The 60,948-nt window shown below is 49.0% G+C and overlaps 1 protein-coding gene across 1 annotated transcript; it reads left to right on the forward strand.

The window, feature by feature from the left end:
• The first annotated feature begins 21,227 nt into the window (after window positions 1-21,227).
• AMBN (ameloblastin) lies at window positions 21,228-38,195 on the forward strand. The gene is made up of 8 exons (XM_054986154.1): window positions 21,228-21,281; window positions 24,988-25,107; window positions 27,469-27,711; window positions 30,362-30,400; window positions 30,839-30,898; window positions 32,757-32,801; window positions 34,066-34,113; window positions 37,719-38,195. The coding sequence occupies exons 1-8, from the start codon at window positions 21,228-21,230 to the stop codon at window positions 38,193-38,195; spliced, it is 1,086 nt and encodes a 361-aa protein (XP_054842129.1).
• The last annotated feature ends 22,753 nt before the right edge of the window (window positions 38,196-60,948 follow it).

Raw genomic sequence — 60,948 nt, forward strand, 5'->3', positions numbered from 1 at the left:
CCTCAACAACCTTGTGAGGAATATTGGCTTGAGTGTATGTGACTGGACCAAGTTTACCCAACATGGTGCTATGGCAGAGTGGAAATTTCAACCAGGGTCTCCTAGATCTTAGTCTGACACTCTAACCACTAAACCATGCTGTACCAGGCCCCCAGGGTTACCCAGGAATACAATGCAGCTAGACCAACAGATTGAACCTTTGCACAGTGTTGGGCTGGGAACTCATAAGAACAGCTCTCAAATATTCCTCTACCAGCTATTGGTTTCCTTCCACCCTTGTCCCATGAATGAGGGATACTAAAAACATCTATAGTTTGGATTTATGGAGCAAAATCCACATATTTACTGGAGCAGATAAGCATGTTACGAAACAGCCATCAAAAGCAAATAGTTTGTTCCATGTTTAGCCTATGGTACAAAATGGGTGGATATTCTCCAATGTGAAAGAATGAAAAATGGCTCAGTCAATTCTTTTGAATGTGGATAAGCAACATATTTATGTAGGCTGAGCTTTTAAAATTTTCAGGTTTTTCTGATGTTTTTATTCTTGAACAAAATGATCTTGTTGACGGAAAACAATAAATGCATATCCCTGGAGCAGTTTTTTTGAGAATGTTTCAAACAACCAAAGTATGTGTATGTGCAATTCTAGGGCGTTTCCACACTGCTTACCGGACACGGAACATCGTGCCAAGCTCCCGGAACGACGGCGTCTTCCTGGCGCATTCCGGGAGCTTGGTGTGATGTTCCGTGGCCGGTAAGCAGTGTGAAAACGGCCCTATTTTTAAAAATTGCAATTGACTCGAAGGCCTCCGTAAGGTTACTTTAATCAAATGAATACATTATGGTTTCAGACAACATCGACCATTTCCACATATATTTAGGAATTTTGCATAGAAGCATAGCAGTACCCATCAGGGTTATATGCTGCTCGTCCTACAGGCCATTTAGACCTTGTGGTTGTCTAGCCGGAGATCTACCTAACTTGCCACGTTGAAAACAAACTTACATTTTTCTAACCACCCTGCATTAGCCTTGTTGGTGTAAGCAACCTACGCACCGTCTAGTACCAGCAATTTAAAAACCTGATGCTCTGTCTGTCCCTATCATAATTACAGTTTGCTTGATAAGGTAAAGGGAAGGCCTGAGAAAACGTCGTCTCATCATTCCAACCTGATTCTCTACTTAAGTTTACATATGAAAGTGCAAACTGAGGGATCAAAACCAGACAGACATTCTAGGGTCCCACCCAGAAACATTTACTTTCAGCAGTTTCACCATCTTCCGCAGCCAGAATAAGAAGCCACCCATAAGTCAGACAGCCAGTGAGTCAAAGTCTGTCTTGGACCATTTTCAGCCTATTTTCAGGGGTGGTTTGGCCATAAAGACCACTGGGGAAAGCCGTGATGGGCTGTTGGCCTGGGCAGCTCCCCAGTTATGCAAGGCAGGCATGTGCCTGTTCTTCTTCCTTCCCTCCCTTCCAACTTCCCATGAGGGGTACAGTTTCCAGGGCTATTTTTGCCTCCCAACCCACCCTACTGTTTTGCTAATGTTCTAAGGATAACCAGCATCTGTGGTCTCTAGTAGCACAGCCCACCCTACTGCACAAGAAGACCCCCACAAGATCAGACTCGGGCTGTTTCCACATGTTCTTAAAGGGAAGGCCCACTCACCAAACACTGCTGGCTTTTCTCCTTCACTCCACACATCTGTTTCAAAATGGTAGCAGGCTGTTTGGCTCCCTTTTTTGGTGCCTTTTCTAAGAATGAATTTCCCGAGTACCCCAAAAAGGCAATGAAAAAATGGAAGCAAAACAGCCTGCTACTATTTTGAAATTGGAGAAAAGCTGGCAGTGTTTGGTGAGTGGGCTGGCCTTTTAAGGATGCGTGAAAATGGCCTAAAGTTCCATCCTGTAGTTAGAGCCCCAACTGTTAGTTAATGGGTTTAGAGGGGTATAACTCCGATTAGGACACCTCTGTAATTGACTTCTTTTGGCTTTCCAAATTAATTGTTAAGAATAAGTTTTCCTTAATTTCTTCAAGATCCTCTACAAACAAATTTCTTATTATTTGTCCAGTTGATTTCCCCACAACTGTGGCCTTTGCCTCAGGCTTAGTATGGATATTACCAGTAACAGAATGAGGGCTTTCAATACATGGCAGCCTTCCTACACTGCTGGTTCATCATTAATCCCAGGACTGGTGCCAGGGTTTTGGGGGGCAGTGATAAGGTTATTTCCCATGCCAATGTATCACCAGTCCCTAAGGCAGAGTGACAGTGGCATGAGAGGAAGCCACTTTGCTAGTCCCAACCACATTATTGAATTGCTTCCAATAGGAGAGGCATATTTTCTATAGGAGAGGCATGCTTCCTATAGGAGAGGTAGTTTCCATACCACTTTAACTATGTACTGAGTCTTCGACATCTTACAAACATTATGGATACTGACTATTGCTACTTGTATGTAATGGGGATGTTAGCCTTCTTTTAAGGGTACAGCCTTCTGCTTCTCTGTGGAAAGTGGCTTTTGTTTGGAATACCAAGTGAGGGCCTTCAAAGAGCATCCCATAATGACTGATGTTCCACTTATAATTACTTTGTTGGTGTTTGGGTATAAACATGCAAAGGAGGCTGTTCCACAAGGTGGAAACTACGAGAGAGAATACAAGTGTCTGAGGGTCACTCTTACCCATTTGTATGGTGGCATCTTCAAAAGGCTTCAGATGCGTGCAGCCATTGCAGCAGAGCAGAGCAGGAGAGGAGGTCCAACAGTTATATGGGTCAAAGGCCCTGTAGGGCTCTGCAGGTGATAACTCGTACTTGAATTGAACCTGATAACTGCTAGGTAGCCAGTGGAATGACTGCAAAATGACTGTAACATGCCTACACTGCCTAGTAGAGGTGGGCATGGACCGGATAACGGACCAAAAATATACACGGTCCAGGTCAGTTTGGCATTTGCAAACCGACAGTCTGTGGGCTGCACCATTATTCACGGACACAACAAACTTTGGCCGGTCCATCAGTCCATCAGTCTGTCAAACCAGACATCCTGGCGCGAGCAATATATTCCCCAGGCAACGCAGGAGCCACCTGCAGTCCTTCAGCCGCCCTTGAAACACACCATTCGTAACCCCCAAAACCTTGATAGGCAGCTCTGGCTGCCAATCCGAGAGCCCCCATTATTCTCTATGTCAGCATCTAGTATGTAAGACAGAGCTGCAGATCCGCTCTTTCACTTCCCAGCCCGCAGTTACCGAGTGAGGAACTGCTTGTGGCCGGGCGTTTTTTTCATACTGCGCCAGAGAGAGAGAGGATAAGGGCTTGTGTTGCAACAAGGCTCTGGGTGGAAGCAAGCTTACTGGGGTTTCTCACCTCACGGCTCATTCTTGTTTCTCCTTTTTTTCTTTCCATTCTCATTTGCTTCTGGGGTGGAGGACTAGCCTGGAGCTGCGCTGCATTCCAGTCTGGGTGCAAGGCAGGCTTCCTTGGCTAAGGGCTTGCTCTCTTTCTCTTTAATATGTTGCTCTTTCCATTCCTCTTGTGCTTCTGGGGTGGTGGGCTACCTGGGCCTGTGCTCCAGTCCAGTTCTCCTTCTGTTAGCTCTCCTTCTGTTTCATAAATTTCTCTTCCATTCCTCTTTTGCTTCTGGGGCGGTGGGCTACCTGGGGCTATGCTCCCATCCAGTTTCTGGGTGCAAGGCACGCTTCCTTGGCTAAGGGCTTGCTCTCTTTCTCTTTAACATGTTGCTCTTTCCATTCCTCTTTTGCTTCTGGGGCGGTGGGCTACCTGGGGCTGTGCTCCCATCCAGTTTCTGGGTGCAAGGCAAGCTTCCTTGGCTAAGGACTTGCTCTCTTTCTCTTTAACATGTTGCTCTTTCCATTCCTCTTTTGCTTCTGGGGCGGTGGGCTACCTGGGGCTATGCTCCCATCCAGTTCCTGGGTGCAAGGCACGCTTCCTTGGCTAAGGGCTTGCTCTCTTTCTCTTTAACATGTTGCTCTTTCCATTCCTCTTTTGCTTCTGGGGCGGTGGGCTACCTGGGGCTGTGCTCCCATCCAGTTTCTGGGTGCAAGGCACGCTTCCTTGGCTAAGGGCTTGCTCTCTTTCTCTTTAACATGTTGCTCTTTCCATTCCTCTTTTGCTTCTGGGGCGGTGGGCTACCTGGGGCTGTGCTCCCATCCAGTTTCTGGGTGCAAGGCACGCTTCCTTGGCTAAGGACTTGCTCTACTTCTCTTTAATACCAGCACAAACTTGTACAGTTACTATAATGTTGTACAGTTACAACTTTAACAGTTACATAATAAAATATTTGGAACGGTATCAGTTTATAAGCACTCTAATTATCTACGGCCTCTGTCCTACACCACTTTTAGGGCAGAAGTCGAGCCAAGCCTGTTGGGTTTTCTTTCTCCTCCCTTTTCATTCTAATTTGTGGTGTGGGTGTAGGCACCTGCCCTACTCCTGTCTTAGGGCGGAGGACAGGCTCTGACCAGGACCGAGCCTGCTGTGTTTCTTCGGCTGAGCGCTCTTCTTATAAAACCATGCGGGATGGAACAAGGCAGAAAAGTGGCCATGGGGGGAAGAAGTGCCAGGGTTGTCCTGGTTGCTCGTCGCCATTGCTGCCCAGCACTAGCCATACTGGGGAGGTCTCAGAGGCAGAACCTCTTCCTGTGGATTCGCTTTTGGGACTCGAAGAGGAGACACAACAGCTCTTAGCTTTGCCAGAGGAAGAGCGTCTGTTTTAAATTTTTAAGGAGGAGGGATCTAGTCAGGAGGAGGATGCCTCAGAAGGACCTGCAACGTCTGGCTCCTCCACCGCCCAACCTCTTGGGGCTGCCGCTGCCTGCAGTCCATCCTCCTGGCACAGCCCCTTGGCTTGGTAGTCATGGCTCCATCCTCTTCCCGACCCGCCCACTCCTGGTCACCGTTTCACTCTCCTGCTTGGTAGCATTTCGAGACTTCCCCCAAGAAGTGTTCAGGAAGTTGTTCCCTCGGGGTTGTCTGTGCCAAGCAAAAGATTCAGCAGGAGGGCTTGGGAGGTGGGTGTTCATGTCCTGGCTGAGGGCCAAGCTACAAGTGACGAATGACACTTGAACGGCAAGTGGATTGAGTGGAGGGCAAGTGAACAGGGAGAAATACACTTGCCGTTCAAGTGTCATTCGTCACTTGTAGCTTGGCCCTGAGATGATAGCCCTGGATAGACTCCATTTGTCCGTCTTGAAGGGAGTGGGCTTTTGCCGGGCGATGCATCATTTTGTCCCCTGGTTCACTATGCCCTCATAGCGGACCATTGACTGACGAGCCTTGCCCACCCTCTACAACTGTGTGGCAGACATGGTCAGGAGATAGTTGGAAAGAGAAGGAGGGCGGACCGTGCACTTCACAGCTGATCTGTGGAGTGGTCACCATCACGGCTACCTCGCCATCACCACCCACTGGTGGTAACCAGAGGACCTCCGGAGCCTCCAGAGAAAATTTGTCCCCTGGAAGGAGGAGCCCACCCTGCCGCCAGGCTACAGAGCAGTTCTGCTCCAGGTGTGAGGGATGGACTCGGATCAGACAAGGAAGAACATTGCCGGCATGCTCAAGGGTACACTGAGGAAGTGGGTGTCCCCGTCTCATGTTGTTTGTGGCTACATGGTCACGGATGCTGGTAGAAACATGCTGGCAGCCCTGAATGAGGCATGCCTCGAGGGCATAGTCTGCCTGGCGCACAAGCTGCACATGATTGTGGGGGATGCTCTAGGGCTGGGTAGCACCATCAAGACGAACTGGGATCGGGGAACATGGGAGATGCACGAGTTGTTGGACAGGTATCATCGTCTCGGGGCCCACTTTGCCCGCAGCATCGTCTTCCCATCAGCTGCACAGGAAGCAGGAGGAGTGGATAGATCTCAAGTACGAGCTGTTTCAGGACATGCCTACCCGCTGGAACTCCACCTACAGCATGATAGCACATCTGGTGGAGCAAAGACACATGTTGGAGGACATCATGACCTCCACACCCATTAGTCAGTCAGGAAGGGTGCTCAGCATCAGCTCCATGGACTGGCTAGCCCTCTCCCAAATGGTGCATGTCCTGAAGTCCTTTTGGGACACCACTGACCTCCTCTGCTCCTACAGGTCCAGCCTGGGGCAAGCCATCCCCCTCATCTGTGGGCTGGACTGGGTGCTGGCCAAAGAGCTGGAGCGGGAGGAAGCTCATCTTCTCCCCAGCATCAGGGAGTTGGTGAAGAGGTTGCAGGCAGGCATGGCTGCCCACTTGTATCCTGTCTGCAAACTGTGGGCATACAGAAGGGCCTATTTTTGCAACCCCTGAGTGAAGGGTGCCATCACCATGCACCAGTGTGAGCTCCAGCAGTGGAAGAAGGAGCTCTGCAGAGAGGTCTGCAGGTTTCAGAACAACAGATGTGGCCAGAGGGAGGAGGGCAGGGAACAAGAGTTGTTGGTGGAGGAGGAGGAGCAGGAGAAGGAGGAGGAGGCAGTGGTGGCAGATGAGCCCACCATCCCAGGACGTGAGAGCCCACCTGACAGGGAACACCCCTGCTACTGGTCCTCGGTGCTGAACTGAGAGGTTGCCGGCATCGGGAGGAAAAGGGTTGCCCTTGAAGAGGACTCAGCGGAAGTGATGGTGCAAGAGTACCTTGTCGAGCCCCGTGTCCCCTGACTCCGATCCCCTGGAGTATTGGGCACGTAAAGCTGTCATCTGGCCCGACCTGTCGTCCGTGGCCATGAACTTCCTCTCCTGCCCCCTCCCACCAGTGTCCAGAGTGAACAGGTGTTCTCCTACCTGGGAGACATCCTCCATCCCTGCTGCTCATGCCTAGACCCAGAACTGGTGGACCAGTTGGCCTTTATCAAGATTAACCTCCTCCTGCTGGGCTACCCCTCGCTGGACCTCGGGCTGGGTATTTCGCTCTGAGTGACCCTGGTGTCTGTGCTGTTGCCGGGCTCTGGGAAAGCCCCACTTCCTCGAGGAGGAATGCCATGTTAGTCTGTCTGTAGTGGCAGAGAAGAGCAGGAGCTCAGGAACTGAGGGTCATTTTGATCTACTTGTGCATGAGTTCACTGGGGAAAGGCATCTTTGGCATCCATCCTGTGGGTTAGATGGTTCCCTCTTCTGGGTCTTGTGCTGCTGTTAACCAGGGTGTGTTTCTTTATTAGTGGGGTTCTTCCACCAACCCGCCCATTGGTGAGCTGTCTCTTGCCGGCGTTAATGAATCCACGATAGATGTGAAAGCCCCCACCTGCAACGGGAACCGAAATCTCCTTCCCCCAAGGGTTGGGGGAAGGCATCCGCTGTGTTCCGTTGTGGCCATTGTTTTGGGGACATGCATTTAATTGAGAAGACTTTGCCTAATATCCTCTGTCCTGGCCCATCGACACATGAAGACATGTTGCCATTGCCCCATTGGGCACTCACCGCCTCAGAGACCTTTGGGGAAATGTAGGCATCCCTCTGCCCACATCTCCTTTCCCCTCACATCCCCAGGGCGGGGAGGGGGAATGGCACCCCACAAGCAGGACTCACAGTACTCTTCCAATGAGGTGGGGAAGGCATCCATACATCTGTTCCTTTCCACACCATCGGACAGGTGGGTTTTTTGGACTGCTGGTGCAAATATAGCCACAGTTTGTTTTGATGTCTGTGGGCTTTTTTGCTTCCATGCATCCTGTCCTTCTACGTTGGGGAGCTGGGTGGGGTGAGGCAGCCCACTGTGTTGGAATTGAAAAAAGTGTCTCCATTTGTGAGCTCCTGGCCTGGGTGGCAATCAAGGCCACCGTGTGGCCGGACTGTCAGAGAGGTAGGTTTCAATGGTCACCACTTCCTGATTGGTGGGGTGTCCTGCTGTCTTGATCGTGTGCTGGGGCAGGTGATAGGGGAAGAAGAGTTGCCTTTCCCCAAAAGCGAGGAAGGTATCCATCTGTTCCTGTTCCCATCACATTGCTGAGGTGGGTCTCGGAAGACAGAAAGCAGGAAAGCCTCTTATTCTGAGCACTTGTCCTTCCCCATTGAAAGATGCGCTACTAGGTTTGGCCCCAGAGGTTAACTGTGCCACAGAGACTGCAGGGGAAGGCATTCATTCCTTTCCTTTCCCATCACATCACTGAAGTGGTCACCTCTTTCCAATAGGTGGGGTGTCCCACTGTTTCAATTGAGTTCTGAGGGCGGTACTAGGGGAAGAAGAGTCGCCTTTCCCCAAAAGTGGGGAAGGTATCCATCCGTTCCCTTTCCCATCACATTGCTGAGGTGGGTTTTGGTGGTCACCTCTTCTCGATCGGTGGGGCATCCTGCTGCCTAGATTGTGTGCTGGGGGAGGTACTAGGGGAAGAAGAGTTGCATTTACCCAGACGTGGGGAAGGCATCCATCCATCCTTTCCAACCAGTGGCAGCAGCCACACGGTCGTAGAGGTGGGTTCTGACGATGGGGAGGCATCCTCCCTTCTCCATCTCTCCCATTGGGTGACCGTTGAGTCACCTGCCCTGAACAGGGAGAAGGCATCCTTCATCTCCCTTTTCCATGGTGGACGTCAGGTTGCTGAGGTAGGTTTAGGGGGACACGAGGTGGGAAACCTGCTTGTTTTGTGCCACAGTCCCTTGCCATGGAAAGACATGCTTGGCTAGGCCCCAGAGGTTGGCTCTGCCACAGTGACTGTTGGGGACAGATAATGGTGGGGAAGGCATCCATCTATCTGTTCCTTTCATTGGTCACCATTGGTCACTGGGGGAGGGGTGTTGGGTTCCCTGTAAAGAGGGGGTGACCATCATGAAACCCTGCCTCAGCGATGTGATGCCCTCAACTAAGGGGGGTTCTGGGTGCCCCCACCCACCCACGCTGCAGGGGCCCTTTGCCCCAGGGGAGGGAAGGGCAGCAGGCCCCTGCAACCTGCCAGGCTCACAAGGAGGGGGCGGCCAGCAACAAAAGACGCCCCTCCGATGTGGTGTGTCCACCCTCCTTACAAGGGGGGTGTTGTGGAGGTGTTGAGAGCCATGCCACACACCTGTGCCCCAGGGGAGCGAAGGGGAATGGGCCCCTGCAGCCTGTTGGACCCATTCGAAGGGGGTGGCCTCCCAGGAAACCTGCCTCTATGATGTGATGCCTCCCATCTACTGGGGGAGGGGTGTTGGGGTGCTAGCCACCCACCCACAGGCCCATAGGCCCCAGGGGAGGGAAAGGCGACGGGCCCTTGCAGCTTGCTGGGCAGCCTGATGGAGAGATTTCTCTTCCCCCCAGGAGACTGTCCTTCCCCCCAAGATCGTCTCTGTCCCAAAGTTGACCTCCTCTCCTGGATTGTCTGTGTCTGTCCTCGTGTCCTTTCAAAGAGTATTCCTCCTGCTTCCCCACCCCCCAACCTCTCGACTGTCCCCTCTAAGAGTCCTTCTCTCTCTCCCCGTTCCGGCCCCAGAGCAGGTTTTCTGCTCGCAGGAGGTGTCATGGTACTTTGGGGGCTGTCATTCAGTTCTCGGAAGAAGATTATCCAATTCCATCCCACGTTTCCTTCCGTTCCAACTGTTTGGTGCTGCGACTCAAACCAATGCGAGTCAATTGGCATTTGCGGCTCCTATTCTGTGTACTGGAAGTTTTGTGGGAGTGGCTGATTTGGAGGTCTGTAAGTTGGACCTGTGAAGTGCAATCTTGGGCAAACATGGAGAGTGGCTGGAGGACAGCCTGCCAAAGACTCACTGTGAGTTTGGCATCTGTGAAGGCTTCAGGAGCAGGGCCAGGGCCTCAGAAAGTGATGGACCACGGACCGACAGACCGGTCCAGGGACCGGGGTGGTCTGTGGGTGTTTTGTGGTCTGTGACAATCAATGGACCACGGACCAGCAGTCCATGGGGTTTCCCCAGTCTGTGCCCACCGCTACTGCCTAGTTCCTGCTAGTAACTGAGTTGCAACATTCTGCACTAACTGGAGTCTCCAATCTGACTGAAAATGAAATGTCACTCTCAAACAGAGCCTTCAAATAATAGGCTAAAGGTCGCATCAAATAACTTGATATAAAAACTCTGTAACAGGAATTGTTTACACTATCATAAAATATGTGTCAGGAATTCATAGTCCAAGAGGACATTATGATGCTGTTGTGCCTTATGAGAATTTCAACAATCGGTAAGGGACAACAAAAAAAGAGAGAAAAACAACAATCCTGCAATCCAAGGGTAACCAAGGAGGTTGGAACAGAGGGGGGGAAATGTTGAAAATAACTAAAAATATGAATAAAAACTCGTATAAAGTTTAATTAGAAATAGATAAATTAAATTAAAAATATCATATGGTTCTATAATTGCCTGTTATGACCTTTACTTTCACTACGGTAGATTTTGCCTTTAATCTTTCCCTTGACACCCTCTGGGTAGTTTGCTGCCACCAGGAATATTATATTCCAATATTTTTTATTTAGGTTTTCCCTTTGGTAACATTCCTAAGCGTCAGGCTCCTTCGTGGTTCTATGTGGCCCTGAGGATAGGAATGGGATATAGCAATGACAGCTACACTGGGATATAACAAAACAAAATAAACTTTTATTTAGTCAAGAAGCGTATCGGTTTCATAAACGTAGTTCTCGGTTCTTAAAGTTACTTCCTATAAACTCATTCATACTGATCTCCCCTAAGGCTTCACACACAGTCAGCCTCTTTCTCTAACTCAATATTTGTCTCACGGAAATGCTTAAAACTCCTCAGGCAGCACACAGCCAGCCTCTCTTTCTTCTGAACTGTTATTCACAGAAATATGAAACCTGCTCAGGCAGCACACAGCTGGCCTCCCTTTCCCTGACTGAGTGTCCTTTCACAAACATGCTCAGTTCAGGTTCCACGCAGGTTATATTTCTCTCATAAACACTTCAGTATACTCAGGCAGCCCACAGCTAGCCTGCTTTCTTCTGACTGAAACTTTTCTCTCTGCCCTGTCAGTCTCAGAGCAGAACCACAAGTGACGCCTGACACAGGTTGGACACTTGTCAGCTTCCCTCAAGTTTTGATGGGAAATGTAGGCATCCTGGTCTCGCAGCTTGGCTCTCCGACTGCTGTCCAATGGACTTTTCAACTGTCACTTGTCCAACATTCCGCCAAGCTGCCTACATTTCCCATCAAAACTTGAGGGAAGCTGACAAGTGTCCAATCTGTGCCTTTTGTCACTTGTGGTTCTGCTCTCAGACTGCATTCACTCCGCCCACACTCTCAGTCATCAACCAATCATATCGCTCACTCATCCCTCTCTTTCACCCCCACTCTTCACCTATCTCACCAAGCATTTAAAGACACATGCACACATTTACTTGAAATCATTACAGCCTGGTAGCAGCTTTGCAGCAGTAGCAGAATGAGGTGACTTAGCAAAAAAAATGAGTGCAGTCAGTTTTGTTGCAAGTCACCTGAAGGGGTCAGGAGAAGCTCCTCACAGCAGTATTTATTTTTGTATGTTCCTCAGAAGACATTAACTGCTTCCAGCTGTGGGCCTGGCACCCATTGACCTTCAGCAGTTGTTTTTCTTCAAGCCAAAACTGTCCCTGGCCTCAGGACCAAGAATCAAGGCCTTTATACCATATCTATCCTACCAAGAACACTAGCAGATGATGAGCCAGTTTGGTGTAGTGGTTAAGAGCGGCAGGAATTTAATCTGGAGAGCCAGGTTTGATTCCCCACTCCTCCGCTTGAAGCCAGCTGGGGGACTTTGGGTTAGTCACAGCTCTCTCAGAGCTCTCTCAGCCTCACCCAGCTCATAGGGCGATTTTCCTGAGAACAATAATAACACTCTTTATAAGCCGCTCTGAGTGGGCGTTAAGTTGTCCTGAAGGGTGGTATATAAATCAAACGTTGTTGTTATGCTGTTGTTGCCTACTCAGCCAATTTAGAGACATGCTCCTAGAGTTCTTCACAAACTGGAATAATTTGCTGTCATGCCCAGTCGTGGCTACTACTTTACTCGCCCCCAGTTCCAGATCATTTTGAACACATTAAATAGCATCGGCCCCAACACTAGTCCTTGTGGAACCTCGCTGCTCACTTCCTTCATTGTGAGGAATGGCCATTTACTCCTATTCTTTGTTTTCTGTCATTTAGCTAGTTTGCAATCCACAAGAGGACCTGTCCACTTATCCTATAAGTGCTAAGTTTACTCAGGTGCCTTTGGTGATGTACTTTGTCACAAGCCTTTTGTATCGGATCACTCTTATCTACATGCTTGTTAACCTTCTCAAAGAACTCGAACTCCAAAAGGCTGATGAAACAGGACTTCCCTTATTATCCAATGGGATTCAGTTCTTCAGACACCCAGGGCTCATTTTGAGGGGTAACACGCAGGAACGCAGTTCCAGCAGTTCCCCAAAGAGGTCACATGACAGGTGGCTCCACCCACCTGACTCTCAGCCATTTTGGGCCCGTTTCAGCCTGGATTGGGGCTGAAATGGCCCGGATTGGGCCTCTGACGGGTGGTGGATCACTCTCCCACTCAGCAGCGGCCTGATCCTGACCATTTGGGGCCCCTTTTCAGCCATTTTCAGCCCCTTTTTGCCATTTTGGGCACAATTTCGGCCCTGAATGGCCAGGATTGGATCCAAAACAGCCAGGATAGGTGATGTCAGGGGGTGTGGCATATGCAGATGAGTTATGCTAATGACACAGTTCCCGTGATGGCAAGGGGCGTGGCATATGCTAATGAGTTATGCTAATGAGTCCCTCCAGCTCCTTTTCTACGAAATGCAGACACCCTTCCCCAAAACAATAGCTCTGGCATGGGTAGGTGCCCTACAATAAAAACAGATGCAAAAACTTCAAAAACAGATGCCAAAAAGTCAAGGCCCTGATCCACCTAGATCAGTACTGTCAACTAGGACAATAGATCAAGATGAGTAGCCATGTTAGTCTGTCTGTAGCAGTAGAAAAGAGCAAGAGTCCAATAGCACCTCTAAGACTAACAAAATTTGTGGTCGGGTGTGAGCTTTTGTGAGCCACAGCTCTCTTCTTCAGATAAAGCTAGAATCTGAAGAAGCTAGCTGTATCCGAAGAAGGGAGCTGTGGCTCACGAAAGCTCACAACCCTACCACAAATTTTGTTGGTCTTATAGATGCTTCTGGACTCTTGCTCTTTTCTACTACTAGGATAATGGTTTTCATATGTCAGGAGGACTGTAGGAAGAGACTTTATAATTTAGAGACAATCCCCTATACTGAATGTAATTTGGGAACTGGTGTTTTGAGAACTCGCCATAAAATGACATTATCATAGTTGTAGGACAAAAATATTCCCAATTAGTTCGAGAACAAGAATACTCAGACAGAAATACTACAGGGGCTGTGCATTGCAGGGCCCACCTGCTCGGCCCCAATACACCACTTTTTAAACTTTCTTTTGAAGGATTTGCTGCTCGTAAACATGTGTGGGCACCTCCCTCCTGCCTCTCCTTGCACACATTTTGAAAGAGCAGCATGACAGCCGGGAAAGGTCACTCGTGGTCATGTGATTGGTTCGTATCACCTGTGTCTCTGAAAACGCTGTAAATGGACAGGGTAGTACCAGAATACCCTGTTCAAAGCAATTACGATTCTCTGAGGTGATCTTAGCAAAATTTACCAAGTCCCTAATCAAGCTTCTCGTGTCTTCTTTAAGAGCCGCAGATAATAGATATGCTTCATGATTGGTAAGGGTTAGAAATGGTTCATTGGGCAGAAACTCATAAAGGGAGGTGTTGGCACATCCTTAGTAGTCATTGTTAGCAAGAAATCACTATAATTGGAATTGCTTTGCTTCATGTCCTCTCAAGTGGTTCTCAAGTAGATCAGAAAATGGAGATGTGGAAATAACAACAACAACAACAGCAATAACAACATTCGATTTATATACCATCCTTCAGGACGACTTAACACCTACTCAGAGCGGTTTACAAAATGGGTTGTTATTGATGTATTGTCGAAGGCTTTCACGGCCGGAGAACAATGGTTGTTGGGGGTTTTCCGGGCTGTATTGCCGTGGTCTTGGCATTGTAGTTCCTGACGTTTCGCCAGCAGCTGTGGCTGGCATCTTCAGAGGTGTAGCACCAAAAGACAGAGATCTCTCAGTGTCCTGAGAGATCTCTGTCTTTTGGTGCTACACCTCTGAAGATGCCAGCCACAGCTGCTGGCGAAACGTCAGGAACTACAATGCCAAGACCACGGCAATACAGCCCGGAAAACCCCCAACAACCATGGGTTGTTATTATCCTCAAAACAATCACCCCGTAAGGAGGGAGGGGCTGAGAGAGCTCCGAAGAACTATGACTGACCCATGGTCACCCAGCTGGTATTCACAGCATTTTTTCTCTCTTTATTATTTATTATATTTTTAACCCGCCCTCCCCGCAAGCGGGCTCAGGGCGAGGGCTAGAATTAAAATTAGAATATTAGAATTAGTACAGGGAAGCAGTAACACAAGAGAGAAAAGTAGCCAAAGCAGCATAGAAAGGAATCCTGCAGTAGGGCTCCGTTGCCTCTACGGTTAAGTTTTTGTGAGAGGAAAGGAATTGCCACCTTTCCATGTCTTCTCTTCTTTATATTATGTACTTTATAACCATGTGTGGCGTTATATCATTGTAGTGACCACTGCTGTGCTATAGTCTCACCGCCATGAGCAGGCAGTATCTTAATGGTTGTTTGCATTTTTTTTTCATTCTGCAACCCTAATCCTATTGCATTGTTCGTTGGATGTCTTATGCTGTCTGAGTGCATTACATAGTGATGGTGTCCAACAGATTTGGAAGAAAGCCAGAGGCCCTACGCTCAGACAACGGAGGCAGAAAAGAGAGATTATTGGGCCTATATGTTCATTTGCATACAACATAGTATGAATTTGGATTTAAAACCAGACATAAAACAATTCTGCTTTCACTGTGAACTGGTGAATAAGCAACAATCATTTTGGGGTTAATGATTTTTTTATATGCACTAAGGTTTTTTTATGATTCTGGATGGTTTAACTTAGGGCAAAAAAATTGTTAATATTTGCGGGCGGGAGGATAAAAGTTCTAATCAACTGGACCAGTTCACACAGCCACCCACTTTATTTATATTCGCACGAAGTGGTAACTTGCATCTACGTATGAGCCAGCACAGGTTTATCAGACAATGGGTTAGATCCTACAATACAGTTGAAACATCTTCGGCCGAATCCACACTTTCTTTTTGTTTCTGTGCCTTTTTCGCAAGCGGCGCGCTATTCATGCAGATACTCACACGCTTTCCCATTCCGCATGTTCCCCACCATCACCGCACCACTATTGCACCTTCCTTCAAAACCACGTGATATTGGCGGAAATCCGTTTTCTCCCCTTTTTTTTTACAGTGCATAAAGGTCAGTATACCGGTAAACCAATTGTAGTGAACAGCGGTTTGCGCGGGAAAAGAAACTGTCACCGGAGTCAAGATATCAGTATACCGGATAATTGACCCTTTTGTAAAAAAAAAACCCGGGAAGTGACGAGCGCCATCAATTCTGACGGCGGAGAATGGAACCGCCCACTGTGACGCTTTACTAAGTGGCGTGTGGAGAACTGATTGTGCCATAAAGACGCAATGGAAGGGTGAATGTGAAGATGCACAGCATGGTAGCGGAATGAACCCGATTGCCATGACCGCGCAAGATAAGCAGATGGTGAGTGCATGTGGATTCAGCCCTCCAATGCCAGGGGCCTCCACTGGTGGAACACATCCATTGGTAAAAAAGCAGCGTGTTGGTCCTTCCTGATATCAAAGAACAGCTCTCCCATTAACAGAAAAGAGTCCAGCCTGCTGCTGGTTTTGTATTCCACCGTGGGCCAATTTCGAGCAGTTGTTGGTCACCAACGAGAGCACATATTACTGCTAGTGGACTTTCAACCCAGCAGGAATCAAAAAGAGGCACCAATTGTGTGAGCCAGTTGTTTTTCTTTGAAAGCTGTGCACTTGTGTAACCTTGCCATTTTCACAAGTGCAACAGCCCTTTCAGATTCTGCCTCTACAGAATTGGGCCCCAATCCTTGGGCAGTCCCAAGGTGATCATATGAAGATAACTAACCATATGAACTGGGTATGTATCCTCCTCCTCCTCAACTGATGACACGGTGAGCTCACCTGTGAGACTTGGCCTGACTGGCCTTTAAGAGGCTGTTAGAGAAAAAGGGAACTGAGATAGACAACAATGTTTTAGGAAGGTGGGTAAACAACACAGATTAAACACTGATTTCATCGTTTTCTTCCATATTCAGAAATACGTAGAGAAGCTACTTATTCACTTTATTATCCAGAGTCATCACTTTTCCCCCTCTCATACAGACTTTGTGCCTGTAACAGTTGCATAGAAGATATTCACCAGGACAGCATTTGCAGGCCCAGCATAGAACGGGGAGGAGGGGGTGGCAACAGAAGACTCAGACAACTTGTCGGGTTTTAAAAGTCCACAACTTTTACTGGATATAGCTTCGGAAGCCTTGGTCTGCATAGGGCGTGGAGCCAAGCATTGACCAACCCGCCTGCCGGCCAATGACCCCCTCACCCCTTCAGGCCACCAGCTGAAAGGGGGCACTGTGGAATCACAGGCTGTGGGATTCCACATGGGCGGACCCTCTGCCTGGACCCCTCTGCCCCCTCGGAGCGAGCATACTCTGACAGCCCCCACCTGGGCATTGTCAGGACTGTGACCCACAGCACTTCCATCTTGCTTTTTCACTTGCTGTACTTTTCCAGTATTGTTTTTGTGTTCAGGTTCACAGGAGCAGCTTTGGGAGCTTTGGTTCCCAAGAGGTGGCTCGCCGCAGCGACCTCGGAGCAGCTACTTTCACATTCCCAGCTTCTATACTAACTAGGCAGACAAAGGGGGGATGGACTGGAGGGTTTGTTATACTGTAACAAGCCATTAACACGTCATTCTCAACAAGGGACTTGTGTACAGCCAGAAGCTATCTTAGCCTTCGGATTACCTATGGACACTTGTATTTTGAATATATACTCTCTCAATAAATAGCCTTTGATTCAAGAGACCTTGGATTTCTTGCTGCAAGGGGTGGGAGATGAAATCGGAGTAACCTGAACTCCATAGACTGACAGGCATGCCCCTGCAATGCTTCACCCCAAGATCCTTTAAGAGGATCGCCAAGTATGGGAAAACTGGGCTCATGGCCCTGTCCCCCCCCAAAAAGGATCCATGCCCAATGCCCAAAATGTCCTTCCTGGAGTTGTGACAAGAATAGCGTTTGCCAGCATAAAGTTGAGATTCCAAACACAGGGCCCAGCATGCCCTAGAACAAGGGAGGGATGGGTGGGTAGGTGGTTCAAGAGCCAAGTGTTGGCAGCCCGGCCGGCACTGTGGCTTGTGCCCTCCGACAGTGTCTGGAAGGAAGCCACCGCTGCCCACTCCACCCCAGAGGAGGGCTGCCAGGCCCCAAGCATTGTCAAAAGGACAAGGCAATTTCCTAGTACAGACAAAGTATAAGATAATTGGACAACCACCCAGGGAAATAGAAAATTATTACTATGTATTAAGGCAAAAAGCTCAAAGGTTTATACAATGGGTGTGCTCAACAATTGTCATATATATCGTGCATTCATATATTCAGTTCATTCATAGGTACGTTAATACAAAATTCAACAGTCAAAATCAAACAAGGGACTGTATGCCCTATTCCAAATCCTTTAAGGAACAGGGAAGGTATATGAACGCACGATGTTTATGACAATTGTTGAGCACACCCATTGTATAAACCTTTGAGCTTTTGGCCTTAATACATAGTAATAATTTTCTATTGTCCACTTATCAGGCCCCAAGCATTAGCTGCTGCCCTCCCTACCCCTCCACAGGCCACAAGCTGAGCCCACGGGGTGAGTCAGTGGTCATGGCTTCGTGAGAGCGAGGGAGAGCTGCACTGGGTGAAGTTTTGCCCCTCGCACACCTGTCAAAGGCACAGCGCCTCTGTTGTGGTACAAAAGTAGCAACCTTATTTATGTCTAGTATCCCAAACAGACTTTCTGTTGCTTTATCGCACATTTTTTGTGCTCATTTTCTGTGGGCTAGGAAATGGCTTCTGTAAATACAGACTTGAGGAGGTAATTAAAACTAATGAGATATTACGGCTTTGAGTTTTGTGTGCTCTGAAAAGGGGGTGGGGTGGGGCCTAGCTAGAAGTCTATAATTCATCTGCCCTCTCTCTCACTATTGATTGGCCGGCCAACTATTTCAATAAGGTTTATATTCTACAGCGAGAGAAGCACGTTCACAAGTCGTTGCCTTGAAACCTTTACCTTGTGAAGATTTCTTGAATCGCCTCAGGAGCTTTGGGGGGATATTTTTTTCACAACAGAAGGGAAAGGTAAAATTTGTTTTCGTCTTCTTCTATGGATATGGTCAGAGAAGGTGACGGAGAAGGGCTGCTGTCTCTTTAAGAATTCTGAGGGGGGAAATGTAATATGATTGGTACAATTTCTCCCTTTACTTTACTGCAGTGATGTGAAAAGCTGTACCTGCTTCATTGTATTCTGCTTCAGACTAGAGAGTGTGTAAAACTGCCCCTGAGAAAGCTAACTAAGTAGGCTGCAGCTCACGAAAAGCTTATTCCACCATAAATTTATTGGTGTTAAAAAGGCCACAGAACACTTGTGTCAGCTAACATGGCTGTTACCCCCATTGGAACTTATCCCTGAGATATGCTGTTAGCCTTAGAGAAACTTTTTAATTTCCTTGGTGCCCCTTAGGTCCACACAATAATCTGCTCCAGGTAAAATGCCTACAGAAACCGTGTCCCTTTTGGAATACGGTCATGGGGGTCACCGTAAGTCGGTTGTAACTTGACAGCATCCCCCTCTCTCACACACACACTTCAAGCTAGCTCTAAACAGATGCATTAGCATTGCTTTTTTATATTTGGGTGCTCTCTCTGAGTCTAGAATCATCTTGCTCTTAAGAACGATGAATTTGCAATGGAAGCTACTGTTTAGGGAAGAAAAATGCCTGGTGCTGGGACTTTATTATATACCAGACTGTTGCATGTCCTAGCTGCAATCTTTATAAGAATCTTAGTTTTCTTGAATGCAGCTTGTGTGTCTTAAGACCTTATTCTTTGGGGATAACTCTTTCTGGATATAAGCTCATTATGTGTAGTGTCAGTAGAGTAAGCAGCAGCTAGTATGAATTGTCCAGTGGGTGGAAAAGACGTGAAAGTGTTTCCTTGCTATCAGCAATGACTGAGGCAGGGAAGACGCTTGCTCTTATTGACTGTCTAGCAGAGTTAGAGCCAAGCTACAAGTGATGCCTGACACAGGTTGGACACGTGTCAGCTTCCCTCAAGTTTTGATGGGAAATGTAGGCGTCCTGGTCTTACAGCTTGGCTCTCCATTTAATTGAAGTTTACAGAGCGGCAGTCTATGGGAGGGAGAACATGTGGTCAGGAGGTGATTGCAGGTGTCGGGCTCTCACCGGGCACCCCCCTTCCCTCCGCTGGGGGGTTTCTGTAAACTTCAATTAAATGGAGAGCCAAGCTGCAAGACCAGGACGCCTACATTTCCCATCAGAACTTGAGGGAAGCTGACAAGCGTCCAACCTGTGTCAGGCATCACTTGTAGCTTGGCTCTTAGAGGCAGAGATCTGGTTTGTCTGCTTTGCCTCCTCCACCATCTCCCACTGGTTGTTCACCAGATGTGTTTCTGCCCGTCTGCTTTATTGCCCCTTAGCAGCAGAAGGTAATTGCCGCCAGCGAACCATTCCTAGATGCCATTGACTGGCAAATAAATATGCTACTTTTGGTGTGCTCCCTTCCACTCAGTCTGAGTGTAAGAGTGAAGTGTGCCTCTTGCTCAGATGTCTCTATTGTCTGACTGCTGCTATTTTTTCTAAATTAAAAATGGAAGCACATTTCACTGTCCCGCTGAAAACACTTATCTGAGAGCCAAGCTACAAGAGACGAATTACACGAGGAGGAGCACGTGAAGGCGGTCGCGATATTAGCCGGGAAGCTGAGTTTTAGAAGAGATGGGAAGGCTTTGTCAATTTCCCCTCTGCACAGTGCCAGGGAGATCTGCTTAGAGGGTTTGTTCCTTTCCTCTTTGCCTCCTAGAAGGGGAGGTGAAATTGACAGAGCCTTTGGGAGATAAAGAGGAAATTAACAAACCCTCTGAGCAGCCATCACCCTGGCTCTGTAGAGAGGGGAAATTGACAAAGCCTTCCGATCTCTTTTAAAACTCAGCTTCCCGGCTAACATTGCGACTCCCTTCCCATGCTCCTCCTTGTGTAATTTGTCACTTGCAGCTTGGCTCTCAGTGAGCCATTCAGAGTCATGGCAGATTACCTCCCCGGAAAGTAAGCCATACTTCCTGGTGCATCTCTGCAGTGGTTGTCACCCGATCATTCATAAGCACTCCCACTGCAGAGGCTCATCGGAAAGGAGGCACATCGAACATCTCTCTGAAGCTGTAATTTATTTCTAGCAGGGCGCTTCTGGTTTCCTTAAGTCATGCTCATGTGCCTGATAATTTTATTAGCTGCACAAAGAAAGGAGCAACTTCTATGCTGCCAGCAAACATGCGAGAATGTTCTGTCTTGTCTTCTACTTAATCCAGGGGCTCAAGAAGGTGGCTATGATATCTCATTCCCAAAAAACAAACCCCCAGAAGTTTTATGTTAAAAATATAGTTTTCTTAATATTCAGGAACTCTCCTTTGCAGAAAGGGTTGAAATAGCAGACGTATCTGTTAGGTGCCATCAAACTGCAGCCAACTTATGGTGACCCCTAGTGGGGTTTTCAAGGCAAGAAACGTTCAGAGGTGGTTTGCCATTGCCTGCCTCTGACCCTGCTTAGCTTCCAAGATCGGACAAGATTAGGCCGTCCAGGTTAGGGCTCAAACAACACAAAGTGATAATTATACTTCATTTTAAAATAATAGAAGAAACTGAAAAAAGGAGATGGTTTATGATCAATGTCACAATTTAAATTATTACATCTCTGGGGTTTGTATCTCTGGTTTTATCATAATGGGATTCTTTAAAAAAAGTAATGCATTTCAGTGGAGAACAAATTTGTCAACTTTTCCTAATGGATAATGTTTTCAAAATGATAACTTCTACAGTAGACTGGTTGTAAGCATCAGCCAAGCTATAATTTTGTGCAAATACGATATTTGTATTGACTGTTTCACTGTATACTGTGTTTTAATTCCAGGCTCAGATCCTCATCTGAAAAAAAAAAAAACCTTCCAAGCAGTTTTCTCCTCCAGACAGCATCACAGATATGAAACGATGGATACTTGTCTCGTGCTTATTAGGAATATGCTCTGCTATGCCGGTAATTCCAATATACCTTCACATCAAACTACTGACAGTATGCCAAACTAGAGAAGATACGGGCTGTTTTCACACTGCTTACCGGCCACGGAACATCACACCAAACTCCTGGAACGACATTATTTTCCTGGCGAGATTTCGCTGTCGTTCCGGGAGCTTGACACAATGTTCCGTGGCCGGTAAGCAGTGTGAAAATGGCCACAGTTTTATAGAGGTGATAAGTTGTAGCCCTCAGGACTTGCTTCTGAAAAGATCTGATTAGGATTGCTCCTATATCATGGCTCTCAGGTCAGTGGTTCAATGGAGACAAAGGTCCAACACAGACACCCCACCTGATCTTTTAAAGAGGGTGGATTCAATCAGTTCTCCTCTCAAGCTTTCCCCCTTTCCTGAACTCCCTTCCTCTCCCTTTACCTCCATTCCTTTCATTCATCCCAGTTTTGAATTATAATCAACGGCGGTGCTAATTATGCTTAATGCAAACCTGTTCCTTTGGATCCAGAATAAATTTTCCAGTGGCAGAATGGAAATTTCCTACCTCTCTTTCCCACTACAACCCATTGATCTGTACGAAATGCAGCTCCTGGGGGAATAGGAAAACCTGAGAAATGGCACAAAGTAAATCTTCAGTGGGAAGGGGGAATCTGCAAAAATTGCCAGTTTGTTCTGAATCCGACCTATGGAGACTCACAATTCTTTAAGTATAACTTTGAAAGCTTTCATCCCCATCAAGCTAATGTCGTTATGGTTAAATCCCACTACAACTAATAGAACAAGTTAGGCACAATTAATTTGAATGCCATTACATTCTATGGGATTATTTTATGATGCGGCGGTATTGGACCATTATTTTCGTGCATCGTGGAGTACGAATCTGTGGACATTTTAAAAAATTAATACAATATCAGTTCCATGAGTTCAGACTAATCATCAGTGGGAAAATAAAAGCCACAAACAGCTTACCAAATGCATATGCTGGGGGAAAAAGAAATTCCAGTAATATTTTGTTTGTTCACAAATGCTTCCTCAACACCCTGGGATACCTGGAAATGGGTAGTATAAGCCTTAAGGGATATATTTCCCACGTGTAGTTGCAAGAATTACACTGTAACCTATTTGGTATTCATTACAAAAACCTCTGAGAGCTGATCAATTTACAATGTGATCTTATACAGAGTTACTCTAGTATAAATCCATAGACTCAGACCCGAGTAACGGCGCATAGGATAGTTCTGAAGCTTGTCAGAGCTATAATTAATACACCCAAAGTCAAAGCTGCAGCACAGAAATTGAGCATAATAAATTATGTATAAATAGAGCATAATCAATAAAGAAGGGGGACAGAAACAAGGCAAAACAAAGAAAAAAAGCCAACTGGCACCAAGTGAAGAATCTTTAATAATTGCACAACCCTACGTGTTTCACATACAGCTTCATCAGGGGGACTCTTCCAAATTCCTTTTAATCACTTTAGCATAAATCAAATGTTTATAGTAGGGGAAAGGCTAGCAATTACGCCCTGAGAGTTATTTGTAGGCTTGTTAATCTTGCCAACAGCAGAATTTAAAGGTGAGATGATTGAACAGAGCACAATAAACAAATTTCAGAGGGGCAGCCAAGCTGGTCAACAGAAGAGTCCAACAGCACCTTAAAGGCCAACTAGATTCCCAGGATATAAACTTTCTGATCCCTTCATCAGATCTGAAGAAGGGAGCTTGACTCTCGAAAGCTTGTACCTTGAAAATTTTGTTGGTCAAGGTGCTAGTGGAATTAGAAGCTGAAACCAAGCCAACATAAAAATGTTGTTTCTTTTTATAGATTCAGAAGAGTTCGCCATGTTAGTTTGTAGTTGCAAAATAATAAAGGGTCCAGTAGCACCTTTAAGACTAACCAACTGTATTGTAGCATAAGCATCTGACGAAGAGAGCTGTGGTTCTCAAAATGCTACAATACAGTTATGCTACAATACAGTTGGTTAGTCTTAAAGGTGCTACTGGACTCTTTACTAAGTTTCTTTTTAAAAATTCATCTCTAAAGATTTGGAACAGCAGGCCAAACTAGAGGCATTCCAAGAAGTACCCTTGGAAAAACTGGCAAATTCCTTGTTAGGCAGTACTATCGGCATCACAGAACTCTTTCTGTGATGTCGATAATACTGCCTAACAAGGAATTTGGGCAGCTTCACAAAGCTACAGTTCCAAGAGTTCTTTAGGCATTCCAAAAGTACTGAAGTCTACCATAATTTACAGTCCTATGCTGATATTTAAGCTGTACATTTGGCAGGAAATTCTAAGTAACAGAACGCCAAAGGACTCTACCCCCTTGGCATGTTTACTCCACCACTGTCTGCCATTTGTTCAGGGCCTCTACATCTAGTGCAAATTTGCTATGATACCATTTGCATGATTCTTTACCATTTGGATTGGACAGAGTGCATTAATAGTAGCTATGCACACTGATCTCAGAGTGAACATGAATTTCTAAACATGATTGGAACATAGGGCTGGGTCAGGGAACTGATTGAAGGGAGACGGCAACATAATCAATGCCCCGTGTGTATTGTTTCAACCTCAGCATAGTCTCATAGTTATTAATAGATCTGTGTGTAAGGAAGGGAGAGAGTTACAGGCTGAGAATATTTGCCACACAGTTCAGTGTTCAATATCATTTTTCAAATGGTCCACGTGACACACAAAACTTTTTGGCCCATTCAGAATGCCTCCTGTGGCTCATCCAGGGGCTGACCATCGCATTCAAATTAAAGCTTTTCTCTGGAGAAAGTATGAAAAGTCCCCCCAGAGAGCCCCTCCATTGATAACCAGTTGCATATGGGAATCACTTCCTGATGGGCGTGGTGCCACCCTCCCCAAATTGGCTCTAGCGAAGCGTGGGAGCATGCCCGTGGCTGGCATGATGATGTCAGTTCACGCAAGCACACAAGCGTTCTTTGTGTGTGCACAGACTGCAACACGCGGGAGGTACCAGGAAGGTATAAGGGACCTGGCAACCCTTACTGGGGCCATGCTAACAAAACTATTGTTAAAAAATCTATGAATGCCATATTGATGTTGCTTTATTCAGAATTTCCTCAGTCATTTGTAAGCTGCCTTGAGACCTCCTTTGGTGTACAAAGGGAAGAGTAGCAGATAAACAAATAAATGCTTATTATCAGGGCTCTTTTTCTGGGAAAAAAGGTGGTGGAACTCAGTGATGGAACTCAGGACCGCACAATGATGTCACTTTGGGTCAGCTGGAACAAGGGGGGAGTTTTTAAAAGTTTAAATCACCCTTGATGAAAATGGTCACATGGCTGATGGCCCCGCCCCCTGATCTCCAGACAGAGGGGAGTTGAGATTGTCCTCCGCACCATGTGGCACGGAGGGCAATCTAAACTCCCCTCTGTCTGGAGATCAGGGGGCGGGGCCACCGGCCATGTGACCATTTTCAAGAGGTGCCAGAACTCTGTTCCACTGCATTCCTGCTGAAAAAAAGCCCTGCTTATTATTCCTTCCATCTCTTTCTCTCTAGCCAAATGTACAGATGTATTATCAAGCAGAAAAGAACAGAATGGAAACAGAACAGGATCTCTTTGTGTATTAGTTTCGGCTCCCAGACATTTGTCCTGAGTTGTAGCCTAAGCTTTTAAAGACTTTAAAGTTTGAATTGCAGTTGAGAATAAACATATTCTCTTTTCCTCCCTCCTCTAGTATGCTCGGCACTATAGTTACTCTGATCCGTTCCATGTGTGGATACACAATTTCCTTCCACCGCATTCATCGCCACCTTATTGGGGGAAGCGAAGAATTCATGATCACGATACTCAACAGGTGAACTGTTCCGGCTGTGATAAAGCCAGAGTGAGAGAGAGTTTAAACTAAGGATGCGTGAAGGCACCTTTTTGTTACGTTTCTGAATATTTCCTAAATGCATGACAATTTTTCACTGAGTCTTAAAAATATCTTTGGAAATGTTCACCAAGGTGCAAATTATCTACATGTGTTTGTTTGTTGCCTGAGGTTTACAAAAGCATCTTGCTGCCATGAAAAAGAGATCGCTTGGACAAAGTGTAGCGGAAACAAAACCTCGCCCTTTTATTACACGTTGACAGTCATCACTTAGGAGCAGTGGGTTCTTACCCCCATGCGCATGCAAGCTCAAGCGTGCTCTTGTGCCTACCTGCTGCACCGGAAATTGACATCATTTTCCAGCATGGCATGGAAGCTATGGGTCATGCCAGGGGACAATTTGCTGTGTTTGCATTGGTGGTGTGTGTGGGGGATTTTTAGCAAATCATCTCCTGGCACAACCCATAGCTTTCACATCACACCAGAAAATTGCATCATTTTCTGGTGCAATCACACAGCCTCAGCTCTCAAATAGCAATTTGGTGTAGTGGTTAAGAGCAGCAGGACTCTAATCTGGAGATCCAGGTTTGATTCCCCACTCCTCCACTTGAAGCCAGCTGGGTGACCTTGGGTGAGTCACAGTTCTCTCAGAGCTCTCTCAGCTCCACCCACCTCACAAAGTGTATGTTGTGGGGATATTAATAACATACTTTGTAAACTGCTCTGGGTGGGCATTAAGTTGTCCTAAAGGGCGGTATATAAATTGAATGTTATTATTATTTAAGGTGATAAGAACGCAGAAAATTTTATCAAGGTTCCCAGCAAATAGCCCCTTCCTTGGCTTCTCAGGTCCAGATGCTGACTCCACCTTTCTGGGCGAAACCATCTAACGCATGGGAGTTACACTAGACCACAGGCTTTTCCCATAATGAATCCAGTCCTTTGGAATGACCTACCACAGTGGGAGAGCGCTTTTGCTTGCCACGTTTAGAAAAAAATATAGTATAGTTTTATTCAAAGACAGCATTTTGCAGCGGGTAAACTGTCTTGGCAGATTTGGCTGCTTTTTATTTCTCTGTATTTTTAATTGATGCATTTTAAAATCTTGTTAACTGATTCATGTTGCATTGTTAGCCCCTTGAGTGTCAGGAGATGAGGTTAGATAATACATATTTTAACCAAATGAATCACTTCGTACAATGATAAAGATGACCAGCAATGCAACCCTCAGAAAAGATAGATCCTTCTAAGCCCTTTGACTTCAATTAGGTCGTGACCCATCTGTTGGAACCTACCAGGTTTTCATCTGGTGAAAGATGGAGGAAGAGTCTCTTTTCACCACCAAAAGTCTACTGCAGGGGTCATCATGGGACATCCATAGACAGAAGCCATTCAGGGCTACAGTGAAGAAGAGAATTGTTAGGGATCAGGTAGAATAGCTGGTAGGATCCAGCCCACCGTCTCGCACTGAGAACCAGCAGTGGCGCTAGGGCTTTCGGGGCTTGTGGCCAGGCGGCGGGCTGGGTGCCCACGCCTGCATGCACACGCACGCACACACGCACTGGCCTGTGTGATGACATCATGTGTGACATCATCATGGGTGCACACGTGCCGCTGGCCTGACTGCTGCGGCGGGCGGCTGGGATGGCACGCGGGTGGCCTCCCAGCGCTCCTGCTCGGTTGCCCTGCACCGCCACAGACGCCTGCCTGTGGCTGCTGTGCCTGGCTGCGGGCGTGTGCTGGTGGCGGTGCATGGCGGGAGGGCTAGGAGGCTGCAGCTCCATGGCGTGCACTCCTGCCCCCCAAGCCTCCTCTGGCGCCCCCTCCAGCTCCCCACGCCCTAAGGCCACCGCCTACCTGGCCTCAATGGGCGCGCAGGCCCTGCTGAGAACAATAAACGGACCTCACAAAGCCATTTGGTAGGGAACAATGACTGGAACTGGCAAACGCTGTAGCAAGAATGTTTTAATTTTAAAATGAAAACAATCTAAACTATGTTCACAAATATTTATGAAAGAAGAAAATTCACATTCTGACTTCCATGACTGTTAGTGTGTTTTAATGGCTTTGTATTGTTATCTTATCCATAAGCTACCTTGAAAGGCAGTATATACATTTTCTAAATAAATGTATACAGTAATAAGGACTACAGATGTATTAGATGTATTAGGATGTGGCTTCTTCGGACGACTGGCACAATCAACACATTTTCCTTTGCATTGTCAGGAGAACTCAAATAAAGTTGAGAATGTGATGAAGTTAGGTAACTCACCATCTTGAGCATAATTCATTGGTGATTTTATCCTTTTCCTTATGGTAATTTGTTCTGCTCTTGCTCCACAGTATGAATATACAATGCCGGTACACCCTCCTCCTCTGCCATCTCAGCAAACTCCCATTCTGCATCATGGAGTGCAAGAGCAATTTCCTATCCTAGTGACAAATCAAATCCCATTCTCTACAAGGCAAGGACAACTCCAGCAGTATGATATACAGCCGCCATTCCAGCAGAAACTCTTTGCACAGCAAGAAGGACATCACCCGGTTGTTCAACAATTGCTGCCATTAGACAGGCAAACACAACAGGTCAGTCTTATAGACATTTGACAAATCAATCCAAAACCCAGTAGTACTGGAGACAATTTGCAGGGACGTTAGTTCTTGGACCAATAACCTCATTGCATATAGTGGGGAACCTACCACAATGCCTCTACCAAACACAGAATAGAATGAAAGTGAGAGCCAAGCTACAAGTGACGCCTGACGCAGGTTGGACACTTGCCAGCTTCCCTCAAGTTTTGATGGGAAATGTAGGCGTCTTGGTCTTGCAGCTGTAATGGAGAGCCAAGCTGTAAGACCAGGATGCCTACATTTCCCATCAAAACTTGAGGGAAGCTGACAAGTGTCCAACCTGTGTCAGGTGTCACTTGTAGCTTGGCTCTGAGCAACATGGCCATTTCCACACACTCTTAAAGGGACGTACCACTCACTGCTTGTTGTCATCCCTCGCTGATGGCTTTTCCCCAGGAATCCAGGCAAGTGGGCGTCAATGTGGCAAATGAGGTTTAATGTAGCCAAGTGTCAAGTAATGCACAATGGGGCCAAAAACCCCAAATATAAAGACACACTGAAGGGGTCCAAACTGGCGGAGACTGACCAAGAGAGAGATCATGGAGTCATGGTGGATAACTCACTGAAAATGTCAATACAGTGTGCGACGGCAATAAAAAGGCCAACACTATGCTGGGGATTATTAGGAAGGGAATAGAAAACAAATCAGCTAGCATCATAATGCCCCTGTATAAATCAATGGTACGGCCTCATTTGGAATACTGTGTACAATTCTGGTCACCAAAGTACAGAAAAGGGCAGAAAAGGGCAACTAGAATGATTAAAGGGATGGAACACTTCCCCTATGAAGAAAGGTGAAAGCGCTTGGGGCTCTTTAGCTTGGAGAAACGACGACTGAGGGGTGACATGTTAGAGGTTTACAAGATTATGCATGGGACAGAGAAGGTAGAGAAAGAAGTATTTTTCTCCCTTTTTTACTATACAAGAACTCGTGGGCACACAATGAAATTCCTGCGCAGTCGGGTTAGAACGGATAAAAGAAAGTACTTCTTCACCCAAAGGGTGATTAACACATGGAATTCACTGCCTCAGGAGGTGGTGGCAGCTTCAAGCACAGACAGCTTCAAGAGGGGATTGGATAAACATATAGAGCAGAGGTCCATCAGTGGCTATTAGCCACAAGGTATAGATGGAACTCTCTGTCTAGGGTACTGGTGCTCTGTATTCTTGGTGTTTGGGGAGGGCAATCAGTGGGAGGGCTTCTAGTGTCCCTTCCCCACTGGCAGACCTCCTGAGGGCACCTGGTTTTTGGCCACTGTGTGACACAGAGTGTTGACTGGATGGGCCACTGGCCTGCTCCAACATGTCTTCTCTTAAGTTCTTATCCAGACGTCTCCATTTGCAAAACGTTTGCAGGCCAATTGGCTTTCGGTTTTTTTGGCACCTTTTCTGGGAATGCACTTTCTGCAGTCACAAAAAGGCGCAGAAAAAATGGAAGCCAGACGTCACCCTCATTCCATGCGTGGGCTGTTCCTTTAAGGGAATGTGGAAATGGCCAGTGTTCTCAGAAAGAAGACAATATTGTTGAAAGAAGACAATAGAGAAGACAATATTGTTGAAAGAAAACCCCTTATAGACATTTGACATGAAATAGATAATAATGATGTGATGAGTTCTGGATTTATGAACTAAGAAATTTGGACATTAGAAAAATAGAGCTTTAATCATCAACACAAAGTAAAGAGAAAATTTGAAAATGATTCTTACATTTGTTGCAGAGAAAATTGGAAGCCTTCTTTTAGCTTATATCGTTTTTTCTTCTTGCCTTTCCCCCTGCCCCATTTTTTGTTTTGTCTATATGCTTTATTTGTTAGCTGGTTTTTTTGTTTGGTTAGTGTTTGTGTATCTGTTTTGCTATGCTTTATCTTATTTTATAAAAAAATTAAGTAAAAAAAAGTGGGGAAAGTTGCATAGAAAAGGTGTGTGCATGTGTTGTGACTGGCAAGCAACATGAAGTCTCTTATTTGGCCAGCTTAGATTTAAATATTAGGCGTCTGCATGCAGTTTTAAGTGCATGTTAAGACTAGGGTTGCCAGCTCCAAGTTGGGAAATTCCTGAAGATCTGGAGGGTGAAACCTGGAGAAACCTGGAGAAAGTGGGGTTTGGGGAGGGAAAGGACCTTGACATGGCATAATTCAATAGTCCACCCCCAGTTCTCCAGGTGAACTGATCTCTGTGGCCTGGAGACCAATTGTAATTCCAGGAGATCTCCAGCCACTACCTGGAGGCTGGCAACCCTAGTTAAGACTGAGGACCAAACTAGACATGACAGCATCTTTGTGGCTACTATCATGGGGATGTTGTCACCATTTTAAGGAGATTTTAAAAGAACCCACTATTGATTGGGCCTGCAGCACAGAGCTCTTGTCCACCCCTTGTGCAACTTTAGAGTGAGGGTGCAGCCATTTTGGCACTTGATAAGCTGGTGGGGGGGGGGGACAAGATCAGGTGCTCACAGGATTTTTAAATCACCTTAAATGGGGTTGTCCCTGTGGAATCCACAAAGCTGCCACCACCACGCCTTATTTGACCCTCAGTCTTAACTTTATTCACTTTAAGCCTTGAAAGTGTATAGTTTTTAATCTATCTTCTTTTTATAACACAGTTACCATTTCAAGAATACTCGGCAACATTGGGTCAGGCAGTAAGTATGCTTTTCCATGGCATAGCTCCCTAGTTCACTAAAGTTTATTGCGTTTCATTTCACGGTGGATAAAAATAAAGAGCTGGCACACTGCAGTGGATAAAAATGTGAGATTGGATGAGCCCTGATCGAATCTCACCCCAGCCTTTGGCAAACTGCTATTTCCTCAGCGCTGAAGTAGAGGCATAATAATACCAGTCTACCATTTATGACTTTTTAAAGGATTACTAAGATAATATCTGTTAGGTGAACACTACATTTCAGCACGATAAGTTCTTGTGTAAAAATCGCTATTTACAAATAAGTCACTGTTATTTGTTCCTTTCATATGTGAGGGTTCACCTTGTTTTGATAGTTATGCATATGCTGAAATACCTGTTCTGTGTACATTTAATTTTCCCCACACTGGATGCTGTTCTATTTCTTGTCTTTGCAAAGATTTACCCAAGTTTGCTTGGAACTCCACAGGAGCCTGTACAGCAGCCACAGCAACGATCAGTAAGTTCATTATTATTGTGGCTGTTATTGTTATCTATCTTCTTCCTTTCTCACTGAAACTCAGGGCAGATTTCACAGTTACTCTCCAAATACTGCCTCCACGCTAACCCAAATCCAGTCACGTTGACCACGAGTCAAGGGAGGGGGGATCACTTTGACGGGTCCTGTTGCCTTACCCACTGGGCCCACAGTTTCCCCCGAGCCAAAGGCAGCAGTTCCTACCACATCTTTTGGGAGGCAAGCTTGACTGTGCTGTGGGAGATTGTTTCTACCTAAACGGGGGCTTCTCAGGCAGCAGAGTTCCGTCATGCAGTAAGATCTTCACAACTGGTGGCGCAGTGCATTACCTGGTGCTGCTGCAAGCCCAGGCAGGCCCCAGGCAGCCAATGGCAATCAGGATCACCAGATGCAAAATGCCATGAGAGTACAGGCAGGGAGGACCAAAGGGAATATTGACAAATATTTTTAATTTTTCTGTTTCTTTATAAGAAGATATTAATATGAGGCTTTTTCTTATGTTACATCAATCTATATATATATTTAAAGGCAAGTGTCCTGACTGACTTATCACCGCCAAGCCCAAGCCCCTGGACCTAGAAACATGAAATTTGGGGAGAATATTCCTTTCACGATGTAAACACTCACTAAGAAGGGATTTTAAGAAATTCTCCCCCTAAGAGGGTAAAAAGGGGTAAAATGTATTTTCCTAAAGGGTACAGCTTCCCTGTGTGGCTGGCAGGTAGCTGCCTGCTTGCACCCCCGCCCACTGCCAGCTCGGCCACTCTTCCCTGATTGGGCTAGCCTTTCAAGGACATTTGCACATGCGGGTTGATTGGGGCTCACAATATTCCACACCTCATCTCCCCCCCCCCCACACACAGAATGTTGGAACGCAGAGGTCATTTGCATATGCAGCCTGATTGGTCCTCACCCCCCACTTTTGAAACAGTCTGTAATTGCTATTAAGAGTCATTGAATGTGTCCTGAGATCAAATGCACCTCCCAGTCTTCCCCTCAAAGTTCCCCAGGGTTGCCAATGTACCTGTGGGGGTCTGATTTTCCTGTGGGGCTGGCAGGCTTCTGCCTGCTTGCACCTCCCTCTCTCTGATTGGTCAGCTGTGGGACTCCGTGTTCTGAAGTAAAAATCCGGTAAAGGAAGCTGCAGATGGTTGAAGAAAGAACAAGACTCCTGAATAGGGATAACATGCTTTGCTTTATTCAAACACCTTTGTAAAAATTGGGTACTATGCTATTATACTACAAAACCAACTCAAAACACACATACAAAACAAAAATTGATACATACCCATAAATATTATAACTGGATTTAAAGTAGTTAAATACCGTAGCGAAGCATGGGTATCAATCTAGTCATTAATAAACAGGTATACATCCGCTATATGGCATCCAGGCTGGTTAATTTTAAAGACTCGCCTGCTTGGATAACTAAAGGATTCTTTTGGCCACTAGAAACCCCCTCCCCAAACCCCAATCCTATCAATGAGCAATATATATTCAAAGCAACTAGTTTTGATTTGAATAATAATGCTTAATTTGGTCTAGTGGGACTGGAATGTTCATAATCTGTATACCAATGGAATATGACAACCGATGATATGCATGGCTGTATCCATACATTACACTAAACTCTTACTGATTTTTGAATATCATCATTTCTCTCAAAGAATCCTGGGAAATGTATTCTGGTAAGGTATTGAAAATTCCTTGTTGGAGGTCTCTACACACCCTCTCTGATCTCCCTGATAAAGTGGGGATGATTTAATTTGTTACTGTTTTACATTACAATACCAATTGTCTCCTAAACCAGCTCTTCATTAAACTATTTCTCTTTGTCTAGATTTATCCCAGTTTGTATTACATGCCTTACGTAGCAAACCAAGGAGTGAGTATCTTCCATTTCTATACAACCGATGGATGATATCTCCATCGTTATGATGGTGGGGGGAGGCTAATATGTTGCAAGGACCTGGGGCTGGAGCACATAGGGAAACTGGGCCACCCAGCATTGGGACATAGTAGACTTGCTGGTCCCCCCAGTCAGGGTGGGTCTTGTTGCCTCCAGCAGAGGGAGAACAACATTTATTTTTATTGATTTTAATTTTTAAAACCTCAACAGCAGTGCATGCATCATTACTTCACTTCTGAGGAAAACCCAGAAGAGATAGAGGGTAGGAATCACCAGAAACTCCATGATAAAACTATAGAGTTCCCAGCAATTCCTGGAGCTACCCTCCATCAGTTCTTGGTTTTCCCCAGAAGTGACATAATGACACATGTGACATCACAGCCCTCCTCCCCCATGTTCTCACCTCTTAACTATCTAACCCTAGGACAAAGGAAAAAGTTTTGCCTCTGTTACGATGATATCCCAGATGGTATCCCTCTGTTACGATGGTATTAATTAGAATTTAAGGATTATAAACGTGTTCAGTACAGGAAACGAACTGACCCAAGGTCATCCAAAAGTGTGCTTTGTGGCCTTGAACCCAGACATCCCAGTGCTAACTACTAGAGCCAGTTTGGTGTAGTGGTTAAGATCGCTGGAACTCTTATCCGGAGAACCGGGTTTGATTCCCCACTCCTCTGCTTGGGTGACCTTGGGTCAGCCACAGCTCTCTCAGAGCTCTCTCAGCCCCTCCCACCTCACAGGGTGATGGTTGTGGAGATAATAACAACATTCTTTGTAAACCGTTCTGAGTGGGTATTCAGTTGTCCTGAAGGGCAGTATATAAATCAAATATTATTATTATATTATTATAGACTCCTCTGACTTACTATTATGAAATGGATACTGAAGTTGTTGGGGTTGCCAACCTGAGCCCGCTGGTGTGGGGAGGACGGAATATAAGTCAAATATAAATCAAATAAATAAATAAACCTCTGGGTGGGGCCTGGAGTTCCCCCAGTATGACAATTGATCTCCAAACCATAAAAATCAGTTCCTGTGGAGAAAACAGGGTCTTCCTCTATGCTGAGCTACTTTTCTTCCTCAAAATCCACACTTCCGAGGGTCCAACCCCAAATCTCCAGGAATTTCCCAATACAGCGATGGAAACTCTCGTTTTTAAACAAAGGGTTTTTCACGCTATGTAAATTGGGCTGGCGAAACTTTTTCCTGATATGTGGTTTGTTTACGTGTTCCTTAGGCCGCTCCTGGCAGATTAGGAGGAATAGTGAGCTCAGAAGAAATGCAGGTAGGTAAAAAAAGCCAAGCTGTGATTCGCTCTTCAGCAGCTTCTCTCTCCAGAGATCTCATACTATAAATAAAAATGTCCTGATGTGAGCTGAATCAGACAATTATCTGCAAAGTGTCTAATAACTCAGGGGAAAGGGTGGTCTTTGAATCTAACCCCAAGTTCAAGTATTAGGGGGCACAGTGGTCATTCCACAGAAAAAGAGCCAGAGGAACTCATTAGCATAACTCATTAGCATATGCCATGCCCCTTGCCATCACCAGAAGCGTGTCATTAGCATAACTGATTTGCATATGCCAGACACCCCTGACATCACCTATCCTGGCTGTTTTGGACCCAATCCTGGCCATTCAGGGCTGAAATTGGGCCCAAAATGGCAAAAAGGGGCTGAAAATGGCTGAAAAGGGGCCCAAAATTGTCAGGATCAGGCTGCTACTGAACAGGAGAGTGATCCACCACCAGTCATAGGCCCAATCTGGGCTGTTTCAGCCCCAATCCAGGATGAAACGGGCCCAAAATGGCCGAGTCAGGTGGGCGGGGCCACCTGAAATGTGACCTCTTTAGGGAACTGCTGGAACTGCGTTCCTGCGTGTTCCTCCTCGAAATGAGCCCTGAGGGGGAGGCCAGACAGCATGCCCAAGACAGCTCACAAAAATACTTTGAAATGTAAAGCCGGTTGCAGCAGCAGCAGATTATGGTAGGGCAGCAAGCAACAGCAGTCTTTTAAAAAAATGTATCAGCAGATCAGATATACCTGTCTCCTTCTTGGAGCAAAGAATCCCATCATTCTTGGTATGGCGCTGAAAAAAGCTTTGCCTCATATGCCCATCGCTCTCATCTCCGTTATTCATGATCACACAAAACAGGGCATCAGTTGCTGACCTCTGACCCCTGGCAGGCTCAAATGAGCAGATGGGGTCTTTAAGGGACCCTTGTCCTGGGCTTTTTTCAAGGTCTGAATAAGCAACCAGAACCTTGCCCAGAACCTTGCCCAGTGAAGGTGATTTATCTCAGGTCTTGCCTGCTGATCATGATGGGTCCCAATTTTGACCCTGCCTGTTTCATTCTGGAGCAACTTTGTGTGCCCCCCCCTCTCCATTTGGACTCCTAGCATCTCTGCATTTAATGACCCCACTAAAAACAGAGGGAATGGTTTTCCACGCCAAGCATTTTATTTTTTCTATATGAGACTCAAACTTTCGTTAGCAACCTAATTTTTACTGATTCAGCTATAAAGCTTAAATCCAGAATGAAAAGACAAGATCATAATGCCAAAGAAAACTCATGCAGAGATTTCATAAGCTATTACAAACATGAAGGAGTCCACAGAATTTACAAACCAAAATAAAATAAGAGATTTGGGCACAATCCAGACACAAGCAAGGACTTCCCAATTGTATTGATGTCTATGGGATAGGTTAACAGTGTAACAGAGTTGCACCCTTCCAAATCCGTTGAAGCGATTAGAAGGATATAACTCTACTTTCTGTCACTGAGAATTAAGAGATCTAAAAGGTCTCAACTTTACTTGTTTCCCCCCCACGGGTTTCACAGATTGCTAGTATTGACTTCAGTTTATCTTGAGTTTTGCCATTCATTCATTAGAACTAGGCTATAAGTATATTAATTTAGGAGTGAACATAACAATGTCATGATATTCCATTGTTTCATGGTCACTTTTTCAGGTTTTGAATTTATCTTCCTTGTATTCATTGCACAAAAATGTGTATGCACTGTCCAAATGAATCTCTACAGTGAATGAAATGTGTTTTCTATCTGTGCTAATCTCTCAGGGAAATGGCGGCGGCGGTGGCAAGTGCCATCAAGTCACAGCTGATTTATGGTGACCTTCCCCCCTCCCCCCGCTGGTGTTTCTAAGGCAAGAAACTGACAGAAGTGGTTTGCTATTGCTCTGGGTCAGATCTAGGGTTGCCGGTGCCCGGTGCAACCCTTGCTCTGGCCTCGGTGTGCGCACACAGCGTGCGCGCGTGCTCCCGGCGCTGCGTGATGTCACTTCTGTGACATCATCATGCAGGGGTGGGAGGCGTGCTGCCCACGCAGCAAGCTGACCGGCCAAGTGGCTGGTGCGCTGTGGAGCTGGTGGTGGCGGTGCTGGGGCAGCCGGCTTGCCACGTGGGCGGCTGAGCGCAGGGCTGGGAGGTCCTGTGCGCGCGGCAAGCCAGCCGCTCCATCGGAGGGGGCAGGCGAGGGCCTCCCAACCCTGCACTTAGCCTCCTTCACGGCAAGCCATGGCACGCTCCTGGCAGCTAGCAGCTGCGCCTGGCGCCCCCTCTTTGGTGGCGCCAGGGGCAGGCTACCTCCCCTTCCCCCCCTCAATCCGGCCCTGCTATTGCCTGCCTCTGTATAGCAACCCTGGTCATCTTTGGAGGTCTCCCATCTACAGCCAACAGTGGTTAGCTTCAATATTTGACAACATCAGGCTTGCCTGGGCTATCCAGATCAGAGAACGATAGGTTACATCAAATATGTATCAGCCAACAACAATGGCGACCCTATGTCTAATTCTCCCTCTCACTTCACAACGTCTAGAACCATTTATTCATGTCCCGATGGCACAACATTGTGTTTCATTGTCCCCCCCCACCAGCAAATGATGCAGAGCAGCAGCAGGGAAAGACACAATGTTCTAAAATCAGCATAGGCTTGCAATTTGCCCGTTGGGGAGGGGAGATCTTCAGCCCCCAGCTCCCGTTGCTTGCCTCTGCTCCAGGGGCAAGTAGGAGAAAAATAAAGAGGAAAATAGTTGTTGATGCCTTAGCATGACATCAATTGACATAGGACCAAGCTAGAAGTGACAAAGGACACTTGAATGGCAAGTGAACAGACTTGAGTGTATTCCTCCCTGTTCACTTGTGCTTCACTTGCACTCCACTCGACCACGTGATCCAGGTCAGAGAACAGGGAGGAATACACGTGAGTGTGTTCACTTGCCGTTCAAGTGTCCTTCGTCACTTCTAGCTTGGCCCTTAGGTAGCACCATTGTTCCGATGGCATACCCCATGTCCTCACCCACCCCCAACTCTTGGCTGGCAACCGTAATCAGTGCCCAGGTAAGTTTTCCTAAACGATATGGAGCGGGGAGGATTACAACTTAAAATGTATATATATTCCAAAAAGGTAAATATTATAGGTGTGCACAAAATTCAAAATAAAAACAAGTTAAAAACATAAGGCCTGAATAGCAGGCTACAGGCGTATGTTAAAATTTGCTAAAACGTTCTCCATACACAGATGATGATCCAGTCCGATGACCAACACAAAGACAGACCATTCGTGTTTGGGTCCTAAGGCCTTCCTCAGTGGTCAATTGTACAATATTTATGATAATCTTAACACACCCACACTGTCAGAAACCAATATAAAAATGCTCCCGGTGCTCTTATCTTTTGTATTGTGTGACAGAATACAAATTGTTGCAGCAGGCTGTGGATGGCGCTCATACAATGCACTTCATTAGATACTGTATCCTGAGGCTTGGTTTCCAATGCATTTGGGTGTGTTTCATCAGTCTGTAGTTACAGCCAAGTGGCCAAGAATGTGAAACAGTCATGGTAAATAATTAAATGTATCATCGTATTTTCCAGGGTGGTGGCCTCGGTGCACCAGCCTATCGTGCCATGAGCCCTGATTTCTTTGGTATGAGTGCTGGATTTGGAAACCCTCCACCGAACAGACTAGGCCAGCCCGGTGATTACACAGTAGAAGACGATCAACTTGGAATAACAGAACAGCCTGACGTTCAAGGAGGAGCTAACCCGGCCGCTAACCCTTCAGGCAACGGGAACAGTGTCGTCTCCCTGAACAACAACCTGGGAGGTGCTTTGTCTAATGCCAACAGCAACCTGATGAACCCTGCTGGGCAGAGTCAAGGACCTGCGGGTGGCCTCCAAGCTACTGTAAACCCACTCGTGACTCAAGGCCTCCCCGACAGCTTTGTCCCTTTTGAGGCCGACACTCTTATGCCGCTGGATCCCACCATGTCCCCGGATGCCATATACACACCCCAGACAGGATATGAGGCTGGCCAGCCACAAGATGGATGGCATTTTCAAGAACCCTGAATAACCCATCAGGAACATGCCACACCTGCATATATACCCTTCAGCAGGGCTTTTTTTCTGGGAAAAGAAGTGGTGGAACTCAGTGGGTTGCCCTCGGAGAAAATGGTCACATGGTTGGTGGCCCCGCCCCCTGATCTCCAGACAGTGGGGAGTTGAGATTGCCTTCCTCGCCGCTGCGTGGAGGGCAATCTCAACTCCCCTCTGTCTGGAGATCAGGGGGCGGGGCCACCAGCCATGTGACCGTTTTCAAGAGGTTCCGGAACTCCGTTCCACCGCGTTCCAGCTGAAAAAAAGCCTTGCCCTTCAGATATTTCCTGTGCTAGATGCGCTAGCTTAGGAGGACTATTACTCTTCTGTTGAACGAGCACTCAGGCATTCCTTGTGCTAAAATAAATGTATGCAGCTTGCAGCAGCGATGATGTAACCTTTCTTTCACGTTTTGCATTTCACATTTGGAAAAATATCGGAGGAGCCAGATGATGGATGGCTAAAAATATATTAAAAAACAGGTTCTCGACTGGTGTTTGTGCCTTTGTTTATGCCCCCTTTAGCTTTCATATGCTTCAAGCCCTTGCACGACTGCTATTTTGAATAATATTTATGAAAGCTTTGGCTTTAGAGACAAGCAACACTCTCAAGATTTATAAGTAGCTTCACTAAACTGAAGTTGATGGTTGGTATGTGGCTCGGGTTCCAATGAGATGGCTTGGTGTATTACATTGATTTACTTAGGCACTGTGCAATAAACTTTTATTTAACCATGTTAATGTTTCTGTGGCTTTTTTAAAAAAAAATCCTTTTTTTTAGAAGAGTCTTGATTAAATGAGAGTACGCTGTGCCCAGGATGTTTGACAATCCTTACAATTTGCAAATGAGACGTCTTGAATGCTTCCGAAACACTCTATATAATTTCTCTACGTTACACTACACACCCACACAAGATTTACTTCTAAGTTCCTGGACAGCAGCTAATTTTGCTAGATGACCTTTTTGAGACAGAGTGGAGGATAGGAGGATGAAAGATGAGTTCCCAACTCCAGTGCCGGATCCAGGTGCGCAGGCAACCGGGGCAAACCTTGCCTGGGAGCTCCACACGTGTGCAGCGTGCACACTCCTGGTGCTGCGTGATGACGTCACTTGTGACGTCATCACACAGGGCGGGAGCCATGCCCGCCTGCGTGGCAAGCCAGCCGCTCCAGCGCCCAGTGAGCCGTAGAACTGGCGGCAGCGCAGGCGTGCGCTGGGGCGGCTGGCTGGCTTGCCGCGCGCGCAGGACAGCTCTGCGGCTCAGCAGGCGCTGGGGTGGCCAGCTTGCTGCGCAGGTGGCTGAGCGCAGGGCTGGGAGGCCCTCCGCGCAGTTAGCGCACCCCACTGTCCTGTGCCGCCCGTGCAGCAAGCCGGCCGCCCCAGCCCACGGTGAGCCACGGAGCTGGTGGCGGCGAGGGCGTGCACTAGGGCAGCTGGCTTGCCACGCTGGTGGCTGAGTGCAGGGCTGGGAGGTCCTGCGCGCAGCCGCCCCATCAGTGGGGCTGGCGAGGGTCTCCCAACCCTGCACGCAGCCTCCCGGGCAGCTGGCAGCTGCGCCCGGCGCCCCCTCTTTGGGGGCGCCAGGGGCAGGCTACCCCCCCCTGCCCCCCTCAATCCGGCCCTGCCCGACTCCCCTCTTTCATATTTCTGCATGTACCAGTCCATGCATGCCCCTCTTCATTGCCTAGTTTTGCAACTGGGGAAGACCAGGTAATAAATAGATTTTGTAGGGCCAAAATGGCGTGGGATTGACCAGTTGCTGACTACTTATTTGTGGATGCTGCAATAGCACAGCCCCACAACTGCGAAGTCCTCTGTATATAAGGCAGAAACGTCATAGAAGAATTATATTGCTGGGGCAGAGGAAGTTCTGTCTAGTTTCGCATTCAGGTTTTTTTGTTTGCCTGTTTGCACTAAACTTCATAAATATGTAGCTGCCAGATTGGTACATCAGTAGAATTGTCCCAGGGGGCGGGGGGGAACCAGGTCTGTTTTTGTTGCAGTCATAGTCACATCATCTCAGGAAGAATATCACACATCTGGAATATTTACAGAAAGGGGAAACCAAAACAGGATTTGGATTGGAGCCCTTTTTATGCAATATGATGGTAGGAGGCCAGATGGACTAGAGGTTTCCAAAGTTATGCATGATGAGAAAGAAGTATTTCCCCTGCTGTAATGCTAAAACTCAGAGGCACTCAATGAAATGGATGTGCAGTAGATTCAGTGAGGAAGCTCGTCAGACAACACAATTTATGGAATTCACTGCCACAAGAAACAATGATGGTAACGTGGCTTTAGTACGAAATTAGACAAATTCCATATTCCCACATCCCGTCTAGGTCTTAAAGCCAATAGGCTGTTCGACCAGAAAAAGACAGCAATGTAAATAAAAAGTTATTGCTGTTCGATATTCATTAAAAACAAGCGACGTTTAATTGCAACAGCTATACCTTTGCCCACATCTAATGTTATATTAAAATCCAGGTCTGCTTACAAAGTCATTAAATGATAGTTAAAAGAACGAACAACCTTCTTATTCAGATAGGGATCCAGATATTTTCTTTTCTGATCTGAATAGATTACACAGGAAAAAAAGAAATGCTCAATAGTTTCTACTGAAGACTTATCACACTGCTGTAGCACAGTGGTTAAGTGGTTTGGCTGTGAATCAGCACTCTACTGGTTCGAATCTCTCTACTGCCACAAATTCTGCAGGTGGCCTTGGGTAAGCCCCTCCTCTCAGTCCCACCTCCCCAGCTGTTTTGTGGGGATAATAATAACACGAATTTGTTCACCTCTCTAGGTGGGGCACTAATCTGTCTACAAGAGCGATATATAAGCACAGTTATTATTATTACAAATACTAACACTAAATCCCTTTTGTTGGCCTGTAAATCGTCCATATAAGACAGCAAGTGGAAGTGAATTCATTCTTGCAAGAAAAAAACTCTCTGATAATATGGAATTGTAATACTATACAAATAATATGGTAACTGATATTGATTGAAGTATGAATATCCAAAATAGATGGGTGAACAAACATGCTACATCCCTTCTTGGAGACCGTGCCATTCTTTTGCCAGAAGGTGGCTATTAACCAAACTGTAAGTGCCAATCTTCCCTAAGGCCAGCAGAGAGTCACAATCCAAATCAAGTGTTTTCAACAAGACAAATTCACGAAGGATAACGCTCCCTCCACCTCGTGTATGTCTCCCCACCCCCAATCCATGTGTTGGTGCTAGGAGGACCATGAGGGCCAGTATACAAGTTTCCAACCATTACAAAGACCTGCCATAAAAGCAGAAACACACCTCATCCAATCATGCTAACTGGAAGGAACTTTTGTCCCAGACAGAAGTATCTCCTTGCCCAGTGTCTGGCTGGATCATTAATCAAGGATTCCTGGTTTCTGATCAGTTCGCCACAAGCAGAACCTGTTGCATTCACATTTGCCACCCTAATCGGATTGAAGAGACAGGCACCAAGTTTGGATATAAGGGCCACTTTATTAACTTCATACAACTAGAACAAGCCAGAACAGCAGCAAGGACCTAAAGTGGTATAGGTCAAGCCATGGGGTCCACCCTAGACCGCTGCCTTGACCTGTCTGGGCGAGCCCCGAAGCCCCGGGTGCGACCCATCCATGGATGGTGCAGACCCAGCCAGCCAGGCAATTTGGTCACCCCCCTTTCAAGCTCCTGAACACCTCAGCTGTACAGTGGTGAGGGATGGACTTCCACGTGGGGATTCCCAAAGGGAGCCTGCCCCTGCAGCTGGCAGCCATCATAGCAGTACCAGCCCTTCAGGCAGGCCCCTCTTTCCACCAATAGGGAAGCACCAAGGGTGCTCACCAGCCTACACCCTATCTCAGACTCAAACCTGCCAATGACACTGCTAATGTGCACCACCCTTAGCTAATGACCGCAGTCCCTGAAATCGGTACAAGGTAGGTGAAAAACCCCTCATTCCCATGCCAAATTGAAAAGAGAGTAAAAAATTCCTACCTGGCTCTGATAACAGCAGCCAGCTAATCCTGCACCAATACAGCGTGAGGAGGGTGGGCCGAGCGACTCTTCCCAATGGCGACTGGGCAGGGCGGAGCAGCCTCCTAAGGCCCTTGTCTCTGCCGTCCCAGCCAAACCCTGGACTGAAAGGAGGGGCTGGTGCTGCCTTCCTCGGGTGGCAACTAATGGCCCATAGCTTGAGCAGCATAGCTGCATGCCGGGAAAGGGCCATATTGCTGCCCTAGTTGGAATGAAGAGACAGGCACCAAGTTTGGATATAAGGGCCACTTTATTAACTTCATACAACTAGAACAAGCCAGAACAGCGGCAAAGGCCTAAAGTGGTACATGTCAAGCCACAGGGTCCACCCTGGACCGCTGCCTTGACCTGTCTGGGTGAGCCCCGAAGCTCCGGGTGAGACCCATCCATGGATGGTGCAGACCCGGCCAGCCAGGCAATTTGGTCACCCCCCTTTCAAGCTCCTGAACACCTCAGCCATACAGCAGTGAGGGAAGGACTTGCACGTGGGGGTTCCCGAAGGCAGCCTGCCCCTGCAGCTGGCAGCCGTCAAAGCAGTACCAGCCCTTCAGGCAGGCCCCTCTTCCCACCAATAGGGAAGCGCCAAGGGTGCTCACTGGCCCACACTCTATCTCAAACTCAAACCTGCCCACGCCAGGGCCGAGCCTCTGCTTAGGCCCTAGCGACCCCACCGGTAGCCTAAGGCTATCCGGAGCCCTTGCCGCAAATCCTCCATAAAAATTTTGCCTGCTGAGGAAGATGTCTTTGTCCTTAGCGGCCAGGTGAACCCCCATTACCTCAGTAGAGGTTAGCAAATTCAGCCTAGTATGCAGAGGTGTGGCAAGTAAAGGCCCATACCATCCCCGAAAGCTTTCTCTATGGCTCCGTTAGCCTTTCGTCTAGCCCTTGACAGGGCTAACAAGTCCCAAGCTTCCCGCTGCACTGACACGGAAGCATTATGGACCTATAACGAAAGGGCCATGCCCTGCAGCCAAGATCATGCCCAGCAAACCATCGGACCACTACTTGCGTGGGCGCTGCAAGCCTGTAAGGAAAGGGCCATGCCCTATGAGACAAGGTCCACATCATGCGGCAAATGACCAGGATGTGAGGCGGAGGTCTGCACCTCCCCTCAACCATCAGGCCCCTACTTGCCTGGGCGGTGCAAGCCTGTGTGAGCCTGTAAGGAAAGGGCCGTGCCCTGTGAGACAAGGTCATACCACCCAAGTGAATGACCTGAACATGAAATAGAGGCCCCTCCCCCCTCCAGCTCACAAGCACAATGTTTATGTGTGCAAATCTGCCTGAGCCCATACCGGAACGGCCATGCCCCGCAGCCACGGTCATTACAGCCCAAGTGAATGACCAGGATGTGAGGTGGAGGACTGCTCCTCCCCTTGAGCACACTGGGCCACCTTGCCTATGCATGCGCATCTGTGGGGCCTGTAACGGAAGGGCTGTGCCCTTGGGAAGCCCAGCTTATTACTCCCAGGTGAATGACCAGGAGTGAGGCAAAGGACCCCACATCACAACAAACAGAAGTAGCAGCTTGGCCATCACTTCCCCCGTGGCTAATGCGGAGTCAACAGGACCCTTCCTTAAGGGCTTGGGTCACCACTGCACTAATGCTCAGGATCTAACTCCCATGCCCACCATTAATGTCATGCTACGCTGCAAACTGCCCGGGCTTACTTCAAACTTGGAGGTTTACTGGCGAACCAAAAGGCGCCAAAGCTGTCTGATGGCAGCCACTGGATGTGAGGTAAGCCCCTTAACTTTCCACTCACCCATAATAATAAGTTCGATTCCGGCAGAAGCCGGGTTCAGGCAGCAGGCCCAAGGCCGACCCAACCCTCCATTCCTCCGAGGCCGGCAAAATGAGCACCCAGCCCCCTGGGGTCAAAGCGCAGATGAGGGGGGAAGGCAATGGCAAACTACCCCTTTATAAGTCTGTACTGGTTATCAACTGTAAATAAATAATCTGAATCTGATTCTGCACACCACCCCGCAGAAAGTCTGCCAAGGAAACGTCGCAGTGTGACGTCCCCCCATGGGTCAGCAATGACTCAGTGCTTGCACAGGGGGCCACCCTTACCTTCATCATCATCATCATCATCACCACCACCACCACCAATAACAACAACAACAATTTTATATACCGCTCTTCAGGATGACTTAAGACCCACACAGAGTGGTTTATAAAGCATGCCATTATTATCCCCACACAACAAACACCCTGTGAGGTGGGTGAGGCTGAGAGAGCTCCCAAAAGCTGTGACTGACCCAAGATCACCTAGTTGGTTTCAAGTGGAGGAGTGGGGAATCAAACCCAGTTCTCCAGATTAGAGTCACGCGCTCTTAACCGTTACACCAAACTGGCTCTCACACCAAACTGGCTCACCGAAACTGTGGGAGTGATCTACCAGTTCAGGCAGAAGAATTCCTACAGATAGGGTTGCCAGGCCCCCTCAATCTCCCAGTGGGAGAATGTGGCCTGGCTCTTACCGGGGGGGGGGGGGGTGTGCACGCAAAGTGCACATGTGCTCGATCCTGCAACTGTGATGACGTCACTTCTGGGAAGTGACGTCATCACGCAGCCCCTGAATTGCGCCGTTGGGGGCTGCTGCAGAGCGCAGGAACGCTCCTACACTTCTCAGCAGCCCAAACCAGGCCTAATCCACACCAAATTGGGCACAGATCAGGCCCGTTTGGGTCAGATAGGGCCCATTGTGGGCCCCTGCGGAGCGCTGGAATGCTCCCGTGCTCCACAGGGGCCCCGATCCAGGCCAAAACAGGCCTGATCCTGGCAGCTGCTGTGCGCAGCGGCTGGCCAGGTAAGTAGGGGCGGGGATGGGAGGGTGGGGGTGGGGGATCCCCCACCCCCACCAGGGGTCTGGCAGCCCTACCTACAGACCAACTGGTACCCCAGCCTAGAGACTGTTGGCCACTTGGTCATAGGTTCACCAGATGTTGGGGGTGATCCACCCAGTTGCCAAGAATCAATAGCCCTCCCTGGAGGCATAGCTCAGAGGAAATCCAAGGAACAAGCTGCACCATTCCATCTGCAGGCAATACTGGGCACTGCCTTAAAACCTAAACACTGGGATCAGTCTCCAGAACCCACCAGGACCCATCTCAAATTCCTATGCCACTCGGATGAGAGAGGGTTAAGTATGGGCACCACTGTCTAACTGTATACATGAAGTGGGTTGAGGGGTTATCTAGTTCCTTCCTCCACAATCCAACTGCCATGAGGACTGGAAAATTCCAATCATATATGATTTATAGACTCCCGTATTGACTGGTAAATGGGCCACTTCTCAGCCTACCAGTCCCCTGACTTAAACCCAGAAGCCACTGGGCCCCAAGGCAGCGGAAACTCCAAGGAAATTCCACTGCCCAGCCCACCAATGCCTCTGAACGAAACCCAGAAGCCACTGGGCCCCAAGGCAGCATAGACTCCAGGGAAACTCCTCGTCTAGGTGCCAACACCTTCGAGACAAGGCTCAGTGCCCCGCCGGCTGCTGGAGCTCCCATAAAGAAAGACTGGCCAGCAGCCGACTGGCCCAGGTGCAGTAAACCTTCTTAAGTCTCATTTATTTGTCTCCCTCCTCAGGTCCACCTCATCCTTCTCCTCCATTTCCTGACGAGGGAAGTTAACCCCCAACGTGCTGCTCCCTTTATGGCTGTCCCTTTAGGACTGAGTCAAGTAACAACCCAAGGGCTAAACTGCGAAACTCGAAGGCAAGACCCAAGACGATACAACTCATGGGAGTCAGGAGACTGTTGCCTGACACCACCACCCCACCGCCCCCAAGAACTTACCTAACTTGTCAATTATCCACTGTCATCTCAACGTGACTGGATTACAGCAGCCCAGGCTAGATCTGCGACCGGCGATCAATTGTGCTAATCTAGTAGGAAGATCAGATCACATCTTAGACTTCAGTGCCCTGCGTGGCAGCATTGCAGATTTCAGCAGATGCAATAACACAGCATGTCATTAGGTGGCCTGAGTGACAAAACCTAAAAACAGCTCTTTAGGCCCACCAAGGCTGCAAAATTGAGCAGGGGAAAAGGAGGAGGGCTTTAAGCAGCGACCACCCTGGGGCTGTATAGCTTTGCTACACCAGTAGAAATAAAGTGTGCAGCAAACCCCTCTTCAGATGACAGCAAGCCCACCCCCCACCCCCTGGCCTCAGCCAGGCCTTCACTGCTGCTGCAAGCACACTCTCCAGATAAAGTGAAAACCATTAGGGAGGCCTAGCTAGGCAGGAGGCCGACAGGGGCTGGGCCTAACCCTGCTTCAGGCCTCCCGGCTGATACTGATAGCCCAGTAGTTCCCTCCTCCCCTTGGCCACTTCTTCATCCTCAAAGGAAGAGTCTGCCGGGCCGCTTTGCAGGAGGCCTATTTTCTGGCTGCTTGCCCTTAGCAGGGCTACTAACCTTTCTGGGTGGAATGATGGAAATGTACAGTAATGTAATGTAATGTGCTGTAAAATAACTGCTTTTAGAGCTTCAAAGCCCAATAGGAACACAGCACCCCCCAAATGGCAGCCCAAACACTGTGCAGCCTGTAGAGGCCTCTGTAAAATGGCCACCAGTGCAAGGAGGCTAAGCAGGCCGCCGCGAGACACACTCAAAATGGGCACTGCCAGCACAGGATAAGCTGCAAAAAGCCCACAAACAAAATGGCCACTACCGCCAGTAAGCAAAAGGCAAATCAGGCCACACAAAGCCCACAAACAAAATGGCCACCCCTGGTGCTGTGCATATTATAGATGCCTTCACAACATGGCTGCCACTGCCCAGAAGCGAAGCAGGGGTGCCACTCTCAAAATGGCCACCCTACCACATGATCAGCTGCAAAAGCCCCACTAAAATGGCCGCTACTGCCAGTAAGCAGGAGGTAAATCAGGCAACACCTATGCCACACTCAAAATGGCCAACTCCCAGAGCTCTGCATATTGTAGATGCCTTCACAACATGGCCGCCACCGCCAGGAGGCTAAGCAGACCACCGGGTGCCACTCTCAAAATGGCTGCACCCAACTGAATAAACTGCCAAGCCCTCCCTAAAATGGCCCCTGCTGCCTGAAGTCCTTAGGCCAAGCTATTGCTGCTGGCAATACTCCCTCCCAAGTAAGTGCAACGGCGGGGGGGGGGGGGAACCTAGACGGGGAGGGGGGGGCTACCAGCATCCACTCTGCCAGGCCAGTAGCAATAAAGGACGGATTAATTCACCCTTCCGATGGCTGCAAGCCTCGGGCTGATGCTAGAAGTCCTCTCTCCCAAGCAAGTCAAATTGGGGGGGGGGGGGGGTGAGAGGTGCCTAGGTAGGCCAGAGGCCTGCAAGGGCTGGGCTTCATCCTGCTTCAGCCCTCCTGACTGACAGACAACAGGCCCCAAATGTAAATAAGAAAAAGCCTCTGCCAAACCTCTGAGCCCGGTGCTGGGCCTTTGCTCCCTCATGGAGCAAGCAGGGGAATAGCACAGCTTCTCCAAGGCAGCTATCCCTGCATAACCAGGAGGGCCTTTGGTAAAACAGCCTCAGAGGAGATTGGCTGAAAGCGCTTGAGATGTGCTCTGCTCAGGCTGAGCGACTCTTCCCAACGGCGGCTGGGCAGGGCGGAGCAGCCTCCTAAGGCCCTTGTCTCCGTCCTCCCAGCCCAACCCTGGATTGGAAGGAAGGGCTGGTGCTTCCTCCTTCCAGGGCAGCAACTAATGCCCCCCAGCTTTAGCAGCATAGCTTCATGCCGTGAAGGGGCCATATTCCCAAGCAAAGGTTCACCCACCACGGAAGCATATCAAGACACAATTTAAATCACTTGCATTGCCTACCCAAAGCCCCTCTTTTTCCTGATCAGACCAAGAACAAGAAAGTGGAGAGAGGGGGCCCTTTGGTGGGTAATGCAAATGGTTTAAATTACAAAGACAGGATTCAAACGCACCACTGTCTAAAGACCTCCTCCCTTCTGCAGCTTTTCTGAGGACAAGATGTCTACTTTTCCCATCAAGGTATAAATCTGATCTTCTACCTTCTCCCCTCCCTCTTTCCAAGCTCAGAAAGAAGACATTATTTCAGAATTCTGCCCCTTTTCCTGTGATGTGACCAGAATCTGGCAAAACCCTGTCCTGCGATGTCGTTTGTATGCCTTGCTTCTGTTGTTCGGATGCCTTGCCTCTGTTGTTGCATCACACCATACACATGTAGCTGCAGGATTACGACAAGTCTTGTCTTCTCCTTTTGGCATTTGCTGCTTAGATGCTCTGTCCTCCTGGATCCTTAAAAATCCAATCGCTGTTTTCTTACCTCTTTGGCCTCTGGTCTCCCGTCCCTTCTTGAGTGAAACAGTTGCCGTCTGCAGATATCTGAAATAGCTGGCTGTTTGGGAGGCTTTTAAATATTTTGTAGCATTGCAAAAGCTTGAGGCTACAATTGCCTGAATTTTATTCTCCGTGATTTCTGGGTTTCACCCCATCTGGATCCGTGCTCCTTCTAAACTTGTAGCAGTGTCTTGGCGCTCAGTCAACGTTCCCTGACTGCTTTTAGGTAGGCCACTGTTTAGGGTTACCCATCCATGTTGTGTTATGTGCCATCAAGTCACCTCTGACCTATGACAACCCTATGAATGAAAGACCTCCAGAACAGAACTTGCTCAGATCCTGCAAATCGGACGACGTGGGTTTTTTGATGGAGTCAAGCCATCTCGTTTTGGGTCTTACTCTTTTCCTACAGCCCTCCACTCTTCCTGGCCTTATTGACTTTTCCAGAGAATTGTGTCTTCTCATGATGTGACCAAAGTACAATAGCCTCAGTTTTGTCATTTTTGCTTCTAGGGAAAATTCAGGCTTGATTTGATCCAGTACCCACTTATTTGTCTTTTTGGTCATCCACGGTATCCACAAAACTCTCCTCCAGCACCCATTTCAAATGAAACATCCGTACATAATGGGATATTGTGGTAACATTGAGCTATAGCAATAATGATACCACTTGCAAATGATTGCTATAGTGCAACAACAGTGCATTATTCAACCATACGTGGATGTAGTCTAGAATTAATATATAAAAACCTGAGCCACTGGCTCCTTAGGCATTGAGCAAGTAACGGCAGAAGGAAAGTATCTCCCTTGTTCAGACTTTTAGTGCACATTGGGCCTTCAATTAAAAAGTGGGGCATGTTCACCGGGACAGGAGTCTGCAGGGCTTTTTTTCAGGGGGAACACGGGGGGACGGAGGTCTGGAACCTCTTGAAAATGGTCACATGGCCAGTGGCCCCGCCCCTGATCTCCAGACAGAGGGCAACTTAGATTGTCCTCTGCGCTGCTGAGCGGCGCAGAGGGCCATCTTAAACTCCCCTCTGCCTGGAGATCAGGGGGTGGGGCCACTAGCCATCTGACCATTTTCTCCGAGGGCAATCCACTGAGTTCCACCACCTCTTTTCCCAGAAAAAAAGCCCTGTGAGTCTGGTATGCTGGTCTTCCAGCCATGAACAATAAATAACCCCTTGGTGAAACATTGTCTTCTCAGTACACATCTCATCACATCCATGATTCCTCCTTGCTCGGCTCCATTGTTCTGCAGATGCCTTTTACATGCTACCTCCTTCCAGACTTCCCTCATTATGTTTTTGAATGTTGCATCACAGATGCATGATCCAAGATATGTGGGGTCCAAAATACAGATGTAAGCTATTATCTTAACTTAATAGTAGAGAGTACACTCAAGTCATAGCTGACTTATGGCAACCCCTCGTGGGGTTTTCATGGCAAGAGACTAACAGAGGTGATTTGCTGTTGCCTGCAGCTCCAATTGTCTTCATCAGAGGTCTCCCATCCATTTACTAACCAAGGTCAACCCTACTTAGCTTCTGAGATCTGTCAAGATCAGGCTCAGCTGGGCTTTCCAGGTCAAGGTATTATCTCAACTTACATACTGCAAAAATGCATGCAGGCAGGTGTTTGGTGAGGAACAGACTCCTCCTATATTCATCTAGTGTTTATGGTCCCTCCATATCACCCTCTTAAGGACTTATATCTTCCACATGGGATTCAGTTAATTCTGCACTGTCCCGAGATAGATAGTATCAGTGGTCCTTTAGCACAGGTTAACAAGGTCAAGTACCCTTGTCAAGTACACCCTGGCTTACCAGCTGGGAGCCATAAGAACAAGTGCAGGTTAAAAAAAAAAAGAACAAGTACAGGTACAGGTAGCTGTTTACAAATGGGTGCTCCTTGTAGACACAAAAGAGATGCTCCTGGACTCTTCTGAAGCACGTCCTACTCCAATGAAACAGAGGAATGCCAGAAATGGCTTTTTACTTAGAAGAAGGGATGCTTTGGATAAGAAACAAGTGAGTGCCAAGAACTATACTGGCAAGTGTCCGCTGTCTATGGTCACCAAGTTAGGGATCACTAGCATAGTGAAATGCAATTCCCACTTTGGAAACAAAAAGGCCACTTTGGAAACAAAAAGGCCTGTGTATGGGGAAGCCTAAAAGAGGGGCAGCTCCACCAACCATGCCTAATTCCAAGGTGGAGAGCTCCACCTGGGCTGACCCAGACCTCGGAGATGGAGGCTAGCACCAGCCAGCCAAAGAAGCCTCTGCTGGGATGGAGGCTGGAGCAGCAGTGGCTCCGTTCTTTTCACACTGTGGGTGTTGGGCCAGAAATCCCCCCCAACCCCAGACCCTCAGGGCTTTGGGAATCTTTTTTTTAAAAAAATCATCATTTTCATAGTGATATATTCACCTCCTGTTGTAACAATACATGCAGCAGAGTCTCTGCATTCCCAGCTTTCATTTCAAAATATATATACTCTCTAGCCTGTTCCATCGATGACAGGATTATGGCTTTTTTCCTTATGTCTCTGCAAGGGATACAATAAAGAGGGACTAGATAAAAAATAGATAAAAAAACAAAACCAGGAAGAGGAGAAAGGAAGATGGGCGAGAGGTTCAATGATGATGAATGTCCAATAGTCGAAAAGTGGGTGGAGGTGGGTGGGACAAACAAAATGAAAAGAGACCTTGCGCACAGGGGAAATAAGCAAGTTAAAATTGGCTTCCAGAAAAAGATTGGGGTAAAACAAGGGCACCAAAGTGAAAACCAAGGGCAAAAAATGTCTGTGGAAATCAGGGGATAAATTGAAGCAGTACGGGGCCAGAAATGACAGGGAAAAAATTGTGCCGAAAACCCTGCTGTGAACCAAAGGCCATTCTATAACAACAACAACAACAACAACAATCAATCAATCAATTTATATACTGCCCTTCAGAACAACTTAACATTCAAAGTGGTTTACAAAATGTGTTTTATGATCCTCATGACAATCACCCTGTGAGGTGGGTGGGGCTGAGAGAGCTCTGAGAGAGCTGTGACTGACCCCAGGTCACCCAGCTGGCTTCAAGCGGAGGAATGGGGAATCAAACCTGGTTTTCCAGATTAGAGTCCCGCCATTCTTACCCACTACTCCGAACTGCCGCTTAAGAGCTGGGGCTGTGTGATCCTCCAGTGATCCTCCTCTCTTTAGAGGCAAGGGATTCTCTCTTCTCTTCCTCCCGTCCTCGACTCCAATCACACATACATGCATAAGATTTCACTTGATGAGTTCCACATTTGTTGGGTCACTGCTGAATGTGTGAACTGACTGCATGAAAAAAGAATTGTATGAACTGAGTGGCCATCCAGCTCCCCACCACTTCTTACATCGTACGGTTCTCAAATGCACGGCATGGGAGAGAAATGCTAGAATTACTCATTTTTCCAACCAGAAACTGTTGTGCCTTTAATAAAAACTTGATGTACAAACATTAGGAAGTGACAATATGACAATATGACATTGTCAATATGACATTGACAATATGACAAAGTGACATTAGGAAGTGACAATCCATGGCATGAAAAGCTTCGCCTGTTGCATGTTTTTAAATTTTGTGTGCTTATTGTTTAACTGTTTATAGTTGTGTTTTACAGTTTTAATAAAAAATTATTTTTTAAAAAAAAGCTTTGCCTGTTAATTTCTACAGAGTAATGTGCTGTTAAGTATGCGATAGCAGGTAAAAGGTAAAGGTGGTCTGTGCAAGCACCAAGTCATTACTGGCCCATAGTAAACCGGCCTTCTTTTTCTGGTCACTTGTATCCTTGCCGTTAAACTCACTCCAGCTTGATAATCACTTGAACCTGGCCTGCAGGGATCTGATGGCCTGGTCAAGCTGGGTTCAGAACTATTTCCTGTGGAGGCCTTTTTGATTGGGATTAATGGATAAACAGCAAGAAGCTACTCATGGAATATTGCTTTTGTATATGACAAAATGGGCCCCGGAAGGCCCTGGGCTCCACGGAACCTTCCAGAGGCTTTGTGACGGGACAGAAGAAGGCTTCCGAAGGTATTCTGCACTTTCAACATTCCTACTGAAGGAGGTATATACATTTAATACGCAAATAGCTGTGGGGTGGTTCATATTTTGACCGGAACCTGTCTCCTCTAAGTGCTGGCTTTTAATGCGCAAAACCTCTCCTGAAGGCCAAGCAACGTCTGATGTCATCAATGCCATTATCCCCCTGGGAATGACAGGGCAGGCCCAGAGGCGGTTGCTAAGAGACGGGCTCCAGCCTCCTCTCTGGTAGCCCCCCTCCCCGGCAGTGGTTCATGTGACCGCACCCAGCGAGGTAGGGAAACCTCCCAGCTGAGGGACCCCCGTCAGAGGGAGGGGCCTGTGTGGAGTAGCAAAAAGGGTCGCTGGCCTTCTTCCAGGCCCCGTGCCAAGTGCTGGCTTATGAAGTCCTCCGTTCTAAGCAGAGCCCGGAGACACGGGGGAGCCCCTGGGATCTGTCCTGGGCCCTGTCTTGCTTAACACCTCTTTAAAGGGCTTGGGGGAGGGAATGGAGGGGGCGCTCAGTAAAATGTGCAGACAAAACTAGATCGGGAGGGGGAGCTAATCCAGCAGGAGATTCAGGAAGATCTGGGCAGGCTGGAAAGCTGGGCTAAGACTAACCAAATGAATTTCAACCAAGAGAAATGTCCAGTTGTGCATGTAGGTAGAAAGAATTAAATGCAACATTCTCGAAGGGACGAGCCTTGTCTCGGCAGCAGAGCATGAGAAAAGGACCGGGGGCCTTAGTAGACCATCCCCTGAAAGCAAGCCAGCAGAGAGAGGAGGCAGCTAAGGAGGAGATGCAGTTCGGGGGGGGGCAGCATCACAGCCCTGCGGTCCAGATCACGGTGGAGTCACAGTTTCCCTTCACGCGGCTCTGCTTAGTCTTGAGTGTTGTGTTCTGTTTGGGGCCCCACCGTTGCAGAAGGCTGTTGAGAAGCCAGCAGGGGTCCGAAGGAAGCGAACAAGATGGCCGGGGAGTTCTGGAGCTCAAGTCCTATCAGGGAAGGTTGAAGGAGCTGGGTCTGTTTCTCCTGGGGAGGAGAGGACCGGAGGTGAAACGACAGCCCTCTTCAAGTATTTAAAGGGCTGTCACATAGGGAACGGAGCCAAGTTCTTTTCTCTTGAACCAGAGGATTGGACCGGAACCAGTGGGCAAAAATGAAAGCAAAACAGTGTCTGGCTAACCATTAGGAAGCACTTCCAGAGAGCTGGAGCAGTTCCTCAGTGGAACAGGCTCCCTCGGGAAGTGGCGAGCTCTCCTCCGCCAGAGGATTTCAAACAGGGACTAGGTGGCCCTCTCTCAGCCATGCTGATGCTCTTCTCTTTCGGGTTCTGTATGCCTTCTGGGTTGCAGTTTAGCGACTGTGGCTCAATAGCCATTCTTCTCTGCTTGGGACTAATAGCCTTTCTTGCTCTTTGATCTTCTTCCAGATGGCTTCTAGAAGCAAGCACCTCTTGATGTAAGTAAGATTTCCTCTCATTTCATCTGTTTGCCTCTCCCCTCCTCCCTTCCTCCTTCCTCCCTTTCTCCCCCAGCCAGGGAGGGCTCTCAGCAAAGGGATGCTCAGGCCCCCACGAGGCTACCTGGGACTCCTCGCCAGACCTTCTGCCCTGGAAGGGGCTTCTCCTCCTCCCGCCTGTCCACAAGGGGCCCCCAGCTCTCCATCCCAGGCAACCCCCAGGTTTTCTAGGCAGGGAAGAAAAGCTGTGCTTGTGATGCTCCTCCGCATGCACAGAGGCCCCATTGCCGTCAGGCAAGCCATGAGACATGGGGGGCTCATCGGCCTTCGTTGCACACCTGCCTTCACTCCTGGCAGTCGGCCATTGGAAAGCTGGATTTGTTCCAGAGTTTTCAGTGCCCCATCAGACCGTGAGCTGCAGAAAGCAGTTGCTGCAGCAGAAAGGCTGACGTGAGGTGGGAGAGGGAGGGCTGAAATCCCTCTTCAGACACCAATTCCCCTTCGGCATTCCCCTTCTCAGCAATCGGGGGAGGACTCACAACGGCCTACCTTTCAGGGCTGTTGTTAGGGACTCTGACTGGGAAGCACTTAGGGTTGAATGCTCACCAGCCTCTCACATCGGCTGGGTACCATTGGGCCAGTCATATACTCGCACCCTAAGCTACCTCACAAAGTTGTGAGCACAAATTGGAGAAGATGTATGCCACTTTGGATCCCCGGCCCCCGGGTAGAAAAGTGGGGTATAAACCAAGTCAATCGATCAATAAGGATTGTATCGAACCACGATCAAGAATGCCTCACGGCCTCTGCATCGAATTGGTATGGAGGAAGAGGCAGAAGAGAGGAGGCGAGGCAGCAGGCGACAGCAGGACACGCTGCAAGCAGGCCTGGGCTGTGAAGGGGGGAGAACAGCAGAGCAGAAGTAGACACCGGGCTTCCCCCTCCCCAGCCGAGCAGAGGGGAGAGCTGCCCTCCCCGTCCAGAGAAAGGTCACCCGGAAACCCCCAGGAAAGCCCAGAGTTGAGGGTTCCCTGAGGTGCCCGTCACACAATCCTTCCAGGGGACCACCAGTGCCTGCCAGGCCTAGAGTTTCCGGCAGCCCCAAACCATGGCAAGCGCCCTAAGAGAGCGAGGAGGCTGCCAGGCCCACTTCTCACCTTCTTGCTCTCTCCTAGGCTTCGCCGACGAGTGGCACGATGGTGTGGGGGGGGGAGTAAAATCTTCCCCCTGCCCACCAATGAGGAGCCGCCGCAGCCTCAGGCAGCGCCTGGTGAGGAGATGCTGCGGGCCCTGGGGAGTGTGTCGGGGGACGAGGCTGATCTGTCTGTCCTGGCCGGGGGGGGGTTGCTTCCCTGTGGCCTCCCCACCTGCTCTACAAAGCTCAGGCTCCCACCCTGCCCAGCACCAGCCATCCCAGGACCCTTCCAGCTCTCCAGGGTGTAGATTGCAGAACCCTGGCGGTGCTGGGGACTACACCAGGCAGAGAGAGAGAGAGAGAGAGAGAGAGAGATCAGAGTGGGCCCTCCCTGGAGCTCTTAGGAGCCTCGCTCAGCTGGCTGATGCTGCAGGATGTGGGGCCAATGCTGAAGCCAGATAGAAACCTCCTTGCTGGTGAGGCTCCCGGCCCAGGCCATAGCATGCAATCCTCGGGCTGACGGACCCGTTCGAGGAGAAGGAAGAGGCCAAAGACAGCAGAAAGCAGATCCACCTGAAGTCTTCTTCCCCAGACTTTCCCTGGCTTCTGGGGAAGGGGAGGTCTCCCTTGCCTAAGCAGGCCCAAGAAAGCCCGGAGGGGCTGTCACCCCCACCCCACCCCCAGCCCGTGTCCCCCTGCTGTGTCGAGAGGGGCAAAGGGGAGTGAAATCCCTGGACTCACCCCCAAGGGTAGCCTGCTCTACTGTTCTCAAAACAGCAGGGGGAGCCCGTGAGGTCAGCAAAGAGGATCCCACCCCCCACCCCCGCTGATCCATCCGGACCCCTGAGGAGACTGTGTGACTGCTCTAAGCTGTGTGGAAGCCCATGGAGAGGGGTGACGGGGAAGACAGCTTGGAAGGTGGAAGGAAGCACCACTCTTCCCGGTCTCACTGTCTCCTCCATCTCTTTCTTCCCAACTTTTAAAAGCCTGTACTTCCGGAAGGCAAAGGGCCCTCAAGAAGGCCATCCGGGACCACATGAGAGGGCGTGGCCAGGTAACCCCCCCCCCCCGGCATCCGTATCCCTCCAGAAGGCCCAGGGCAATTTCCATTCCCTGGCTGAGCCTCCAGGGACCCTCAATACCACCCCTCTTCTCCCACTCCCTTTGGTGTCCTGCAACCCCTCCGTCAAAGAGCAGAAGACCCCAAACCCCACGGAAAGGCCGCTTGGCAGCCAGGTCAGGCCAGACGCACAGGGGCCCTGTCTGCCCATCTGGCTGCTGGGTGCAGGGTACTGGCAGAAGAAGAGGGCGTTTTGGAGCCCCAAATCCTGGTCCCTTTGGTGAAGAAAGCTTCTTTGCTGGCTTCCGGAGTGCTTCTGCCTCCGAAGGGTGCGGTCTGCTCCCCGTGTCCCCCGAGGTAATACCCAGAGGCCTCCAAGGTGGCCAGAAGAGATATTTGGCCAGGGAGCAAATCCGGCTGGCTCAGCCTGCTGCTCTTCCCTGGGCCATGAAGGCAAGGAGTGGTAGGAGGCACGCCCCCCCCCGCTTCTTCAGAGGACTGTTTGGGATGGGGGATCAACCACTCTCAAGCGAGAGGGACTCCTTCAGAGAATCTCGATGGAAACGTGAGGACCCCCTGGGCCCATCACCTCAGCGTGGGCCCCGGGGTGGTCCCTGCCCTGCTAACAGCCTGACTCTTGCTACTTCCAGGGAGTGAGCAGTGGGTTTTTGGCAGACGTCATCTGCCTGGCGGAGCAGGGGAAGCGGCAGGGGAAATACCATCTCCCCTGCCCGAAGGAAGAGGTGGTGGAGAAGATCAAAGTGAGTGGAATCCAAGAGCCGCTTCCAGTGGGAACAGGGCGGTAGGAGATCGGAGGGGAGGAGGGGGACAGATGGGGGCAAGGCCGACTTGTGGCTGGAGCAGAGAGAAGCGGGAGGGAAGATGTTGTGACTCTTCCTGGGGGCCGACCAGGAGGCCAAAGGAGCCCAGGAAAAGGGCCTGGCCACCCTCCCGTGGAAGGAGCGAGAGAGAGCAGGGCGAGGGCCACTGGCACAGGCTGGGCAGGGCTGCTGTCTCCCCAGAGAAGGCAATGTCTCCGATGGAGAAGGCAACCGACATGCGGTGGAGGCTCGTGCCCACCTCTCCCAGAGTCTTGCTGCACACGGGGCAGGTGGGGGTGCGTGCTTTTCCCACCAGGGCTTTATCCGTCCGGTGGACTTCCAAGTGAGCTTCTCAGCTCCCGTGGACAGCCTGCTGAGATGGGAAGCTGCCTGATGGTGAGGCGGCTATGCGGAGGGCCTCCTTCTCAGGGACGGGAGGCCCCAGAGTCCAGGAGAGAGACTGTGGGGTGGGGGGGCAGGCAGCCTCTCTGGGACGGACTCTCCTCTCCCGGACATCCTTGCCTGCCGGCCATTGGCTGGGATTCAGCATTCCGTCCGCTGTTTTCTGGCTTTTTGTATTCTGAGTGATCTTGGGGTTGTGATTTGAGCGGGAGGCATTTGAGTCCCGCAATGCATTCCCTTCCAAGAGACTAATTCCTGCTCTGAGGATTTGTGCGCAGGGCTAAGGAAGGCCCAAGAGCCAAGACCCACTCCTGTGGGGTGGAGAGAGCGGGAGACAGGAGTGCTCGTGGGGCTGCTAGGGGCTACGGGCAGCTGTGTTTGCCTCTTCGTCTCTCCTAGGACATCATGATGTCAGACTTCTTCACCACCTCGCCCCTGCTCCTCCAGTGCCTTAAGGCCATCACCAGCCTCAGGTATGCCTCTCTTGGGGGAATGATTCTTCCTGGCCAGCAAGGGCTCAGGAGACATTTGAGCACCCGAGGAAGGCCGGCCCTTGGATCCAAATGCCGCCTTTGGCTTCTCTGCCCCGACTGGCCTCTCGTGGGTGGGCTTTGCTGCCAGTCCCCCTCAGTCAGCGTGTGGACCTGGGGCTTTGGCTAGGCGTTGGGTTGGATGGGGGGGCAGGCCCAGAGAGTTCCCTCCCTCCCATGCACGGCAGAGTCCAATCATTTCTCCTCTTCCTTGCCAGCCACTTCCTGCCCGCCCTCTCGTGGGACCTGGAAAGGTCCATAGTGGCCTGGGCTTTCCGGGTCATCATCGGAGAAAGCCCAGGCCACCAGGATGCAGCCAGCCAGGTACGTTCCATCCGGAGTGGCTTTCTGGGAGGAGGGGCTGTCCTCTGTTCGGGAACCCAGGGCTGCCCCAACCAGAATCCCCAACCAGCAGGAGCCCTCCAGGGACCGCCCAAGGGGCAAGCGAGCGATCCAGGCCTGGTAGCGACTGTCCCCAGCCTCTCTGCTCACCCCCAGGACTTCGAGATGAAGAGCCAAGCCTCCAGCCTCAGGGCACTAAACAGACAGCTCCAGAGGCAGGCCACTTCTTGTCTGTTGGGAGCCTTGGATCCAAAAGGCCTGCCAAGGAATTCTTTTGCTTCTCAGATCTGAAAGGGGGTGGTGGTGGTTGGGAAAGAGGCCTCAGCTGCAGTGCCTCCACCCGCCATGAGCCCAATTCCAACGGAGGGTTGTTTGGACAGGGAAGCAAGCAAGTGACTTTGCTGCCCCCCTCTTTCCTTTCAGACCCTCCATCGCGAGGCAGAGGAGGCCCTGCTGGAAATGCTGCAGGGACTGTACAGGGGGCTGCCCTCTGTTCTGCATCTGGTGGGACTACTTGACGTAAGTGTGTAAGAGAAGAGGGGACGGAGCAACCAGGGAAGAGACGATCCCCGGGGGCCAGGAGAGGCCGTCCCCTCCACTTCCCCACTGGCCACGCTGGAACTCCCCACCTCATAAGGTCCCCCGGCCGTTGCCCCGGAGAGGTTCCTGGGAGCCTCTCCTGTTGTGCCTGGAATCTAAGCACGGTGAAGCCACGTGTGGACTGGTCCTGTGTGGGGTGTAGCTGGGAGAATGGACCTTTGGGGCTGACCCATCCTCCAGTTTCTCTGGGCAAGGCACAGGAACTTGTCCGGGAAGAAGTGGTGCCTTCCTTTCTTCCCCCTGTCCTGAGGTCACAATCCCAGAATGGATGCAGGCAGATATCTCACAGGAGGAGATTTCTCTGCAGAGGAGCAAAGTCCTGGGTGGGCACAGCGGTGGGCACAGAGCTGGGGGCCTGATTCCAAAGCGTTGCTTCTTTCCACAGCATCTGTCCTACTGGATGCAGAACAGGCGGGCAGGGGTGAGATCAACAGCCCTCTCCCTGTACAGCTCCCTGCTGCCCTATGCCTGCCGCCTCCTGGCTTTTCATGTAAGTGTCTGTCTGGGGTTTGGGGGGAGCGGGGGGAGGGGGAAGGCTTGGTCTCACTTGCCAAGGTCCTTGTCTCTGTGGGGGCTCCCTTGGCCTGGCTCTCAGCCCATGCCCCAGCCGAGCCCTTCGGACTCCTTCCGGGAGAGGCTTTGCTGCCCTCTCCTTGGCTGGAGCACAGAATCCCAAAAGGAGCCCTTCCGCTGGGCATCCTAATCCGCATTCGGGGTGGGGGCAGAGCTCCAGGAGACGCCATGTGCAGACTTTGGAGCAGAGGACGCGGCTCTGAGGGAGGGGGGGATGCAAAGGGTGAGGGGTCAGTGCAGAGGAACCAGCAAGAGCCGACTGAGCCAGTGCAGGTCAGCAGGCAAAATGAGGCTTCACACTTTTTGGCGGTGAGAATGCAGTCCACCCCAAAGGGGTTGCCCTAGAAAGAAAGGGTGTTCTTGAGGACTTAAGAAATCCACCCTCTGCTGGGAAAGGCCTGGCAGGCATTCTCTTTAGCTTTCTAAGGGGAGGACGGAGAGAGAGGACGAGAAAGGAGGGGGTGATGACAACCAAGTGGCTATCCCTGAGAATCGCGTTCTGGGTCCCAAAAGAGAGGCACCACCCGCCGCAGAGCAGAGAATGCAGAGAGCAGACAGAGGCCCCTGCCTTGCCCCTGGACCGCCTCGACAGGACGAGGGTGCTCAGTGCTAAGAACTGGGGCCCCATTCAGACCCTCAAAGGCCCACAAGGTGGGACGTCAGAGTCAAGCCCAGGGTTCTTTGTGGGTTGGAAAAGACGCCTCTTCTTTCCCCTTCCTCTAGGACTTCTTCGAGCCCGACATCGGCCACCTTCTGGCCCCACTGGCCCTCTCCCTGGTGGATCCCGAACCCAGGATTCGGGAGCAAGCCAGGGAGTCCGTGGGCCAGCTCTATGACAGCTTGCTGGGCCAGAAGGGTAAGTCAACCGGGATGGAGGAGGCCAGCTGACCTTTGAGATCGCTCAACCAACTGTGCTTGCAGTTTCCCTTCATGCCCATGGATTTCATGGCCCTTATGCAAGGATGCATCTTCTGAAAATGTGGCTCTTTCCATGCACAGTAGCAGAGCCAGGACCCTCCCCGACACGCTTCCTCCCAAGACCCCACCCCTTGAGCCCACACGGAAGGGGAACCTTCACGCGCCCCTCGCAGCCCTTGCATTTCTCGAGTCTTGCCTCAGAGCTCTGCGACAGCAACTCAAGAGGGAGTCAGGGAGAAAGGGGGGCTGGAGGGGAGGGGGCTCAGATGGGGGGGGGGAGAGAGAGAGAGACAGAGACCCAGAGGAGAAGGACGGGAAGCTGTGCCGGTCAGGGCAGCCGAGGCTGAACGTGAGCTTTCTTCCTGCCAGGGCTGGGCCGGAGGGGGCGCCGCCTGAGGTGGAAGGCAGAGGACGGGCAGGCCTGGAGGTCCCAGTACCAGAATGTCATCTCTATGGGAAAGGTAAGGAGAACGTTGTGG

Source organism: Eublepharis macularius, chromosome 8 (assembly GCF_028583425.1).
Source record: "Eublepharis macularius isolate TG4126 chromosome 8, MPM_Emac_v1.0, whole genome shotgun sequence".
Classification (NCBI taxonomy): domain Eukaryota; kingdom Metazoa; phylum Chordata; class Lepidosauria; order Squamata; family Eublepharidae; genus Eublepharis; species Eublepharis macularius.

What these genes read in the sequence shown, in the direction of transcription:
- AMBN (XM_054986154.1), top strand. Translation starts at nt 21,228, where the DNA reads ATGAAACGATGGATACTTGTCTCGTGCTTATTAGGAATATGCTCTGCT. An exon ending in ATGATCACGATACTCAACAG is followed by an intron (nt 25,108 to 27,468) that starts GTGAACTGTTCC and finishes CTTGCTCCACAG; the next exon opens with TATGAATATACAATGCCGGT. An exon ending in TGAGCTCAGAAGAAATGCAG is followed by an intron (nt 34,114 to 37,718) that starts GTAGGTAAAAAA and finishes CGTATTTTCCAG; the next exon opens with GGTGGTGGCCTCGGTGCACC.